The following is a 66138-nucleotide window of genomic DNA, read 5'->3' as shown; positions in this document are numbered from 1 at the left end:
TTTGCTACGAAACAGAAAAATAAAGCGTTGTGCTGGCGAGGTATAATAAAATACCATTTTACAGCTAATCATCCAAATGCCAACGGCATTCCCGCAGAAGGTAACTCACGGCGCTTGTCAACACAGTTATTATATTTAAAAAAAAGGAGTTCATATTTCATCCCCTCCACTGTGCCGAGGGCGGGGCTCGATGACGCGACTCCCCTGCGAGGGTCCCCGCAGGCCTCTCCGTCAACTCCGGAGTTCCTGTCACCAGCTAACTCCTCCAGGACGTCACCACCAGAAAATAAATGGCCGCACTGGTTGCAGAGTGAGGACGCGCGCGCGCACACACACACACACACACACACACACACACACACACACACACACACACACACACACACACACACACACACACACACACACACACACACACACACACACACACACACACACACACACACACACACACACACACACACACCACACACACACACACACACACACACACACACACACACACACACACACACACACACACACACACACACACACACACACACACACACTGCTGGTACAGTCAGCAGAGCGGGGCGCTCAGCGGTCTCCGGACTGAGACTGCATGGAGGCACTCGGCGGGTTTGAGTATAGAGTTGACAGTGTTTGAAGAACTTTTCTTCCCTTCCTTACAGCATTAGGAGCTGCATTATTTACAGCTATGGTTCAGCAGGTAGAGCTTGTCGGCCATTCAAATAAACGATAATAAACAACACGATCAAAAAGTTATTTCTCTCACGCCATTGACATTTTCCTATATACAAAGTCCCATGGAAAGGACACTGGGCGAGACCAGCCACATGTGCAGAACACCCGGGTGATGCCTGGGGTCTTTTAACCATTTGGAACCTTTCCAATCCAACCTTTTCCAATCCAATACAACCAGCGCTGCCTACAATAACAGCAAGCTGGACAAAGCCAGTAGAGACCATGAATCCATACAGCTACATCAACAGGATGCGGGTGAAACAAAGACAAGCCCGGTGGGTTAAGGTGAAGATCCCCCTCCCACACACACACACACACACACACACACACACACACACACACACACACACACACACACACACACCAGGGACACACAGAACACAGCCTTACGAGTTACTTGCAACATGAAGGTGGGCAATGTGTTCAAATTTTCCACAGCCATTGGCAGCTGCAGAAGGAACCTGCAACGCATTATCACCTCCTGAGGTTCTCCCCAAAGCAAGGAAATAACTGCAAATGGAAATAAAAACAGACCCCTTGACAATGTCTACATGTTACGGTACATTTGGCTTCGTTCTTGTCATTGAAGGGGGGGGGGGGTATAAACCTGTTTGAAAGAGAGGTTCCGTAGAGTGAGTTATAGCCAAAGGTCCATGTTAAGCCCCCACTCTCATTACATTACGGCGCTCTTCCAAATGAAAAGCTCTGAGTGGGAGCGGAAGGTCACTGAGAGGTAACTGACTGACGTGTTGGCTGACATCACTCAAGTGTCTCAATACCCAGACGGATAGCCGGGTTCAACTGCACAAAGTCAGCGGTGATGAATGGGACCCGGCACCCTGGAGAGGGGGGCGGGGGGGCCAACGTTATCTTTACACACAATGTCTTGAGCGCTCCACGAGATTTTGATGAAATTGCGTGCCGTGCTAACTGGATGTCTTGACCGCTCAGTAAATCTCTTTTCTGCGTGACCCCACCGCGACCCATTAGATGGGCCGAGGCGGTGACCTCAGAGGCCTCATGGGCAGTGGGGGCCGGTTCACAGCCTCCCCGTTGTTTTTTTTCTTTTTGCTGAGCCCGGTCAGTAATTTGAAAGCGAGATGTTCAAACGTGTCAAGACTCCACTGGATGATGTATGGATCATCGCGAATGATGGTTACCTTCATACGTGGCTCAGTGAAGCTCTCCACAGGGGCCAGATGGAAGAGCTTTTACCCATCACACTTTCATTTAGGGGCTTTTTAAAATCCACATGTTGGGAGCCTCCAACGCCAATGTGATGGCAACATTGTGCTTTAGATGAACACTGTGTCTTTAACTATTCTAGGACTTTTAAAAAGGTGTGCAATGTGTTAAACACTGAGACAATCTGGTTTGATGATGACAGCTGACCTTTAAGATTAGACCAAGCAGACAAATTCATTTTCTCCTGCCACCGGCACGTTGAAAGTTAAAAGTTAAAAACACATTTAGCCCCGATATGGTGACTTCAGCTTATCTGTCCTTGCGCTTAATGCTTTACCCTTCACATGTAGCCACGGGGTTGGTGTTTAAAAGATTACATCACGGAAGATTGCATTGCTCTCATCGAAAAAGGTCAAACTGCAACTGGTGTAAAAATCAAGGAAATCTGTCAAAATTCCTAAAATACATTTGGGTGATACATTTTTTTTTTCTCGATTATGTGATAACCGTCAACATTTCGGAGCTCGTCAAACTTTCGGTGTGACCGGGGTGGAAAAAAAATGCACGATTGCCATAAATGCGGCAGGGTTTTTACGTCGCTGATTATGCTAACGGTCATGAGTCGTCTGTGCTGAATTAGATTTTTGCCAATATACTCCTCAAAAGCTTCCCATGACACATCTGCTCATGGCAATACAAACCAGATTTGTCCAAAGTCAAATTTAATTACCAACTCCCAGGAAATCTAAGTGTGTGCAATGTCCCCATTCTCCACTCCTCATCCAATGATCACCCTGAACTGTGAGTGGGCCTTTAACGAACAAAATGCTAATGCCGTTATCCACAATGGAAAATTAATTTGCGACATACGTCAATAGATGTAGTGACATTTTTGTGCAAAGTGGTTCTTAGAATGCAAATAGAAGCTTTCAGTTCTCCAATGTGTCATAATGCTATGCGAAGCATTCAGGGAGTTATAAATTAAAAAGTGAAAACATGAACGCAACTGCAAAAAGATGCTCACGCTGTTATTGTTCTGTTTATTTTCCAAATAGACAAAAGTGGATCATAATGAAGCCTTTTTTTTCCCTTTTAAGCATGCAGGGCTTGAATGAATGAAAGACATGATATGCTTCACTTGCGGTGACACACAGGACAACAAGAAAATACTAATGTCAATATGGTTGAAAGCATTTCATTTCAGACCCAGCCAGTGGGCTCCAGTGCGTTTCACATCAAAACTGGGAATTGGAAAATGGCCCCAAAGTGCAGGTTTCTCCTTTGACGCTCTGAGCGCCATTAACGCAAATATAATTTCTTGACAACTGGTCCCACCAACGCGCCTTCGGAATCAGTGCATTTGATTGAAAAATAACAACCTGCACCCCCTCCCCGTGTCCGAAATGGAACGAGAGAAACAAATTGAAGCTTTGCTTTCAAGCAACCCGAGCCCGTGAGTTCCATCTCGTTTCCGACTTCATTTGCGCTGAAGTGCCCTGCAAATGCTGCCTTCACGGAGCGCAACGCCGTGGTGACGCTCAGAGTGCACCCAGTCCATTAAGAGCGAGAGGGAGAACCACCTTCCCTTTGGAGAGGAGGGGGGGACACACACAAAAGAGCAGGGAGTGTGGAGGGGGGTGCTAATGCGGGGAAAAGGAGGGAGAGAAGGGAAAGATGGCTGTGGTTTAATGAGGAGACAGTGGTTTTTAGGGAGCGAGCGCAGGGGGGTGGCTTGATCTTTGACCTCTCGGATCCCTCGGTGCGTGTGACAGGCCTGGAGTTCAGACGGAGGATTAAGGTAATCAAGGGCGGTAATGAGAACAGAGCACACATTCATGAGCCCGGAGACTCCCCGAAAGCAACAATTATGCACCTTTCTCGCCTCTCTGCCGAGTGTGTGTGTGTGTGTGTGTGTGTGTGTGTGTGTGTACCAAGACATCATCGTTGCCTGTGGTGGTTTTCTTCATGACAGAAGGGGGCCGCTGCAGACAGATATAGATGTGCGAAACAATGCCCATGGAACCCCCCCCAAACCCCCTCCAATAATGGGACACCTAGCCTTTGTCCCACTTTCCAAGGACACGTGTCTTTTAGCTGGCAGCCTACAGATGACACTTCAATCCAACAGCAATGAGTTATTAAAAAAGGGGATATTTGAGGTTCGAATCGGGTTGCCTTTGGGGGGGGGGGGGGGGGGGGGGGGGGGGGGACACGACAAAAAAGTGAATTCATCAGAGGAAATTCAAAAACAGATTTCTGTTCATTTGATTCAACATTTTCTGAAGTTTCATGGACATAAAAGAAGAAAAACAATCAACAGAATAATTGGCAACGAAAATAACTATTGGTTGTTGCCATGCTTTGTTGCAAATAAATCAGGGAAGCAACTAATGAATATTTCTGTTAAAAGGTTATTTTCTCGACCAATAATTAAGGTCAATCATTTGGTCTATTAAACACCAGAAAAAAAGTTAGACAAAATAAATTTTCTAGAGCCTGAGGTCATCAAATCTATTGTTTTGTATGAGCGACAGTCCAAAAGCCAACGATAGTAAAGACGTTACCACGATATGACATGGAAAAGTTTGGTACGTTTGCCTTAAGTCCAAAAGGTGGGTAGATTGAACACAAGGGTAAAAGGCTGCTTTTAATGATTAATAATAAAGGGATTCTGCCTTTCATAAGTTCTGCATGTTAAATATTTCTCCTGATGAGGTGCATTACGGTCCCCATTAATCCTGGCCAATCACAAGCTCTGCAATGCTGAACAAGGCGAAGAGAAAAATCTCAGTTACTGTGGAACATTTTTGTGAACATCGAGTGATAAGCTCCATGGGCAGGAATGAAACAACTCGGTGTTGGAAAAATCCTGAAAACATTGTCTTGGCACTTAAAACTGGACCAGTATCTGTAGTTTGGTTTAGTTTTGGATTAGGGATTTGCAAGTGAGGATACAATGTAAAGAAATAAGAAATACCCCAACAAATCCAACATAAATAAGGATATTACAACAAGAGAGTTACTGGCCTTTGTAGACCTTTTCTTTGTCCAAATCCTCAAGCCTCAGCACAGGAGAAAGAAAACATATAACAGCCTGTCTGTTTTCCCTGGAGACACCCACGACAAGGTCAAGGGAGAGGAGGCACCTTAAAAGGCTTCGCTCTGTCTGCAGCCGCCCCGGTGGAACATGACTTCATTTTGAGGTCGACACAATCCTTTCAACAACCTAAGAGATCCCGGCTCCGGCCTTAACACCCTACAAAAGGGGGGGGGGGGACGTTTTAAGTCCTCGTAATGAGGATGCCACATGCCGATATCATCTTTCACAGGCTCCATTTGACCGGTGCTCCTGTTGGATGGAGTCACGTTCAGCGGTGCACATCCCTGCCTTTTCTTTCTTTTTTTTTTTTAAATCACATGTTTTCAATTACCCCGGGAGTGCAGAGAACCGACTCATGCTGTAGAGGGCACAAAGAGCAGGGTAGAGAAGAGGGGTGGGGGTGGGGGGGGGGGGTGACAGTTGGACATTGTCCCGGGACAGCCGAGTGACAGGGGTGAGTATTTTTGGACCTCGGAGCATACAGCGGTTACTTTGTACCGGTCACTCAAGCTGTGACACGGACAGCCTGTCAGGGGACTCGGGCGCGGAGGGAGGGGCCTCCAGAGGCGAGCGAGGTGAGAGGTCTTCCGCCACAGGGCAGCCCCCCCCACCACCAGCAGGTGACTCACCACCCATACAGATTGAAAAAATTATTCACATAACAATAAGAAGGGCCGAGCAGCTGGCGGCGGCACGGCGGTGCACTCTGGCTCCTTCAGTGACGCTTCAAGAGCAGGAAGTCTCTGAATAAAAGTTTTAAAAAACAGCCGTTAAAGACCGGCTTTCCACTACATGTAATAAACAGGCATCGAGAGAAAAAACACACAAACATGTACTTGCAACTGGTAAAAGAAAGCAGAGGGACACAGATGGAGTCTGATATCGCTATTTCTAGCCTACGGTCATGCTCACGTTTGTCATTAGTGTTGCAGGTATTTTGGTCATAAACAAATGTACTGGCCAATCCAACCAAGCTGAATAAGTGTCATGCTGGCAATGCCACGACTGTCTGTTACCAAACATCATGACAATCCCTCCCGTGGTTCTCAAGACATCCTACGTAAAGCAGAGAGTAATATATGAGATTTCGCGGCAGTCTATATGGGGACGAAAAGGCCAAATGTCCACATATTTTTGTCCGTGTAGTGAATAGCTCACAGGTAACTACAGCGCAGTACAGTCCGACTGAAATAGGCCAAACGGAGAACTCTGAAGCAAAGAACGATCCATAATTGTTCACTGCTGCTGCTGGATGTAGTGCTGCTAGAAACCATCTCTATTTGTCGGATCCAAGAGCATCACTCTGCCAGAAGAAAGTCAGATTTCCCTTCCACTGGAGCTCACACTCCGAGCTCCTTCGGCCCAATCTATCTCTGTCAAAGCTTCTCACTACAAGGTACTCCTTCCTCCGGTCCACCGCTGACTACTTCCTTATCTACCGCTCTCAGCCAATACACCATTATTCAGACTGCTTCCCGAGCCAGTGGACGTCCCTGAGCCGAGGGCACAAAAAAGAAAGAAGAAAGATTGATTTTTGCCGCCGAGTGGTCGAGGTAAGGAGGTATTATGTGCCAGTCACGGCTGGCTGGGCAGCCAGCTGGAGGGAACGGCTGCGGACAGCACATCACACGGGGGAGAGGACTCGGAAATAACACTAACAGCCCTGAAGATAAAAAGCTGAATACAAAAGCAAATTGTAGAGTAAGAAGACTGGAAACGCTGGCGGATTTTCTGCCGGGAGAGCCCGGCAAAGCCTGTTATAACTCAGTGGGAGAAAACCGCCACGAGAACCGATGACGCCGGGGAGTGTTAATACTTATGATGGAGGCCGACAGGAAAAGAACGACCAACATGTGATCCTAAAAGTGCATTTGCCGTTAAATTAGATTATATGATTTTTATATATATATATATATATATATATATATATATATATTTTGTATAGCCCAATATCACAAAAAATTTGCCTCAGAGGGCTTTACAATCTGTACACATACGACATCCCTGACCTTTGACCTCACATCGGATCAGGAAAAACTCCCCAAAAATAACCTTTGACAGGGAAAAAAGGGAAGAAACCTTCAGGAGAGCAACAGAGGAGGATCCCTCTCCCCGGATGGACAGATACAATAGATGTGTACGGAATGAACAGCATTACAGAGTTACATAAACACATTTAAATGAATATGACAATGTATGAATAGACCTCCACAATAATGTATGAATAGACCTCCAATCCAAGAAATAGAAGAGGTAGAACCAGAATACACCTAACCAATCTTTGAAGATTAAAGTTCATAACAGAGGAACGTCCAGAAACGCTTTCAAAACTTTTGATATTAAAAAAGATGGGGTTCTGCAGTCAGCCGACCTGAGCAGAGTGAAGGAACTGGAAAAGGTTACAGAGCATCCTTGAGTGTTTCCAGAATAATTGGGATTGTCCTCTGAAACAGCTTTCAAGACCACGACAGCTTGCACCGGAACACACTTTCATTCTTTAAGTGTGAGCACTTTGAGGTGGAGAGCGCCTCTGGGCACATCACTCACTTCATAAGTAAAAAAACTCAAATGAATCAATGTGAAACATGACTGCCAAGGAAGCATGTACGCTTTGACCAAGAGCCCAAATCACACTAAACTAGACAAAAAGAGGAGATTATTCAATTTAGGACCTCACCCCATCCCAGGTCTCCAGTGGGCTGTCTTCCCAGGCTAATATCTGCCCCTGCTCCTAATTGAGAGCCACAGGTTGACATGTGTCACTATGCTGTCGATCCACCTCTTCCTCACCGCACTATTGCCTCCAAGTCAAATGGTGGAGGACGGCTGGAGGTTGTTTGAGCTGGACAGGACTTTTTGACAAATTGAGAAATAAACAGAAGGAAAGGATGCAGACAAGGAATTTTCTATTAGATTCAGCCATATACGACCTTGGTGAAAGTTCTTTTTGTGAGTGTGAGTGAGTGAGTGAGTGAGTGAGTGAGTGAGTGAGTGAGTGAGTGAGTGAGTGAGTGCGTGTGGATGGGATGACGAGACTGTCAGGCAGGCAGCGTCTGAGACGACCGCAACAATGCAGCTAATGCACATGCCGGGCAAGACCCCCGTCGCCAAGGAAACACAACCTTGCTTCTGACCGTCGCCACGGAAACCTGCATCCCAAAAGCATCGAGGGCTCTCTTCAAGGGGGCGGTGTCCCACGAGTGCAGATTTCGGCTCTCGGGGTCGTGTGTAACAATAATAATTGAGTAATTGAAAACGCAGCACACGGCCGTCAGAGCGAGATTTTCCAATCGAAAAAACAATTCATGATTGTGCAAATCCAACGAACCCGCTGAGGTCACCGCATAATAATTAGAGATAATCCTTTTCAAATCGGCAGGAAAGGAATTTGGATGCTGAAATAATTTTTTATGAAAGCCGACGCTCATTGGGCATGCTTGGCCACGGCTGGCCGCTCGAAAACCAGCGACACACAAAGTCACGTTGCGCAACCCGAATGCAATTCCCCATCGTCCGGCGGCCCCTAATGCGTAATGAGTACCAGGGTTCAGGTTAACTGGAGCTTTTGTTCCCTTCTGGTAATGAGATTATTGGTTCAGATGGGAGCTGGGAGGGGCTGAGGGATGGCCGAGCTGCAGACATATAGGGGGGGGGGGGGGGGGGGCTGAGATTAACTCATGATTACATCACAAATCTGCCAATACATGCAGCACTGAGATTTGGATTGTAGAATCCACCCCTGGTGACACACACACACACACACACACACACACACACACACACACACACACACACACACACACACACACACACACACACACACACACACACACACACACACACACACACACACACACACACACACACACACACACACACACACACACACACACACACACACACACACACACACACACACACACACACACACACACACACACACACACACACACACACACTCACACACACACACACACACACACACACACACACACACACACACACACACCTCGCATTCCGGCACCGACGGGGGACACAACAAACAAGCTTGCTCATGCAAAAACATACAAAATAAGTGAAAGCCTCGCGAGGGAGAAAGGGGGAGCGAGAGGCCACGGAGAGTTCAGCCTTCAGCCGCCGTCCAGACTAAACAAGCCCGCGGAGAGCTGCGACCACTTGATCTCCACTCCGTCAGGGCGGTCGTGTCACTTGAGGAGATGGGAGGAAATGTCCAGCTCGGGGTTGGGGGGGGGGGGGAGTTACATCAACAAGGTCAGACCTTTCACGGACAGCAAGACGGAATGAGTGGAGGGTTGCCATGGCGAACCGCTTGTTCAGAGTGAAGTCACTGGGCCCGCTGGCTCTTGTGTGTGGCAAGTGCAATCCATCTCACAATGTATGCTGGGTGCAAGAACCGGCTCAATGCAGCGTGCCGTGCATGTTGATTCGGCGCGAGATATCTGTGATGAGCGGCAACTCAGCTTTCATCCTCACACACTAACGACTTTCCTGAAGCACGTCTGCGCTCCGCTTTCAAATCCACATCTATCTCGTTAAGAGCAGCCAGAAAAGAAGAAAAGCAGTCGGGAAAACTTTCTTAGACATCCAGGTTTTCTTTTCTTTCAAAAGAACCCCCCCCCCCACCCCAAAAAAAAGAGAAAAAATTACACAAAGCAGTACCAGATTGTTTTTGCTGAAGGGAGGTGGGATCAAATAAGGGCAAAGAAGAGAGGCTTTTTACTGAGGAGAGCTTCCGAAGAGTCACATCGCCACCTACTGGTGACAGTTATAACGCCTTGGGAGTGAACCCCCGCTGATGCCGGAGCAGCAAAGGAGCCTCTCTTGCTTTGCTTTGCGTGTGCATGTTCAACACGGACCCTGTGAGGGGGCGTGCTTGGGAATTTGGTAGCAACTTCAACAAGTGGCCTAATCTGTGGGGAAGGGGGAGGGTGGGGAGGGGTGTTTACCTGCTAGATTCTACAGCAGCCCATCAATCTCAATGTGGGCCTGCCACCGCCCGCCCCCTACTCCTTCTGGCATTTCATCACTCCTTCTGTCCTCCCATCAAGTGCCTCTCTCCGACATGTCTGCCTGTGTGTGTCTGTGTGTGTGTGTGTCTGTGTGTTTGGATGTTTCAGGAGCCCAGCTGGTTATGTCGGCGGTGGGAGGAGAGGTGGGAAGGAAAAGAGGGAAAGGGAGCTCGAGGAGCCAGAGCCGTGGCTCCAGTCTAGCGTGACTCAGGCTCGGTGCATCCATGCCCCGAAGGGAAAACACACGAAAACATGTAGCGAAAACACACAGCTCTCGCCCTCTGTAATCAGTGTGTTCAGATGCTCTCACCCCTCCACCCTTTTTTTTTAACCCCCCCCCCCCCCCCCTTTTAACAAGCATTTCCATGTCTCTTAGGCCAGCTGCTCGGAGGGGCAATGACAGGAGGGCGACTGGAAAAGCATTAGTCCGTTTTTGGGGGCTCTCCTGCAAAGAGAGAGAGCAGGGAGGGCTGTGCTGCGGCCGAGGCCCGAGAAATGCGACGCCGGGAGAGTGCACGAACTGGACGATAGCCCGGGGGGAGGAAGGAGAGGGCCCCACCTGTTCAAACAGCCAGAGCTATCCTGAGGAAATGAAAAAGGTCCATCTCTGCAGAGCGCCGCAGATCCCCGCGCGCCAAAATCCCTTCAACTTCCTCGCTATCTTCTGTTTCCACAGCTGGCTGCTGGACCGTCTCTCTCCCTGCCTAATATGCACTAACTGGACCCGGCACAGAACCTTTAAAAAAATAAAATCCCTCGACCCGCACGCCTCTATAACCAAACGTTGTGGGACGTAAGACGACTTAAAAGTGGGTCACAGTAATTGTTTTACTGGATGCGTGGGTGGCGGCGAGGACGGGGACCAACGTGATCTCTGCTCGCCTCAAGGCGGAGAGATGCTCCTCAGGGTTACGACCCGTCCGACCGCAAAGAATAGATGCAGTACGCAGCACTAACATATACACAAACATTCTTTTTTTTAGCATTATCTTTCGAAGAAAAACAACAAGAGAAAGGCAACAAAACAAAAAAAATAATACACTTCTTTTTTAATGATGTATTAAGTGCTCCCGTCCCGGTCGTAAACCAGTTCACAGGGCTGAGAAACACTCGTCATGTATACAGTTCCTCTTGCACAACTTCTCCCCCGAGGCAAAAGCCAACGTCTTCCAGACGGTGCCCGTTCACCTTGAGTCTCGGCCTTTATCAGCAGACGCAGACTGCTGGCGTCGGTGGGGGCAGACAGAGGTACCTGGAAACAAACACCACCTTAGACTGCACCCATCGCCACGGAGATACCCGCAGAGGGGGGAGGGGCTAATGAAACAGCCTGCCATAAGCTCTATTTACGAGCGACTAATGTACTCCCGTGCCCCCTGTCCGTCAGTCCAGCCCCCCTCAGACAGACTCATCTGATGACTCATGCAGGAGGAGGAAGAGGAGGAAGAGGAGGAGGAGGAGAGGTGTTGTTCATGTGTTCCGTCACCTCATGGCAGGTATAGAATCCTGAACCTTTGGGTGTCAGCGAGTGAGAAGATGCATACGATCACAGCTCTGGCTGGTCTCTACTTGACATCCCCCCCCTTTTTTTTCTTCCCCCAACCCCCCCCCCCCCCCCCCCCCCCACAGAGCTTTCACCAGCAACCTCAAATTACACCTTTCAGAGGGGTCATAAATCAGAGCTTGTTGGTTAAATGCTTTTGTGTCAGACATAAAACAGGAGCGTGACAGGTGGTAGAAAAGATAGCCAGCGAGTGACACGAAGGGGATGGAGTGGAACTGCGGGGAAAAAAGAACTTCACACAGCAACCGAAGAGCGGCATGCTCGCTCTCCACTGTGTAGGACTCATCATTTCTGACAGAGGCATGGCATCGGAAGATGTGTGCGCGCACTGTGGCCACCAGGGGTCGCTCCGACCCTCCACTGTCGAGATGAGGGCAAGGCCAGCTGGACAGGAGTCAAGGATTATCTTCCCAGAATGGAGGATCAATCTAGATACAAAGACCCTGCGAGCGACCCTGCGCTCCTTTTGACAGACGCACATAAAATGCATATTTTCAGGGAGCATATGAATGCTTTATAGAGCCGCCCCCAGCTGGCACAGACACTTGTAAATCCCCTCTCATTTGTGAAAACATCTGCCAGAAATATGCCTTTGTCTTGGGGATTATTACTGAAGTGAAACTCAAGGGCTCCTTTGGGGAACAAGGCGAGAAATAAAGCAAGAAGGAGAACAACACACCGTCAGGGGCCACGTTCTGGATTGGTTATGCAACGGGCCACACCTGAGAAGAGGCACACACACACACACACACACACACGCACACACACACACACACCTCCCTGCTTCACATTTAACTCTCTCTGCAGATGTCGGTGACAAATGTATCTCTTTTAGAGTCCAAGAGAGAGCGTGGAAGGTGGAAAAGTAGAGAAACGGAGCCAGAGAGAGAAATAGTCAAAATAAATAATAAAATAAAAAAATAAAAAACAGTTGGATGTTTAAAGCCCTTTTGCTGGTCCCACAGGGCATTGCAGGAGAAGCAACGGCGCAAAGCTCATGGTTGACTTGGTCCATCGTGGGCGCATTCGTACTTTTCCAGCAGGCAGACAGGAAGCACCTGGGTCCAAGGGCCCGAGACGGGGTGTGTGTGTGTGTGTGTGTGTGTGTAGGGGGGGGGGATGGCTCTCCCACTTCGGCCCCATCTGACGGGACACATCAGCTCGACTTGAAGGATCCTGCGCCGGCTCTGTAGCACTAAACAGCCCTCCCTGGCTGGTAAACAAACAGGCGGCACAGGGGGAGAGCGTGCTTTCATTCAGCTTCCACCCTCGGGCGCACGAAAAAAACGTCGCGTCGGCTCCGAGACCTGCCTCTTTACAACTGAAACCTTCAACGAACTAAACACTTCTCCCTCGGCAAGGGCTTGATATCCAAATGGCAGCGGAGGGGGGGGATAGAGATTTAGTGGGAAAAGGGGCGGCGAAGACGTAGATGAGGAGGACGGTTGGGGTGGGGGGGGCGTGGTTCCCGCCCTCGCGTCGATCTTTATCAATGAAAGATTCCCGGGGACGGAATCACACGGAAAATCCCCTCAAATCTGGGAAATAAAAATAATTAAAAAAACATTCCTCGAAGGAAATGGCAACAGCGAGACCTTAAAAAGCACACCGGCTTATGTCGCCGCTCCAGATGCCTTTCTTCGCACAACAAAAGGCCCGTTATCAAACCCCACAGTGCGAGCCAATTAGCGCCGGTTTTTTTCTTCTTCTTCTTCTTCTTCTTCTTTTTGTTGGTGTTGCAGCATGTAAACCTTGATCTGAAGTGGAAACACGAGTGAAAACCACTCGTCGTTTGAAGGGAGGCCCTGCAGCCGACGATAACGGGTTACTCTTTAACCCTGGGTAACGAGTTACAACTCCTGTGTCGAATGATAAAAGAGCCCCTTTGTCAAACATTCCTCTGAAACGCGGGGGTGGGGGAGGGGGGGGAGGGGGGGGGGGGGGTTCGGAAGACGGTTCACAGGTGGATTTTACTGCCTTGTTGCTGTATTCATATTGGGCCACAGTTGGCTTCCTAATTGATCAAACGTTTGATCTATGAAATTGTCACACGGCAGTGAACGCTGGCGGAGGTTTCGCTTGTTTTGTCTCGCCGACTAAAACGTAGGATTAAGACTGTTTGACCATGCTTTTTTTTTGGTGTGATTAATCCACCACTATATGTCACTCACATGCCCTCATGCATAGTTCAGAGGTTCCGACTAACGACTCTTCCTCTGATCCCTGCTAGGCCTTTCCCCGAACCCGAGCTCTGATTAACAAATTAACGACCTCTGGTATTTATCCGGGCCTCAGGTAGCGGGGCAGGAGTATGCGGAGGATTAGTGCTCTTTTATACCCGGATTACACAGCATTTAGAGCCCCCTGCCCACCCTCCCTTGGCGGGGAGGGTGTGCGTTTTGTGGGAGTCGGAGAGAAGAGAAGAGGGGAGGGGCCTCAGGTGTGCCCCCTCGTGGATTAGCCTAAAGCTCCTGGTAATGAAAGAAACGATGACCGCCGCTCGCCCGCGTCGCCTTTGAAGTCCGATCAGACAGGGGAATAAAAAAAGCCCCTCACCCCCCCAACCCCACCCTCAAAAAGAGGAGCCCTCAGAGGATCAGGATCCACGCACAGACTCCCAGAGGTCGGCGCTGTTAAGGTCGACCGGGATTAGACCCACCTCCCACCTGGCTTGGAGTTCTCTCCGTCTCTCCCTTTTCGCTCGCCACTCCGCCAGCATACAAGTCTTCCTGCCGTGTGGCGCCCGCTAATTCAACTTGATTTTTTTCCCCATATTAGGAGCAAAAGAGCCAAAAGACAAAAAGGTGACGAGGCTGGCTGCTGATTGAGTTTGCCAGTAACAAAAAGGTCAGCCTCTACTGCGGAGGTTTAGTGCTGCTACTGAAACTAGAGAGAGAGAGAGAGAGAGAGAGAGAGAGAGAGAGAGAGAGAGAGAGAGAGAGAGAGAGAGAGAGAGAGAGAGAGAGAGAGAGAGAGGATGTGTGTGAGAGAGAGAGGGTGTGATACAAAGTCTGGATTGATCTGCGGTTTTTTTCTCCCCTTGGAGCAAAGCAGACCGAAGCGGACAGGAGGAGAGGGATAGATTCTCCCACCGCCCGCCTCGTACACATTAAATAAGGATTTTTGGAAACACCAGCATTAAGACTGTGAAACCCGGGGCTCGCCGACGGGGCAGCGAGGGATGTCACTGACGGACGTGTCTGACATTGTACTAACAAGCAGCCGGCGGGATTTGTGCAGCACACTGAACCACATGCGCACGTGAACATAGTGTACGCTTCACGGACGCTTCACGGTGCTGCCGTCCCAGTAAAAACGCCTCAATTGACCACAATTATCTCCCCAACCCCTGACCTCACGAGGTACGTCTACGCTTCATTTACAATCCTCAAGACTTTCATATCAAATCCCATTTTCTTTTTACACCATTCAGGGATAGAATTTTCTAATAAATAGCCACTCTGCATATTTGCCTTCTTCTCTATAAAGTATTAACTGCCCTGCTTGCCATTCCCACCAGTAACCCCAAATGACGCCATATAAACCAGAGCTTGAATCTTAAAGAATTTATTGTTAACCTTTATTTGTTATTCCATCTACCAATTTTATACATAAAGACCAGGGTACTGGTCATGGGGAGTACTACTCAAAAACTGTAACAGCCGTCTGTGAGGGAGGATTTTGGACATTTTAAGTAAATAAATAATTTAGATGACGGCTTCGGGGTCATCTTGCCTGCCTTTGGAACTCAGTCTGTGGCGCTGGAGGTTACCAGGCGTGACGGGTCCGTGGAAAGATGCAATCAAGTTGCACTCTGGGAAATGTAGGATACAGTGTTCTTGGAGCATAACCTACAGGGGGCTAAAAGTCAAGAAATATTGGCATCCGCTGCATCAATTTGGACCATTCTTTCTTTAATATTCCATGGCAACTTCAACCACGTGCAACCGTAAACAAATCATAACTCTAATACGCTCAACACGACGGTATTAACTCAATAATATCCAACAGCCACGAGGGCAGAAAAGGTCCTCAGTCCTCTCATATTTGTTCAACGACTTATGGTCCTCATAAAGACGGAAAAAAAAACAGCCGCAAACACATTTTTCTCTCGGAGCAACTCCCACCTGATCCAAAGCCGGGCTCTGTTGCTACATGGAGGGTTTTAAACCGTGTGAAGGATCCTCTGACCAATCGCTGCCCTGAATGAGAGGAATGCACCCTTGTGTGTGAGCCGCCCTGGGGGGTTTACACAATGTACCGGCAGAGGATTTGTATCCAGCGAAACCGGGCTCCCTCCAGCTGTGCTGTAGTCCAGCGGGGTTAAATTAAAGAGGCGGTCTGCACAGTGTTGGCTCTCTTTGTTAAACCTGGGATCCCTTACAATAGGCTGGCTCATTTTCAAAATGATCTTCTCCGAGATAAATGTCAGTGACCCCGGGTTCGTTTTTCCCAAAAGGGCTTTAACCAGCAACGCTCCTCTGACTCTCGAAGCTGGATTTGGCCTCCGAGCCAGATCCGTCAGTATTCTGCCAGCCAGTGACGACTCGCTGTCGTGCCACAATGCCAAGGCGCTGCCATCCTTCACCCCGATGAGCCGGAGCTGCTAGCTCATCACGAGCCGAGCAGTAATCCCCGTTCCTCGGACCCTTCGCCAGCCCCCACCCGGCATCTTCACTTGACCCCAGGCTGATTGAGGGGATTTGGAGAGAGAGATAGAGAAAGTAATGGAGGAGATACTGAGAGAGAGGTTGATGAAGAACACATGCATATTCACAACCCGGCAGGAGAGAGGGCTGCCAGCCAGTTTGTCATTGGTACTGTAGACGGAGCGCAATCAGAGTGGCAGATGGCACTGGGAGCGTGGAAGTGTCTGGGAAGGAGGGGGGACGGGGGCTAAGACGAGGCTCATTATCACCTCCCTCTGCGCCACCGCCGTTCCAGCGCCATCCGCACCTCTCGCTCCTCGTCTGATAACGGCGCATTACTCTCCCAGCACGGCCTCTCGGCTTCCGCAATTCCCTCCTCCTCCTCCTCCTCCTCCTCCTCCTCCTCCTCCTCCTCCGTTTTGCCCACGCCAATTAGAAAGGAAGATCTGAAATCAAACTCTGAACGACAACTCTGAAAAGTTCCCTCGGAAAAACGCCGTTTGCCACCCCGAGAATTCATTTCAGGCGTCTCGGCATTGCGGGGCGGCGCATTCGTTGTCTGAATTTGCTCCGGGAAAATGTATTCAGCCATCTGTCAGTCTACACGCGGGCCTGTGTTTTTTTGTTTTGTTTTTTTTTTGCCGACGTCACTGCACTCCTCCTCACACGCTGCAACTACATTTTAAAAAGCTCAAAACTTTGCGCGCCAGGATCTCTGACTCCGCCGCGACCTTCTTGGCCAACCCCAATCTGGACACCCAACACCGGCCTGGATACGAGAGCCCTTTAACAGCTGCCGACGTGACGTTCCTTCTCGGCCGCCGCAGCCCTTTTGTAACCTCCTGCTCAACCCATCAACCGCCGTGCATCTCTGTGCCGTCGGCCCGGGCCAACACCAAACCGCCGGTAGATTGAGCGGCGCGCATTTCGGGTCGGCTTGACAGCCATGTTGCTTTTGACCTCCCAGAAAATAACAAATTTCAAGATAATCTCATTGAGCAAATGCGATCATAACCGTCTATAAATACTGAGGGGTACCTCAAGCCCTGCTCGGTTGTAAAACCCAAAATGCAATTGAGAGTAGTTAGCGGCCAAGCGTGGTTGGATGTGATCCCTATCTGAGGTCGCGACTGCGCGGTTGTGTGTGTGTGTGTAGCGGAGAGCAAGTGCAAGCCAGCAGAACTATCGACGGTTAAGGATGTGTGGTCTGGCCAAAGTGGATAAAGGTTTGGAAGGGAAATGAGGTTGAATAAGAGACTGCACAACACGCTCTGATCAACCCGCTCCCGACCGTCGGGGTTGGCTGACCCTCGAGGGAACCGAGTTCAAATGTTTCTATTTAACCGAGGCACCGAAATACACCCTCGACGTGGTTTTCGGGTGTGTGTGTGTGTGTGTGTGGGGGGGGGGGGGGGGTAACACAGCTGTTTCTTCTCAATAAACGCAAACCTAATGGGCAGCGACGATGTCCGTCAACACAGGCAAGCGCACGGACAGAGCGGAGGAATGTCCCGGGGTTTTCGAAATGTGGTGAGATCAGGAGGTCAAAATGGAGGATATTAACGAGGGCGCTCTTTGCAGCTCAAGTGCCGGGCTCTTGGTGTCTTTGGCACCTCGTTCCCAAACGGAAAGGACGTCGCGTTTGCGCGCGAGAGCAGCAAATTTTCCTCGTGGTTCATAAAAAAAAAAAAAAAAGAAAAAAAAAGAAAAAAGGAGCGAGCCAAAACTTCTTTATTTGCATCCCATTTTTCCTACACGTCAATTTCTCCTTTTGTCCTGCTTTTCGGATCCCTTCAACCCGTCTGCCAACACCACAGAATCAAACTCTTTCCATTGTTGACTTTGTTCGCTGTTAACGATAAGGACGTCTTTCAGCTTGCCCACAATGTCAGAGTAAACACGCTTATCTTGAACAGCCCCTTGTCGTCCACCCCTCCTCCGCCCCCCCACCCCCCCCCTCCGTTGCTCCCAGGATGTGTGAAGGCAGGTGGGTTATGTAAGCAAGAGTCATGGGTTTACTGGCAAGTCTGCGTGTGTGTGTGCGTGCGTGCGTGTGTGTGTGTGTGTGTGTGTCTGCAGGTGCTGATGGAGGTGTGTTTCAGTCTGAGATTCTTACTAGTCTTTCTCCTACTACATTTCCCCCCCCCCCAGACAGCTCTACACTTTCATCCGGAGAGGCATAAAAAGCATTACATTTGTCAGATAGCAAAAAGGAGCTCGGACAAAAATACTGAAATAAGAGCTACGAAAAAGACAAAAGGAAGTCTGGAATCACTCCTGAAGACCAAGTTGTATTTCCTCTCCGAAACTCACTCCCCTCTATCTTTGAGCCCCCGGGCCCCTTAGGACGGATTACAGCCGGTGTCACTCATCTGTTTACCTCTGCGCTATTAACCTGTAATGCAATCACACGCTCCCGACTGGAAGTTACTCTTTAGCACTGGCTTAAGGATTATGCAAAGGAGGCGAGTCAATACAGGTTAAGTCTCCATTATCGCACAGCCAATACTTGCCTCCTGGCGCCAAATTGCCGCCGCCGGTAACTGCTCCATTTGTGGCGTCTGCACAATAGGAAAGGGGGGGGGGGGGGGGGGGGGGGGGGGGTGACTGACGCGCGGCATTATTAGCATGACACAGGCTAAGGAATGGGAGCTCCCAGATTACAATTTACACGCCATCTTCGAACGCCGCTCAAGTCAAGAGCCTGTCACAACAACAGGTACCTTGGGGATCACACTCTCACACACACACACACACACACACACCAAATAAGACACACACACACACACATTGAGGCGATGTCGGGGAAGGAGGAGGAGGACAGGATAGAGAGCCTAAAACTGTGACACTTTACTTACAGGGTGGATCACAAAAGGTGTTTGTAGCACAGGGAAATCTTTCTTACCTGCAGAGAAAGAGAGAGAGAGAGAGAAAAAGGATGGAGAATGTTAAGTGTATTTCTTTAGCGCAAGCGTGTTCATGTCACTTGTCGGCCGGTTGCTTTGGGTTCACTCTCGTCTCTCTCGGGGAGAGCGAGAGGGCGACTGGATGTCCATATTTGGCCACGTGGGCGCTCCTTTTGACGGCCTCTGTTTAATAACAAAGTGCCTGGTCTCAGCTGGTTGGGCATAATATATATTTATATATACACGTCTCTCTCAGTCTTTTGGTTTCAAGGCCCGCAGCTTCACTGCGTTGCTTCACTGCGTTGCTTCACTTTAGCAGATAAAGATCCAGATATTTCCCTCGGTAGGGACCACCGCTCTAACAGAGCAAAAAGGAAAGAGAGTACGGACGACTTGGGGACCGAGGTCACAACTTCGAATGGAAGCTAGTGTTCCCGTCTGTTGGAGGTGGACTTGATGACATGTTCTCTACCGCTTTGTGAAGGAGATATGAGACGTGTCAACGGCTCGTTGCGTCGCCACCAGTCGACCTGAACAAAATCGACTGTGGGACATCGGTTATTAATTCCATCATAAATCCTCGGGAAAGAATACGATCCATTTTATTGTGTCGCTGAAATGGAAATTGCATTTTTTTCCCGAATGTTACATATAAATAACGGTGAGGTCATGTTTCATACTTTTCTGTTATTTTAGGAATTTCTAAACGTACGTTATCCCGGTACATAATCACTAACCGCTTTGACGTCACAATGCCACTGGCAGAGATATGAGAGAGAGAGAGAGAGAGAGAGAGAGAGAGAGATAGAGAGAGAGAGACCGGGCCTCCTCTTAATTCCTTGTCTAATTACTCTTCCCCAGCTCACCACAGGTCAAAGACCCTGCAGGTCCCACTCTAATCCGGCTCCTCTGCCCACTTCAAAGGGCCCTGATTACAGGGAGGAGAGGAATGAGGTGAGAGAGAGAGAGATGAAGGAGAGATGGAGGAAAAGAAAGGGAAGGAAGGTGGACGGAGAGTGGAGAACACATATATCCGTCTGTCTTGTGAGCTCCGTCTACCTTCTTCGCTGGCTCAGCTCAGGAGGTTCACAATGCATGCGGGACTCCGCCCATTCGAGGTGCGAGGTGCGAGGCCCCCCCCCCTCTTTTTTTTTCCCCCATTGACAATTATCAGTGCAGCAATAAAAAAAAAACAAAAAAAAACAAACAAGTAGACAAATGTAGCATAATAGCAACACTGTTCTGTGAACATCTGTGTGTGTTTTCCAATCTTCCACTGAGACGCTCTCCCATCTATTACATGACTCGGAGGAGCCAAAGCATCCAGGGGAGAGATAAAGAGAGGCTGGAAGAGTGCATCGGGGGCGGGGGTGGGGGGAACAGAGCAAACCCAGGACAACAGACCATTATTATCATAACCCTTAGCATGAAGTATGTCCTGTTCAATGCGTCTCCCTCGTTTGAGGGATTTCATTTGACTCAAAAGTCCATATGTAGAAACAAGCAGCCGCATATTTGCTAATTGCCACTTTCATCTTTTTTTTTTTTTGGGTACATCCAATCATGTCTGTTGCCTTGGATCGTCTCCTGGCACCCGGCTTCTTCCTCTTCTTCTTTCTCCAGGCGCGGTGACAATCACCGCTCTGGCTTCGTATTTTATTCACCGCGATTCCAAACAAACCAATTTCCATTTTTTTTTCCTTTTTCTTCCTCCTTTTCTTTCGTCCCAGGTGCTCATGAAAGCAAATGAAAACAGGTTTCGTTCAAATTGAATCACAGAACCATCAGAAGGAAGAAGCCAAATGTATCCGCTGGAAAACGCGGTGGATAATTAGTGTAAAAAAGAAGAAAAGAAAAAAAAGAGGACTTTTCAAAAGCCAAAAGACATTGCAGGGAAGGATTGAATGGTAAGTCGATCCCACTGGTGCACTATATAGTTCACCTCAACAATGCTTTAATCTGTACTCTAATGTGGACCTTTTCTTTTTCTTCTTTTTTCGTCCACTTCTTTTCCGTCTGGAGGCCGGAGAACATCGCCAAAGTTATAAAGTATAATTTCAAAGCTGAAAGAAAAACAGATGAGGGAAGTGAGGGAGAGCAGAGGAGGGAGTGAGAGGAGTAGGAGGACAGACATAAAAGGCCCGAGGCCGACTCTCCCTCTCCCTCTCCCTCTCCCTCTCCCTCTCCCTCTCCCTCTCCCTGCCGTGGATGATCAACGGCTGGAATGAGGCCGGCCGCTGGCTAGACTCGTCTGTCCACAGGTTTAAATTTAGGCTGGATCAGACGGCCCTCGCTGCCAGCCAGGCGAGTCACTCGCGGAAGCCATCGTTGACCACATTATCATTCCTCCTCACCTCTTGGCGAAAGGAGGACATCAATAACTTGATGTCATTTGGTTACTTGTTTTGAGTAACTACAGTGTAAGTCTAAATCTCAACGCACCGGACACGGTATACTTTTTCTAAATCCTAGACCAACTACGTTTCTGCTGCACACCAAAAACAGGGCGTCTTCTTTGCCCGTTTCTCTTCTCCTACAGCAGAAAAATGTGAAGAAAAATAATATCTAACGATCGCCGTCGATAAACAACTGCAGCGTGCAAACAGTTATGATAATGAAATTAGTGACACGTCTCATCAGAGCCTACGACCAGCATTCAAATCAGCAAATGAAGCCTAATTGTTGACGGGCTCACATCAGGTAGGCATCTCTTTTCATCTAAGATACACCCCCTCCCCCACACACACACACACACACACACACACACCCCACACTCTCTTGCTTGCTTGTTGTCCACATTATGCTCTCTTCTCTGTAATTATTATGCCGGAGCGATGAAACGGGGACGCCGCCTCTCGTGTCAACATTTGGATGTGATTTCAGCTCGCGCTTTCTTTGCCGTTCGGTGTCAGAGTCTAATGCTTGTCCGTGTTTGTGTGTCCGTCTGTGTGTGTGTGTGTGTATGTGTGTGTGTGTGTGTGTCTGTAAACCTCCGACGGGAGACGAGCCGCGACCTTCTCGACAGCAACTGAGGAGAATAGACAGCGTGGAGGCTCTGCAGCTGTTCCTCCGCGGCCGCAGAGGGGGAGCTTTTAATTGAATGTGAATGCAAAAGTTGCACAGGCTTTTCATTTGGCCTTGGCTGGAGAGACACACACACACCACACACACTACACACACACACACACACACACACACCACAACCCTGGTGTGTGTGAGTGCATAGGGGGGGGGGGGGGGGGTTGAGGGGAAGACAGCCCCTTTCTCATCCCCACTAACACACACATACACACTCTAATTACTAGCCATGGGAAAACAACAACAGTTTACAACAACAACAACGAGACATTGTGATGTGCAAAGATCAAGCTGCAACATCCGCTGAGCCCGGAATTAAATTAAGGAGTGCGGACCCACAAAAAAAGAAAGAAAAGAAATGCAGAGAGGAGGGGGGCGGGAGAAGAGAAGAAGGAGAAGAGAGAGAGAAAAAAAAAAAAGGAGGCTCAGCTGTATCCTTGCGTAATGAGCAGCGAGACAGACACGTGATTGGCTCCAGTACGGGGTGGGGGGTGGGGGGGAGAGGGGGAGTGAGTATGTGTGTGTGAGTGTGTGTGTGTGTGGAGAAGTGGTCAGTGCATGTCAGCTACTTTACAAGGCACCTCTATCTGTTTGAACAGATGTAATGTGTGATATAGCTCTAACGGCTGGTTGCGTGACGTGGAGTAACCGAGGAGGGCCTGGGCCTGGGCCTAGACCCCCCCCCCCCATCTTTTTAATGGGGCACCTCACGAGGCCTTCGCGATTGGCCCACGGGCCTCGTTTGCGTTCGGCCGGAGGCGAGGAGGGAGAAGTAGACGGACCGAGTCAACAGCCTGAGATAACTACAACTCCCATCAGCGCCTCGGACTCGCCGGCTCGCCTTGCGTGCACTTGAAATACGTGCGGACGCGGGAGCCAGCTGCGTTTGCTTTCTTCCCAAAAATATGGGACTGTTTAACGTCACCGATGAGCCCAGTTTGTTGGTTTTTCACCCCCACACGCTTTCCCTACATATGAGAGTACACACACACACACAATGACCACACAGACACAAGCAGACAGGCGAGAGAGGGGGTCGACGTGGGGGTCGGCCTTGTGTACCCATCCATGAAAAGCACACATACTCTGCGCTCCTCCGCACCGCCAGGGCCCCGGAGACAGAGCACCTTTTCAACCAGCAGCGCAGCACTAACTCATGGGTGCCGCAGTTAAACTGCCTCGGCGGGTTGGGGGGGGGGGGGGGGGGGGGGGGGGGGGGAGAGAGAGAGAGAGAGGAGGCAGCGGTGTGAGAGCCAAAGGCGTGTAAACGCCAGACGACAATGAGCGGACTGACCAGAGTGCACGCTTCAAGCCCTCTTTACAGCCCTGTTCCCACAAGCCGCAGAGACGCGCTGGAAAACAACGCGCTGCACAAGTTAGGGCTCCGAGCGGAGGGATGTTGAACTGGAGGAAGTAAAAAAAAAAAAAAAAAAAGAAAAAGAAGAAGAAAAAAAACCTGTGCATGAACTCGGTGGAATGCTGCCCTGCTCGACAAAGACGAGCCTTTGAGGAGTTTTTGGGGAGTTTTTTTTCCTGCAAAAAAAAACAAACGTTATCACTAAAACAAGACGGGGAGGGGGGGAGAAAAATATCTTAAAATCCTCGTGAGGCATTTTGTTTGGACCCTCTTTTCTTCTTCTTCTTCATCTTCTCCCCCCACCCCCCTTCTTCTAAATTACATCTGGAGATGTTTAAATGTCATTAAAATATGTGCCGGCTGAACGGGGTCGGGCTCAAATTACAGCCCCCGAAAAAAACAAACGTGTGGAGAAACATGCGCGCTCGTCTACGCCGTCGATCCTCAGACGCGACCTCCTTCCACGAAAAACATTGAAGTGTGAAAAGTCGTCGTTTGAAGGGTGTGTGTGGGGGGGGGGGGAGAAAGCGGATAAACATCTTGTTTCTCTTTGTAAATTCGGGAAGACGTGAGCGGGGGGTGGGGAGCCGGCGGGTGGAAATGGTTCTGTGTGAGTGTCTGTGTCCGGCTCTTGCCAAGAAAAACAAGGCCTGAGAGACGCTGGGATCTGATTTCAGCACGGAGGCATGGCAGGAAACTGGTTCCTCTGGGTGGAGGGGTTGGGGTACGGAGGGGGGGGGGGGGGGGGGGGGGGGGGGAGGGGGGGGGGGGGGGGGTTTGCTACATTTCATCTCCTCCCAGAGAAGAAGCTCGCCGCCCCCGTCCAGCCAACGACGGCTGATCCGCACTCACCGGTCCGGCCCCTGTGGATCACAGTGATGTGCACGCGAGGGGGGGGGGGGGGTCAGCTCAGTCACAGCACCCCCTTGTATCTGCATTTGGGTCGCGGCAACGCTGCTGGAGAGCCGAGGAGGAAAATAAAAAACGGCGCGCGGCACATGTGCAGAGAATTAGCGTCGGCTACGCAGCCCCTTTTTTCGTCCACACGAACGCGTCCCAACTACAAGAGGAACAAGAGGGAGGAGGATGGGAAATAAATGGACATGATGGAAAATGAAGGTTCTGTGTCGATAAGGCTTGAAGAAACGTTTGTGTGGCAGGGGTGTTTGTGTCGGAGGTATGTTCCACATAAACTAAGCAAGCGCTTTTGTTATTCTTGCACCATATCTCATCGGAATTTTAACCGGAGAGTTCAGAGGTCCGAGAAGTTTGCAGGAGGAAAATTGGAGCTCGACTGATAAAAATCGCCCACGGGCCACACATCTGAAATGTGTCTGTTACAAAGAACCCCCTTAGCTCTCGAATGGGTTTCTTTTTCCTTTTCTTTAAATTCACTCATATCAATATTGGTACCAGCCTCCAAAATCCGGTGCGGGGTCGGACTGTGAAGACAATACGGTCTAAATAAAGAACAAAAGAGTCTCACCAGCTCCCAGTATGTTCACGGAGGTGGTACAAATTCTCATTATAAAAATAAAAAAAATCACTCGCCTCAAAACAAGTAGCATGGAGAACCGAAAGCAACGGTGTTCTCAGCGCTCCACTTGTGCTCGACATGTTTTCAAAACGCATTCTTTTTTTCACTAAGGAAAAGAAAAGAAAGTCAAACTCCCCAAACGTTAAACGCTGTCAAACACAAGCAACCGAACGCGAGAGAACGCAGTTTACGTTCAATGGAACTGGGATTGAAGCCGTGGAGTTGCTTCAGACTCTTCATTCCTCTCGCTTGAAAGATGAATCACTCAACCAGCGGATCACTGGAGGCCAACACGAAGACTTGGGCTGGGAATTGTCGGGAATCGATTGATACTGGGCAAACACGATACCAGTTATGGGGAAGTACCAACGCAACATCCTTAAACGGCATACGCAAAATAACATTTCTGGTTTAAATAAAACCTGGAGGGGAAGAATAAGAAAAGTACAAACGTAACTTAAACCAGCCTTCGCTGCATTCATTTTTAGGTCTGCATTTACTCTGAGCTGTGATGCATAACTAGCATGGAGCACTGAATATGAGCCACCGATGTTGCTCTGATTTCCGGGGGGGGGGGGGGGGGGGGGGGGGAGACCTCGGGGCGCGCAGAGGGCAAAAAAACAAACACTGGGGGGGTGGGTCGGGGGCCCGGCCAGCAAACACAACCCCCCCCCATCCCTATCCCTCTACATGCGGGGCAACGCCAAGGTGGAAGTAATGACAGCCCATGTGACCAATCAGGCTGATAAAGAGCAGGGTCTGCTTTGGGCCGGACGGAGCACAGCTGTGGGCGCAGCTGTGCTCCGTCGTCAGGGGCGAGAGAGAGAGAGAGAGAGAGAGAGAGAGAGAGAGAGAGAGAGAGAGAGAGAGAGAGAGAGAGAGAGAGAGAGAGAGAGAGAGAGAGAGAGAGAGAGAGAGAGAGAGAGAGAGAGAGAAACAGCCGTGGTGTCCTAAAATAATCCCTTTTCAGATCAGAGCATCAACATCTCTGACAGATCCATCACTTTGAACCCAGAACTCGTCGCTGCGTTTCCAAAATGTCTCCTCTCTCTGTTCCGTTTTCTCTCTTCTCCCCCCCCCCCCCCCCCCCCCGTCCTTCTCCTTCTCCTCCCTCCCTCCTCCCCTGAGCCGGCACAGGGCCTGCTCAACACATTAGCAAGATATCCTGTTCTGACAGCAGCTTTAGCCCAAATCCAGCCATCATGAAGAGTTATGCCATGGTAGCGAGCTGCGGATTTGGGAGACATAATACGAGTCTAACCCAGAGGGACCCGCGGGGGAGCAGAACGAGCAGAAGAAGGAGGAACAAATTAAAACGGCAACGACGACGGGGAAAAATGGATGAGCCATTTTGAGTGAATTGGGATCATTTTTTGGATTCAAAAAAGGCGAAGGCCACGTCTTTATGAACGATGCGTACGTTTGTGGAAAATACTCATGCCATATACGCACTGCGACGATGATTTATATTTATTAATGATTGTTCAGTCCGTTCCTCGCCGCGGTCCAATTTCTCTTTTACTTGTTTTATGAGAGAAATGAAACTCGGTAGAAGCTGACATGGCTCGTTTTGTTCCTGCAGGGCCGCTCACATCGTTGCCCCCCCCCCCCCCCCCCCCCCCCCTTTAAAAAAAAAGGAAAAGTAGCACAGGCTTTGTTTATTTTCCTCTTGCCGGTGTCCATCAGTCTCCCCTCTTGCCTTTCCTCGAAGCTCAGCCATCTTGTAGACAATCTGACCAAATTAAGATCGAGCTGCAGCAGGCTGCCAGACCTTTTTCTTTTTTCTTTGCTTTTATAAATAAAAGTGATGTGTGATGTTTTCCCCTCAGAGTCAAACTTTGTTTTTTTTTTTGCGTTACGTTGTTAATGGAATCTGCTTAGACGGATGATTCTGTTGACACACACTCTCTCAACTTTAAAAAAAGAACTTGCTTGCCAGCTGTAAAAAAAAAGTTTTACAAAAAGGTGTGAAGATTTTCGGTGCCTCCCCCCCCCCTTCCTCAGAAAAATTAGAGTAATCATGCATCTTCAGGGTAATTACTGTGATTGCCACGTCGGTGCTTTATTGGAAGCGAGGTCACTGCCAGTGTAAACACGACCCGATTACAAAACCTGATGTTCCTTTTTAAAAGGACGTGTAAATAATATGCTTTATTCAGAACATCATCATAACACATGGCGACAACCGGCAGCTCGGCCACAATAACAAATATCTGTTTTTCTCCTTCTCCAAGCAATCGGAGGGGAGAAAATTAAATAGAATATGGAACACCAGGAATTTGCAGCCACTTCACGTGAACGAGACGTGGGCCTAATCTAATCAATCGAGGTAATGAGAGGCGGAGGGTGGCCTCGCAGATTCAATCAGCGACGACGCTGCGTTAATTCTTTACCCGCAGGCTCGCTGGGACGAGTGGAACGGCAGGTTTTCACAATAAAAGCCTCCCAAGCGGCGCTATTCAAAAAAAAAGAAGGTGCAAACCGTCATTCTGATACGCGCTCGCGACAGACTCAGTAGCATCCCAATCAGAGTTTACGGTTGGCCTAACTTAACTAACTGTTGTGGACAGAAACTGGATTCTTATCCGAGGCCTTTAAAACTTTTTTTTTTTTTTTTTTTCTTCTTCTCTTTTTCTCCCAAAGGAGCTGACACAGCTTCAGACCAATCACACAACAGACGCTCTGTTGTACGCTTGGCCAGCTCCCGGTCGCCACTGGATGAATGTGGACCTTTTAAAGAGTAAACCACACATGCACACGCACGCACACACGCACACAAGCCATGGAGGTAGTTGGAAAAACAGTGTGCCACATACCAAAAAAAAAGAAGAATTTAAACCCCATGTCACTCGCGGGGATGTTTGGATGTGAGCGACTGTCACGTAAACAAACAACACAAGCAGGACCCACGCAGCCACGCAGCCACGCAGCCACGCAGCCACACACACACACACACACACACACACACACACACACACACACACACACACACACACACACACACACACACACACACACACACACACACACACACACACACACACACACACACACACACACACACACACACACACACACACACACACACACACACACACACACACACACACACACACACACACACACACACACACACACACACACACACACACACACACACACACACACACACACTTCAAACGTTTAGACAGGGCCCTCTCTCACTCCCTGCCTCGCTGCTAAAAGCAGGCCTCCGAGGTGTAGGGATACAAATGACCTAATCCAGGATAAACATATAGGTAGGAGAAGGTTTATATGTCTGTGCTCTACCGAGTGAACAGCGTGCCAGTGTTTTAAAAGTGCAAACTACCCAGCATACCTCCCGGTTGCGTCCCGTGCAAATGGAATACCGACATCTGAAATTGCCGGCTATTAATAAATGGCCGTTTATGAGCCGCCGCGCCGCCTCTAGGATATGTGGGGTGTGTGTGTTTTAAAACGCACTCAGCACTAGTTTATGCAGGTGGTTATCAGCGTATATCTACATGAAGGGCATGCGCAGGCCCGGAGATGGAGTTTCACTGCGGTGCGTGTGCTCATCAGGGCTATTGGTTTCCGCCGACGTTCAATGCTCCGACGCTCCCGCGCCCGCGCCCTCGGAGCGTGGCGGTGAGGGCGACACGGATCGGGTTTATTTTGCTCGCGCCAAATTGACGGCTGATGTAGAGCTCCCCTTTCGAACGGCGAGGTATCACTGCCAGGCCCTCTCGCCCTCCCCCCGCCCCGAGAGCGGCAGCCACGGACTTGTAACTGCAGGATCGGTGGGAGATAACGCCCCCCAAAGAATATCTCACACACACACACACACACACACACACACACGGGTGTAACATGCACGGCTGGTCATGATGGAGCGCTGTAGTGACACCTGTTCCTGGGTTGCCACCAATTGCGAGGGGGCCTGGACCAAAAACAGACCGGGGCCTGGACCAAAAACAGACCGGGGCCTGGACCAAAAACAGACCGGGGCCTGGACCAAAAACAGACACGGGCCTGGACCAAAAACAGACCGGGGCCTGGACCAAAAACAGACCGGGGCCTGGACCAAAAACAGACCGGGGCCTGGACCAAAAACAGACCGGGGCCTGGACCAAAAACAGACACGGGCCTGGACCAAAAACAGACAGGGGCCTGGACCAAAAACAGACACGGGCCTGGACCAAAAACAGACACGGGCCTGGACCAAAAACAGACCGGGGCCTGGACCAAAAACAGACACGGGCCTGGACCAAAAACAGACAGGGGCCTGGACCAAAAACAGACACGGGCCTGGACCAAAAACAGACCGGGGCCTGGACCAAAAACAGACACGGGCCTGGACCAAAAACAGACACGGGCCTGGACCAAAAACAGACCGGGGCCTGGACCAAAAACAGACACGGGCCTGGACCAAAAACAGACCGGGGCCTGGACGCCCCGCTGACACGTCATAAATGTCATAAACGCCTGTTTTAAAGGCTTGAAAGCAAGAAAACTTGTTGCTTTCTCTTCTTTTTACGAGGACAGAAACCAGTGAAATTGAACATGGAACAACTTCCGATTACAAATTACAAAGTTGAGGTCATTAGCCGAAACACACAAAATACAGAAATGACAATAAGAAGTTTTTTTTTTTTTTCTTACTTGAAAACAAAAAAAAGGAGCCACGGTCGAAGCAGCGAGCAACGGTGCGTTGACGTTTCGTTCGCAGTCGCGAGCGCAACTTGAAGGAAGCGTTTTAAAAACGCTTTAAGAGATTTAGGTCATTGCAAGAGCCAGTAAAACATCGCTCTCGCTGATCTGACTGATGGTGTCCAACAATGTGACCACACAAACCAGGGAGATATTAATGTCACCTCTCCAGAGTCCAATTGCGCACACACACACACACACACACACACACACACACACACACACACACACACGTCATCTGCTTCTTCGCTCAGGGCTTCAGAGTCAGGCCAGGGAGATGAGCTCAGCTCCAGCTGGATGCTGAGGCCAGCTTTACGTCAGTCCACCACTCCTCCGGCCCAGAACCACACGACGTGGACTGCAGCGCCAGGTTTTTCACATTCAACTGCGACAGAACCTAAATCACAACTGCTCTAAATCAGCCGCTCCTCAGCTGACGCAATATTTCATTAGCGTGTTGTCTCCAACCAGACTGGTGGTGGGGCTGTGGTGGTGGGTGGGGGAGGGGGGGGGAGAGAGAGAGAGAAACAGAGACCGTATACATATTCTGCTAATGAAATTAGAAACTGTGTGGACGTGAAACCAGTACAGGAACCGGCTGGGTTTGGCTTTAAGCTGATTTATGGTCTCCGGTGGTGGAACAGGGGGATTTTCGGTCCAGACCTGAATCACGACTGAAACTACGAGGAGCCAATTAGGAGACCGGCGGTATGGGGGACAGTGTGGATTTCAGCTGGTCCACCACCAGTGAGCATTGTGCTCCACACAAAAAGGCCTCTCTTTACCCAGTGTGGTTGATTGGTCGCTAGCAGCAGCGTTAAGTTCCAAATAAAACCCAGCGCGGGTTGGAAGCACTCTTGAGTGCAGAGTCAAGTCAGATTTTCTTGGGGTTGGGAAGCAGCTTTCAGGAGGCGAAGCACTACCCAGAGAGCTCAGAGCTGGCTCTTCATGGTTTTGACAAATGGGTAACGCGCTCCGGGACTCATCCCTGCATAATATTAAAAAAGGCCTCGACTTGGGCTACTTCACTGAGAGGAGTAGAAGAACTGCTTTCATCTCCACTGCGGCAGATCTTGACAAATAACAACAAATCCGTCAATCAAACGGCAACAATGGGAGCAGCGACGAGCCTCGAGTGCCGGCGATCAAAAACGAAAGATTCCGAACGCATCGCGGGTCCGTGCGCTGCTGCAGAGCGCTCGTCAGCCTGCACCCCCCCCCCCCCCCCAACCCAACCCACCTACCTCCTCCCCAGCCTCTTGCACACCGAGCTCCCGGAGGCCCACACCCTAACCTAACTGGGCGGCATGTGTTGGTAATTTGCAAGCAGTTGATGTTGATTAGCTGGGTTATGACACCCTGCGACCTCGGCCCTAGCCGAGCACATAGACACACATTCTCCAATTAGCCCCTTTGGCGCTCGGGCCATCAGGCTTTACGGGGCCATAAGAGGGACTTATGTGAGAAGTCTGCAAGGATTTAGCTGGAGCCTCTCTCTCACACACACACACACACACACACACGGTGGCACACAAACGCACCGAGTCGCTGCGCACATGAAATTGATGCGTTAAACTCGGTTATTTACATTGCATCCGAGCAGCTGCTGCACTGTAACTTGCCAATGAACTTCCAGGCAGCTAATGATGTGTACGCCACACTGTGCTTTTTTTTGTTGTTGTTGTTTTCATTACAAGTTTCACAACTCCCCGCTGAACTGCTGTTATCCCCTATATAAACTCATAAACTCAATCACAGTGCAAAACTGTTCTCGGGGAAAACTTTGTTTTCGCCGACACACTGTTGTGTCTGAGTGTGAAGTAATTCAATCTGTCAGCTGGTGTAGTGGTGTGAAACAACATGAACACGAGGCTTAGCACCACCTGATGCCGCTGATTCTTACTTTCTTTTTTTGTATACTAGTGGCAAGTACTCCGTAAAAAATGTAACAGCATCTGTAAATAAAGTAGATGGTAGATAGTTGGTGGCACCAGAACGTGATTTGGCCTCACCCTTTTACAGCGTGGTATTCTATGAAGGACTCGGGGGTCAACCGGTTTAGACCCCGTCCCTCCCTCAGCAGAGCTTTTGCTTTTTTTTGGCCGCTTCAATTTCACGGTCGAAGCTAAATGGATTATTTTTGTGTTAAGCACCACTACATACATACGTACGGTATGTGCATGTAGTGAGACGGTTTTAAATAGTCTCAAAAACCCTAAAAATGTGCGTCCACGTGATGCAAGCGCATAGAACTGTATCACAAATTCCAAGGATCACGGGGCGGCTCGAGTTGACTTTGGAGACGGGGATGAACCCGACCGTCGTGGTCGTCTCCGCTCTGGAAGGGGGCGGCGACAATGATAATGATAAGTCGCGCACTCGCATCATTGCAAACCACGTGAAATGCAAACTCGCAGGCCCTGTAGGTTATTATTCAAGGTTTTTTTTCTGATGCTTCTACTCTTTCGTTCTGGCTGGCCGTAGATAACCACCACGGGAGTAAATCTCGTTGCATTATCTGTTTAAGAGCATTCGGGAAAAAAAAAACAGACACCAGATCAGATTGGGAGAGGAGCCGCTGGCCAGGAGCCGGCTCCCCCACCTTGATTCCTTCCCTATAAGAGAGGTAATATTCCAGCAACAGGGCTCAATGCTGTGTTGGCCCCGCGCGGTGGCCCGGTGACAGATTTAGTGCTGTTCTTGAATCCTACTGGGTTGAAATGACTTAATAAAGTGAAGCTGACATTTTGAGTACAGAAGTGGAAGCCATGAAGGAGGGTGGAGTGGGAACGCGAGGACTGTTTCCTATCCAGTCGGACGTGTGCGTGAGTGCTCGGGTCCGCCGAAAACCTCCCCGACCTGATCCACAGCACCACACACAGTAACCGCGGGGGTGGGGGGGGGGGACCTTGGCAACCGCTGCCAAGTTCTCAAGTCGGCTTCCTGTGTGGGGATTGCCTGAAAGCGAGAAATGAATGCCAACTCGGCCATTTTTGGGGGCCGGCATTATCGCGTCACAGGAAAACGATGCGAGGCAAGCACTCGCATCGTTTTGCCTGCCTGGAAATTGGAAACCTTAATGTTAGGCTCTAAAGCCCAACACTAAGTCCTTAGATATGCCAAAATGACTTCACTTCGCAAGACTCCAATTAAAAAGGTCCAAAGCTCAAACTGGCTGTCGCGAAAGACGAACACACGCGGACATAAACCCGCACACAAAAGATTTAATTCCTTACAGTTACGGATTCAAATGGGGAATAAATACATAGCCAGTCCTGCGATGGTGATGGTGGTGGTGGTGGGGGGGGGGGGGGGGGGGGAGTGTCTGTGTAATTGCACCCCTCACCCCGGCCCCGCTCCCTTGTCCCACCACTCCGCTGCCTCCCAGACATGCACTGATGGAGAGATAAGTTGAAGGTCATCCTGGGAGAACAGAGGCTCCGCTCAGGAATGTGTGGAATAACACTCTTGTTCTGCTGGACAGAAAAGGGCGGATCGGGAGGCTGGCATGGCGTCGTATGGGCCGGTGTCATCACCGCCGTCGATACGTGCGCCCCGGGGGAACCCGATGACTTGAAATTTGGGAGAGCTCGGCAGCGAGATACAACCCCAATTTTCTCAGATTATTCTCCTTTAATAACGAGTCAAAAAAAATACATATATATATATATATATACACACATATATATATATATATATATATATATATATATATATATATTTTAAAAAAAAAATGAAGTGAAAGGAGTTTGAAATTAAACTATACGACGTTGGCAGACACATCAATCTTGAAAAAACAAAGAAATTCCAAAGCTGCGCCTTGCGTGCAGCTGTTCACGCAAACCAAAGCACTTGCGTCGGCGCTAAAAACGCAGCCAGGGCAAACTGGTAAATAAGATTGAAGAGTGAAAAATGGGACGCAGTTCTGACAACAGATCTCTTGAAAGAATCTAGTAATAATAATAAAAGATTATTTGATTCCTTTTTAAGGCTCTGCCAAAGTGTGTCGTTTCCAGACAACAACAAAAAAAACGAAACAAAAAAGGAACACCAGATCGTGATATATGACATGAGAGAACACTGACATCAAACTGATGAAATATGGCCACTGATCTGGTTTGAAATGTGATGTTTGGATAGGCAACAGAACAGGACTTTGCCGCCTCGTCCCCCACCACAAACATCCATTAGTGTCATTATTCAAAGCGATAAAGAGATCCAACTGACACATCAAAGATATGCACATTGTGGTAACTGAGCTCTCTATTGGCAGTGTTGGTCTTGCTCTGCACACAGACATTAATAATGTGTTTGCGACATGCAAGCCTCCCAGCTGCTCCCAACCAGAGCTGCGAAGGCTGGATGAGTCAGCATGTGAGCTGGAGGAAAAATTAATATGGCTGCAGATCTGTCATACAGCATGAGAGTAACCGTGCCAAGCTCAGGCAGCCCAACATGTTAAGATCCAATAATCACCAATATGCACATGTACGGGCATTATCGTGGAAATCATGTATAGAGGGCTTCAGGCTTTCCATCAGCAGGGATGAGACGCTTTCTCAGCAGACCCACGTTTGATTTAGGAAGATAAGACTGAGTTTATGTTCATTATTTTTTGTTCCGGTAGTGCAGCTTAAAAGGAAGTGGAGTTTGACCACAAAGGGCGTGGTATGTTTTCTTTGTATCTGATCCGAGCTCAACTAGCTTATACACGAGGACAACTATACACGCAAAGAAAAACGAGAACATATCCTTGTGTAATGCATAATTGCCTTGAAACGAGAATAAAAAGATCGACAGGAAACAAACAAACTGGGGTTTTTAATGTTCTTTCAAAACGTTGAACGTTTTGGTGTATTTGTTAAAATTCTCATTACTTTCCAACAGCGAAAAAAAGAAGAAGAAGAAGAAAACGCCGCGCTCATTGTTGTTCATAATGATCATTTTGGGGGGGGCGTGGCCTTGGAAGGTGGCCTGAGGGGAAACATTATTCGTTTTTACTCTCTGCCAAAGAAAGAAAAAAGAAACCAGATCGTAATAATCACATGAGAGACAACTGACAAACTGATGCTAATGTTTAAATTTAAAAAAAAATAATTAAAAAAACGATATCTGGTGCCAGACTAAGGCCAAATGACATCAGTCCGAATTTAGCCCGACTCGACAAACATGAGACCTTGCAAATGTGATCGAAGGCACTGCCAGTGCTCGTTTTATCCCATGTCAGTGAGTCACAGTGGAAGACAACTATTGCAGCTCCATGGATGCCCCACAATGTCTCACGGGGGCACCGAGCATTCTTCTGTGCACTCCTGTACCCATTGCGAAGATAAAATAAATATATTGCTGTTGCAATAGAACATTGAAGTCAGTTCCTAGCAGCTCTTTCCAATCACCTATATGGCACGCAAGTCATGGAAGATGGCCAGCTGTGATCAATTGGATCCAACATGCAGGAAGCCATGTCTCTGGTGAAGACATAACAATAATTTATGACTGTACGATCACAGTATCCCTCTCAACAGGCAGAGATTAGGTAGTCTGATCCCAGCATTACCTCAGGTGGTAACATCTCATTAGCTACTAGCACATCAAATCGTCCATGTAATGGGAAAGAGCATTTACCTCAAAGATCGGCCGTGTCTATCGACTGAAAAGGAGACGGCACTAGTGAGGAGACATCTCTCAGTTTCACGCTATGTGACTGAAGTGACAGTCGGCTGCACCAAGCAACGTAGCGACATGCAATTTGACATGCTTTGACACAAATACATATATTTCCGTTAGCAAGATTGCTTATCCAATCGCATCCGTCTTGGTTTTCCTGGGCTACATGCAACATCTGGATAGACCCATGGGAGGTGGGAGGTGGGTGAATATGTGTTGGTGAGAAACGCCGATTGAAGAAGTAGAAAACTCCATGGGTACATTCAGATATATATTCAAGGCTAAACTGATAGTACTGGAAATTCACTTTTCAAAGCCGGCAGATGGATGGATAGTTAAGTGGATGGATGGGGTTTTATACATTGGCATCTGGATCCCGGTCTCCGGGTCGGACTGGACTCCCCTGCTGATAGAGGTCACGAGGCCTTCCCCTAACCTTGGTGGTCCCCGTGCTGCAAGCCTTTCACTACACTCACATTGGACCACACATCCAGCTCAAAAGGAGAAAACATCAGGGCTGAAAGTGAGCAGTGGGTCAAAAACTGGACCAGACTGGATGTGCTTAGATAAGCAGAACCGGGGAGGGGTCTGCCCCTTAGAGCAATACAGCAGACAGAGAGCCAGCATACAGCCTCCAGGCACAGCAGCTTTTGAATTCACCAGCAGGAATAGAGAGGATCCTGTTTTAATTCCACTCCCTGCTTTGGGTCACTTATATTTTCTTTTGCCAATATGGCTCCGTGAACTCCCCCCCCCCCCCTTGTGGTCCTGATGGGAAGCTGTACAGGAATATTTTCTCAAGCCTTTTCTATAATGACCAGACATACACCATTCCCTCTTTTGTCCTTTTGTGTTTTACAGTATACAAAGCTCCTTTCAGTAACTCAACACAACCTTTGTACAGACTTGACAAGCTCATGATGTCACACTTGCTTTGGCCATTTAGCACAGTCCTTCGCAGCGGAAACGTTGCACCTTTAAAAAAGAAAAAAAAGGTTGCTGTGCTTCTTGACAAGCCGCCAACATCTAGAGCCAGCATTGCAGACCATTTTGTCAGATGTCACCTTCTTGCCTTTGTTTCCTCTTCAAAAAACACAACCGCCAGAAGACATGTTGGCAGTGTGCAAACCACGGGACACGTTGCACGGGGACATTTCTGAGCCCCAAAGAAATTCATTTGATAAAAACAACTCGTATCGGATCACGCTGGGAGAAACGTGCAATGGTTAAAGTTTTAAAAAGGAACGGCAGCCGTGGTCTGTGGAACCGTACAATGCAAACATTTGTTCCTTGGCGACCGCGCAGCAGAAACATCAGCATCCTTTTTAAGCCCTCTCCAAAGAAGAACATGTTAACAACTTGCCTCTCGAGCCAGTTTCCGTTCACGAGTCCAAATCTCCGGTCGCGACAATGTAGTTCTTGTTCTAAACTAACAAACTCGACAAACCAAAACCACGCACACAGGCTTCCTTAACGATTCACAAACCCAAGCATACGAGAGATGCATTCCTCGAGCATGCCTTGCCACAGTATTCTCATATTGCGCTACCTCATGGACAAATGAGTGATTGAGCTTGACAGGCCTAGATGTTGGTACTGCAGCGAGGACTTGATTACAGTTGCAGGATATAAATGTAAGACAAAAGGTTTGAGTTCTTATCATTCTTTGACTCGTCGACTTCAGTCCTTTGGTTCTGATCTCTTTCTCCTGACAGGTCCCCTCTCATTCTTTTGCCAGGGCCCTGAGCCTCTCTCGTCAAAGACATTTACAATTTACCGATCAAACTCCGGAATGAACAGCAAATTGAAGGTATCTCTGAGGAGGTACAAAAATAAAAATAAAGGATCAAGTTAATTGACTAAAGTGAATCATGTGTTTTGTGGGCGAGCGCTCCTCCTCTGGTTCCAGTCGGATGATTCTGGTCCTTGTGATGCTGAAGGGGAGTGCAGTTTAACTCTCTGTGTTGACTTTCCCTCTCGGAGTAGGAGCTGGATAAACAGCTCAGTCAGCTGTGAAAGCCAATGCAACGGTTTCCTCAGGAGACGCTGCAACCAGGTGATGCCCCGCCCCCCCCGAAACTCGCCTTCTCTGTGGTACTTAAGCCTCTCTCACGCAAGTTGGTTTTCCTTCACCACAACATGTAAAAGAGTGAGCTTTATGAGAAGTGCTGAGGTGCCAGGCCACAGACGCATGCTGGGGGGGAAATAAAATAAAATCACACGTCACTGCACTTCATGACCACAGGGGTACGTGGAAAGTTGCAACTTTAAAAAGTTTTTTTTTGTTTTTTTTTAACTGTGTAATTCTGGATGATTCATAGAAACAGCTTTGAATGTTAAGATTACAATGACGCTATTCCAAGATGGACGTTCCAACAGGATTACACTATCTTTCTCCCTCCCCCACCCCAAGTCCAGACTTAATATGTAGCTCCAAGCATTCCACATTTGGACACATCGACGAGGAACGAAGCATTAAAACCACCGAGTTGCATTTTTTCCCCCGAGAGTCATACTTGATTAATCAGAGGGGAATAGGGGGGGGGGGGGGGGGAGAACAAATGTGTGCTCAAGATGAGGAGGGAACCGACTGAGGGAACAGAAAGAGACACTGAGGGCTGAGAGGGCAGGAGCGAGCGAGGCTTTCAAAGTCATGAGCGGCCGTGCGGTGGCACAGAAGCCTCTTGGAAAAAAAGGCAAAGCAGGAGAGTTATTTCACCGCCCCTCACCGCTGAGTGAGTGGAGTCTCCAGTCTGGCCCCCTAGAGTTTCTGCATCATGTAATTTAATTCATGGCCCGCGAAACACGGGCCTAAGACACAGAACCGCAGCAGCCATTTATGAATGACGGCGATTTTGTGCTTTTTACTGCCAGACAAATGAGCGCAAAAACATCTGAGAAAACAGTTCCAGCGATTCCAACAGCAACGCTGATCCCCTTTTGCTTGTCTGCAAAAACACGGGGTGCCAGAATACAAGCTTATTGTGGGATCGTGCAGTTAGCTCATACCGTACTGGTACAAGTGGTGGCTGTTTTACAGCCATTGACCTCATAGTGTTGGCGTGCGCACACACACACAAAAAAAAAAAAAAGGTAAAGATTTGTTTTTCTTATCCTGCAGAGCCATGTTTTAGCTATTCTTAAATGCCTTACGGTTACACGAATGGATGCTCCAATTACAGGCGTACAGGAAAAGAACGGCGCCAACTGTCGAGGCATACTACTTACAGCCATTGTAACGTGAGGCAGCGCGGGATCCAGCAGAATAATTGATTTGGAAGCATTGCAATCACACTGGGTAGTGCCGTGTGCTCTCAATGGATTTCAAACGCTTCGATCCTGCCCACCGCCTCCCAATCCTTCATTACCTCCTCGGGTGCAGCACACTGAAAGGAATTCAACGTCTGTCACTGCAATGTGTCGGAGTGAAGTGAGAAGTCGAGGGCAGTCGGATAGTTAGGCCATGGGGGGGGGGGGGGGGGGAAGGGGGGGGGGGACTTGCAAAAACCCTCGCTCCCATGTATGAAGCTGTGCTCATGTCCCTGGCGAGCGCCCAGCCTGACATCTGATTACCCCCAGCCTGGTTGGGGGTCTTCTGAGTCGAGTCGGAGGAAGGTCGCGGATGAAAGAACCGTTTGATCAGAGCTACATCAGCCCGCCCCTAATGTACACGCTTACATAAATATTGACCGGATTCGCAGGGTCATGTAAATTGCTCGGCGGTAGAAAGGCCGGCTAGATAGCTGCAGCACGCTCGAAAACGAGTCCTTTGGGCTTTGAACATGTTTGAAAGTGTTGACTTTTGCCACTTGATGGATCGCTCGCACTTCAAAAAGGAAACCCCGCGAATTCAACTCCCTTTGAATGGCCGTGGAACATACAGTACGCGCTCACGTCCCCCTGAGTTTTAATGCAGCCTGCCGGCGACGGGGAAACCGAGTCCGCTCATTGAACACGAGTGATGGATGGCAAAGGCATTCGTCTAGACACATTTTTAAGGAGCCTTCAAAAGGGTTGGACTCGAGCGAGGATTTGTGTATTTGTCTAAAAACCTGCCTGATGACTCCCTGACAAATGAGCTTGCGTAAACAAGCCGAGCAGATAAAGTCTCACAGTTGGAATGTTGTGCCCGAAAAAAAAAAAAAAAGAGCTTAGGCGGACAGCGAAAGTGGCGGTTGGGGGGGGGGGGGGGGGGGGGGGGGGGAAGAAAAAAAACATCCATTGTCGCTCACATTTAGTCACTCTGCACGCTGAGTCTTTCAACAAAGGACGCAAAGAGCAGCACATTTGGTTCAGATCAGTGAGGTCGCGACCCCGCACAGGGTTTATTTGGACCTTTGCACCAAAATAATCACAGGCCTCCGCTGTGACAGACATTAACAGTCTGGACCCACTTCTCCGTCTCACCCCCTATCTGAAACGGGAACGTAAGGCCTAGTCTGTGCCACCAACATTTCCTAATTATTGTTTGACTTCTGGAAGTGGAAATGTTTTCTCGCAGGAGGCAAACATGCTTTTATCGGGGTCGCGGGGATGGAGAGCACGCGAGTGTTATGCGCTGCGTCCGCGGTTGGTCTGCAGAAGAATAGTCGGCTACTTGGAGGTAAGGGACTGGGAGGAGGGCCAGATGAGAAAAGAGACGCTTTCTTCTTCCTTAACCTATACCTTTTAATACGCAGGAGACGGCCACACATGTGGTTCTTATTTCCACTTCTTATTTTATTTTTATTTTTTTGGCGTGCCGGCATGGGATTTGAAAATGTTATTGCAACCATCAAAATCGAGTGGCATTTAAAGAGTTGCGGCATACAGACAAAAAAAAAAAGGAAGACGAGATCAAAATGTTTGATCTGGTCTAATTTATGTAGGGGCGTCTTTATCTGGGTTCTCGGCCCCCAGCTGTAGTCTGATCAGACAGTTTGAGCAGCCTTTCCGGGAATAGTTACCGCGATGTGAATCGGAAAACGTGGGCCATTTCTTGAGATGGTTACCGAACGTACATTTTTTACAATTTGTGCCAAGTTGGTGTGAACGCTGATGAATCAATTAATAAAAAATTGGATCACTGGATCAAGACCGATCGGGCAACTGAAAGTCTGTGTGCCCCGCTCCGTCTGGTCAGGGCCTGAGGCCGTTGCCCGAACAGACGGGCGCAGCACTGTTACAACACCAACAACTCAAATTCTCCCAAAGAAAAAAAATCTGATAGAAAGGTCTCGTCTTGATGTGCCAACCAAGGGACAGCTGCGAGCGGGCTTACATTTCTTTGGCTCAGCGTCAAGGAATTTGAGCGGCGGAGCACAACGCACACCCTGTACCTGCGATGCCTTGTATAAATCTTCGACTGCAGGGTAAGACAGCAGCTGTGCAGAGCACACTACATCTTATCCAGACACTCAAGGTTTCCTGTCAGACGGGAATAAATGTTTTTATTCCCCCCCCCCCCCCCCCCCCCCCCCCCCCCCCCCCCCCCCCCCCCCCCCCCCCCCCAAAAAAAAAAATCATAGATAAAGCTGGGGTTGTGTTTTTTTTTTTTTGTGTGTGCGCTCGTTCGAAGTCATAAGCCCACAAATAAAAAGGGCCTTGTGTGAGATCCCGTGTGTGTGTGTGTGTGTGTGTGTGTGTGTGTATGTGTGTGTGTGTGCGTGCAAGCCAAGCCCCGGTAGTCAGCATGGCTTTGCTGAGAGACAGCAGCTGCTGGCCGGATATAGCATGGCTAGAGAGCAGAGAGGCCACAGTGTTAAAACCAGCCTCGTTAGTATGCAGCCATAAAGAAGGACGATAGAAATTCCGGGATGAAAAATAAAGTTTTTAAGCAAAGCCGACTGGATCTCGTAGCGATGCCGTTTTCCCCCTTTACTGTGGGGCCACATTCTGCTTTATCTACATTCTGTCCTGCTTCAGGTGGCTGGATTCTTCAGCTCTCATACCTTCCATGTTGTGCTCTTGTTCTGTTTGTTATCGCCCGAGGTTGCGTGTCCTGGCCTGGCGGAATAAGACGAGATGAAGCAATACGATACGGACACCAAAGAGAAATGGATATATCTGGTGTAAATCTCGGTGGCATCCGGGGAGATGGTGACCTCGGGTTTGGAAAAGCTAGACTGAGCATAGGTCAAGAATTCAAGGAGGGTCAGGTGGGTGAACTCCATCCCTGACCCTGACAGACAAAAGACAAAAGGCCCTCTGCAGAATAAATTATATAAATTGTGAGACTCAAACAATTCCAGGCTCATTTCGGACCACAGCCAGAGCATAAAGCCTCTTTCTTTTTAACAGACACAGAGCTGCATCCCAGCATTTCAGCCTGCGCAGACTCTTCACCGGCTCAAATTAACTGAAACACGTCAGCACTCTGCAGGAGGAAAAAAAAAGGCTCCCTGCTTTACCCAGCAATAATTTCCCATCTTTCCTCTTGGCAGCCTCCTTCCATTTTATTTTCAGGGGTAAAACTGTCGCAGAAGAGGAGAGTGTGGAAACTGCAGTGACAAAAGGCTAAATGTTCTTCCATTTTAAAGTAAGCCCAAGGCAGCTGGGCTTATGGTATTAAAAAAAAAGAAAAAAGAGAGAGCCTACAATGGCCTTACAAAAGGCCTATTGTCTAGCCGGAATGGGCATGACGTTAGAGACATTAGACGTTAAATGACACTTCTTCTTTCTTTCCCCGCTCAGACTCTCCGCTACGAGCCTGCTGTTTTCACAGGATGAGCTGGGAGCTCTTCCTCCTTTACCACCTGCGCACGTCAATCACGCATTTGGCCAAGCGCGGAAGATGGGGGGGGGGGGGGGGGGGGAGAAGAGATCCCTTTGGATCTTTCTCCCAAGATGCCGACAAAATGTCCGCCACTGCTAGCGTCCTCTGGCATACCTTCGCTGATTTAAATGCTACGTACTGTTTGCTGGGGTTCTTATCAAAGCGCCCCTCTGTTAGCGGCGCGTAAAGGGTGTCTTTATTGACACCTTGGCCGTTGACCTTGGCACGTGGCGCCGTGCTCTCCGCCGGTGGTCCCTGGGCTTCTCCGGAGCCCTGCCGCTTATTTTCTCTGGCCGAGCACTATCACAAGTCACAATCTACACAAATGTGTGGACACGACCCATTCGACCTCAGGTACGAGGCGTGCCAGTGAGTGAATGGGGGAGACAAGTTATGAAACGTATGCTTTTGATTAAAAAAAAAACAAAAAAAACATTTCTGCAAACTCATGCTGAAAAAGAGATTCACAGGCGACCTCTGAACAGCGATATTCAAATTCATAGCAGCTCCTTTTCAAACTACAGTGTGTCCCCGAATATAAAACAAACAGCTATGAATTTTTATTCTGAATACCCGGCGATACGAAACATGTGGCACACTGTAAATCGCTGCAGGTGGAATTATAAAACAGAGAAGTTTGCACTGTACACCTGTACATACTGGGAAGAAGGGGAGTGTTGGGGGGGGGGGGGGGGGGGGGCACACTGTACATCCCACTGTAAAATAAGTCATCCTCCGAGGGCAGCGAAAAAAAGAAAGAAAAAAAAGACATGAGCACGAGGAAATATCTCTCACTTCTCTTCTCCCTTTGGCTGATAAGTGAAAAGCTTGCTCAATGGCGACGGCCATTCCTCCGGGCTGCGTGTCAAAAAGGGAAGGAGGAAGTCTTGAATGAGACGGAGAGGTGACACTTGAAAGGGAACATCTCTCCCGGGGGGCGAACGAGAATAAAGGCCGGGGCAAAGCGGCGTAACGAGAGACGGCGCTGACGAACAATGCTTTTTGCTTTTGTGCTATTTGCACACATTTGAGTTAAAAAAAAAGGCAGCGCGGCGGCCCGCCAGTTCCACTTGCTGGGCGGTGAATGGAGGCGAGCTCCAGACCTCCTCCGGAGAGAGTGGGGAAGCCCGTTTAAAGAGGGGTGTCTAGCTGGGATTAGAGTGAACAAAACCGTGGGTGCGCTTCTTCACTGTGGCCCATCGCGCGTTACAGTGTTGCCAACGACGACGATGGCGCTCGCCGTTTTGGCGACGGGCGGAGCTCGTCAAGTCGTGCAACGGCACGAACCACCAAAAGGTCGGGAATGCAACCGAAAACAAATGGACTTTCTCGATCCTTTGTGCCCTTTGGGAGAAAGTAACCCACTGTTTAATGGTCGGATACATACGCGTGATTTTAGGAGAGACATCACTCGTTCAAAAGAAACAAACTGAAACCATTCCCTGTGGGATGGGAGTCAACCGAACACTTCCTCTTTGTTTTAAGCTCGCTTACGAAGAATCTGAACGCCGAACAAGTTACAAGTTGAGAAAGAGCAGGTGTGCATATCAAGTTGAGTTCTCTAAAAAAAAGTTCTCTAAAAAAAAACGTGTTGCTGTATCCCAATTAGCTCAAATTATTATTGAACATCTGTCACGTACTGGAGGGACAATTATGTACGGTGATGTCACCCTGTGTGTTTCGCACCTGTTAAGTCCTCACGGAGCCTCGCGGAAATGAAACGCAACATCTGTTGGCGGCTGTGTGTGGCCGCGGCGAGCACATGCTGGTGAGGCGTCGGAGCGGCTTCGGGCTCGTTCTGAAGGTCAGACTGGCACGTTAAAAATGGGAAGGAGCGATGCAAATCGAGAAAAAAAAAAAAAGGCACGCTGCCGAGACAACTTTTTTTTTTCTTCTTTTTTCTCTCTAGATCAGGAGAAGTAATTCACCCGTCAAGATCAAAAGACACATTTGTATAACAACGCATGAGATTACACATCACAGCCGACACAACCACACCGACGGAGCCACTTCAAATAAGCTTCTGAGAACATTTGCGGCGATAAATAAATAGGCAACGCAACGGCTTAGATTGATCTAAAATGCCGACTCGCGAGCCAAACCAACAGAGCTGGTCGGACTCGTTTTTGCATTGGGTGGAGATGGAGTGAACCAGACGTCACTACATTCACCATGCGCACGTCCCTCACCCAATGCTCTCTGCAGAGATCCTTGTTACTACGCCGCCGTGACCCTACATAGAGAACGTGGCAAAACGGGTGCGAGATCGTAGGCGCTCATCGGGAGGTGGAAGAAAAAAAAATTTAAAAAAAATGGTTGTGCCGAATAAAAAACGCCAGACATAGTAGCGAGGAGAAACGTAGCTGCCTCCTCAAACCCTGAGCCCGAGGACCTCAACCTCCCGGGAGGAGGGGCCAACTTTGAATGTTGCGTTTTACAAAACCGCGTCCGACAACATTCTTATCACCGTCCCCTTAAAGTTTCCTTATGTGAGTTCGGATCAGACGCAGTGCTTCAGAATGGAACACATTGCGATCTTTAAAAAAAAAGAAAAAAACGTGACGATTTTTTTCCGTGGTTTGTGCTAATAAATGACGTTTGGCTTCCCCCTGTGTTGCCCCGCTCCGAGCTCATCAGCTATAGCAAAGGACCCCTGCATGACCCAAAATGCGGAATTTTGCACAGCTTTTTCTGGCGGGTAGGGGATAAATAAATCAGCCGAGTCTCTCTTCAAGGGCAGATGAGCCAGGGAAGCATAATAAACTCTTCTCTGGCAGTCAAAACTACTGTACGTGAATGCACTTCATCATCTCACTGGAGCAACAGATGTAGTGACTCCACATGAGAACAAGTCAAGCTCACAAGCGCATTTTGATGATGGATGAGAGAGAATCCAAAGCCTATAATCTGCCGAGGGACCGATGTTGGATCATTCAATGCCCTCACGAACCATGTCTAAATCACTGTCAGCCCACAGCCATCTCCGCAGAAACTCTGTCACAACCAGTGAGCAATGGGACCTGTGCAATACAAAAACAGCAAAATCCCCTTTGCGCTTCATGAAAATGTGGGCACTGATCGTGAAACAACCCCCCCGCCCCCCCCCATCTCCCCCAAAGAAAATGTTAAAGTTTCCTATAAAACGTAACAACAAAATGGTCACCATCTTGTGTTTTATTCTTACGTCTCAGGCTCGGCAGCCTGTTCCTCCGCTTACGGAGCATCCTCTCAATCACCAGTGGCCATTTAGTTTTTTTTTTACGTTTGCCATAATGCCGCCCATCAGTCAGCGCGAAGAGGGGAGAACGACCTCTATATGAGCCCGACGTTAAGCACTTTTATTTTATTTGACAAAACCACCGCGGTGAAGTATTTTATTTGTTTTCTGCCGACTGCCCCTGAAGCTCAGAGAGAGAGGCCGATCTGCGATTCCTGGCTCCTCTGCAGTGATTGGAGATTTACAACTTCTTACACGCACCGAGTGTTAAACTGTCGGTCCACACAACGGAGGAAACATCCAGGGGGCAAAAAAATAAATAAATACAAATAAAACCGTCTACGCTTTCATTATGCCGGCGGTTTGAGGACCGTGCCACCGTTTTCCACTTCGACGATTGGTTCCTTCGAGAGATTTTTCTGGAAGACTGGCGTGGGGGCTGGAGTACTGTGGTGTGGAGCATCTCTTGGTCGCAGTAGTGACAATTTACAGGAAGAGGGCACACTTTTCTACTCTGCCTTGACAACGCCGACCTTTCACAATAAAAGCTTTGTAGAAGCTGCGGAACTGTTTGAGAGAGGGAACTCTGATTCACTCACAGCTTTTTTCGCCGAAAAGGAAACTAAAATAGCTTCCACTAACTTAACTTAAACAACAATTGACCTCACAATTAACACTGCTCTGGGTCAATGGGGTCAATGGGGTCCCAGTGGTCGGCCCTCTGCTGGCGCAAAATCTATTCAAACCTTTTATTTTAAAACTAAAATCGCAAATATTTTGAATGCTAAATATTCCTGCCGGATGTGTAAAGGCCTTTCAAGGGGAACACCAACTAAATTAAGAATACCAATATGTCATTTCCATGGCAGAGCAAAAGGGTTCTAGCACTCTTGGATTTGGAAAAGAGCTGTTCATGTTTACTAATATTTCTCTAAGGCCATAAGAGCAACGGATATGAATTTTGAAAACTGGGCGTAGCTCCCCATAAACTATCCCACACAATGTCACCTCTAGCTCCATTTAGCTGTTCTGGAGCTTTCACATGTTTTCAGTGATGACGACAACGTGGACAAGTCCTAGAAAAGTACTCAGTGGAACTTTTCATTTAAAATGTATATTTAGTTTTTACCCTGCAATTTTGCCAACTCTATCTTCTGATGAAGATTATGTAAAATGTGATTAAAAGCTCCAGAAAAGCTACTAAATGGACCTAGAGGTTATCTTCATGATATTGTCGAACATGTTTTAGCATATCTCGTTGTAATTAACGCGAGTTTGACTTTGACTTTGACTTTTTTTCAAATTCCGAGGCACTTAGCATGATTTTGTCTGGAAATGTTATGTAAATCCTAAATTGATCAAACAAGAGGAAACGGCAAGCGCCTCACTTTACTCACATTATCCATCTTTCGGTCTATTTATCTTAAAAAAAAAATTGCTTGAAACTTTCTGTCTCCGCTATTCAACCAGATGGAAAGAACACTTGTGCTCAAGTGTGCTAAGCCAATGTCTTGGAAGGAGGGAGGGAGGGAGGAAGGAAGAGAGAGAAGAGAGAGAGAGGGGTAGGATCAAACAGAGAGAGAGAGGGCGGTGATTAACATTCTGCAGTCGGGATGCATTTCAGAGGGGCACTGGGAGGAAACGACGGGCCATTACAGCACAACTAAGGGTCTGTTAATCAGCTTATTAGGGTTTAATTGAGGGTAGTTAATTAGGAGTCGGTGGGCAGTCCGTGCTCAGGGGTCTGGCTGACATGAGAAGCAGCTGGCAGAGCAACCTGAGATGATTGTTACTGATCCATTTACTCAAGACCAGTGATTGACTGGCAGGAAAATTAGCCTTAATTACACCCGTCTACTTCTAAACCTTTCAGGAGCCAGAAATGAACCCGCTATCTCCAGTGAACACGGAGTTGTGTTGGAGCAGAGCAAACACATTTACAGTAGTGCCCAGACTGTGTGTCTCCACACACACACACACACACACACACACAAAAAAAAGAATCATCAAGCGCGCCGGTCTGCCTTTGAGGACGCAAGCTGTTCAAAACCGAGCGGAAAATACAATATTCTCTGTGTGAGTTGAGGGACGGAGACAAAAGCGCCCTTCTGGCTGCAGCGAGGCATAAGCTCACCTCACACCATCTCTAGACTGAGACGACTCCACATTACTCCCCCCCCCCCCATATAGAGCAGCAGGAAAACAAAGGTGTGCTTGTCCTCACTTCTTAAAACCCGGCTCTGCGTAGGGCAGCGGCTACCACCAGAAGCTGATTATGGACCCTTTAAAGTTAGATTTAATTTAATGTCCTGCTCCTGCCTCAGCTGGACCACGGGGCACAGGAATGCGGCTCGCTGCTTGGATTGGCCCGCTCAGCCCACGGGGCTGGATTCACCCCCCGTCTAGGGGCCGGACAGGAGAAACAGAGCGGTGCCACATTCGACTCACCCTGTCTGGGGAATAAACACGCTGCCTTGCTCAGGGGCCCGAATCCAATAAAGAGTCTGACAAAGGCCTGCTTCTTGCCTGAGAATGCCAAACAACATGTGATTCCCCGCAGGGAAATAACTGCCGTGTCTGTTCCGCGTAGCCCCTCCGGGGTCAGACGTAACGCCTGGGGAACTTTCTTCTTTTTTTTTTTTGTTGCCACATTTCCGGCCGAGGACGCCATGTGCAGTGGCAACTTATTAGTGAGGGTGGGGTCGAGCCCACCGCACGCTTCCGTTGTAATCTGACGTTCTAAATAGGTCGTCGCATGGAAACCGATTGTCAGATTCAAATGACGATACGAGTGCCGGAGAGCAAATGACAAAATCGGTGGACAGCTTCATTCAGAGCCCGATGGAGATCACACGCCAAAAACACATCGAGAAGGAATCAGCTGTATTCTTAATAATTAAAAAAAAAAAATTATAAAATAGCAAAACCGTACAGCATCTTCGCACAATAGACAAAATAAATCGATGTTCCCTACTTCCAGGTATCAGACATCTGGAATATCTAAAGGCTAAAAGCAATGTGGCTACTTTTGCAGCAAAAGCCAACGGTCTCGCTTCCAATTTCCTTCTCAAATATCTCCCTCGCCTCGGATGGCACCAACATAAAGGCTCATTGACAATGTGCGCTTTCGGGTCCCACCTCCGACGCGGCTCGCTTCACATTTCAGTCAGTCACTGCTAAGTGCTATATGGGTGGTGGGGGGTGGGGCTTGGGGGTCAGCTGTCTCTGGCTCTGGTGACTTGACAATTAAACGTAACGATGGGGAGGTGGGAGGTTGGAGGTGTTTAGTGGCTCACCGTAACCTCGCAACTCACACAGCCAAGCGAGTAAGAAAAATGCAGATGTGCTGCCTTGAGGAGTGTCACAGTTTCACAATGCATATTAAAGACCTGATATTACTTTGAATAAAATGCATTTGTAATTTTTTTTTTTCCCTCGCAGCACTAACGCGATAAACAATTGTTTCTCTCAACTTTTATGCAACTTAAAAAAAAAAAAAAAAAGAACAAAAAAAAAGGAGTCAACTTCAAGCCACAAGGCCAAAAGCCCATTGATTCTTTGCTAATTAACATAAGCCGTAGCAAAATGGTCATGGGAACAGGTCGTGTCAAACACAATAAAGCTGATCCGAGTCCCAGGATGAAGGTTTCGATTTAAAATCCTTTGCCAATAATACGATGCGTTGTTTAGAGCGGTCTGTTTGGCATTTCAGACACGCTTGATAGTGACCCCTGGTATTTCTCCCCCAGACTTCCTCGAGTCGATCACGGAAAAAGAAGAAAGAGAACACATCATGTATCTAAATGAAGCGGTAACTTGTATAATCCAAACTGTGACTATTTTTTTTTTTTGCTCTGTGTTTCGCAGATGACTCTTGCTTCTGTCGAAATTTTAGCCTTCAACTCTCCCATGCTTTAATTCAAATGACGTCAGGTGGACATAAAATAGTGTACAAACATTGCCTTAGCAGGGACACATTCCTGCCCCCTACCTCGTCCTCCATATTAAAATTGGCATTTCCACCCCCCCCCCCCCCCCACCCCCACCCACCCCAAATGTCAGTTTATTTTAAAGTAGTTGTTGCTGTACGCCCCCTACGACCTTAAAATGTTTGCCGGGGAGATTTACAAGGCGACATTTACAACAGCAGCCCGGGCGTCTCCATTCTCGTCCTATTTTCACCCTCGGAAGGAGGGAGGGGGTGGGGGTGACACACATCCCCCCTCCACACGGAGAGCTCAGGCACGATCACTCTGGGATTGTGCCATTGGCTTTGTCGTGTTGCGCAAGCAAAGAGGCTTGGAGAGTGGGGAGAATAAAAAGAAAGAAAGAAAGAAAGAAAGAACGTGTTCCAGCGTTGCTCGATGGGAAGTGACATTGAAGAAATTGAAGGGCCGACTTTTATATACGGCAAATATGTATAACGCCCCGACGAACGTGACGTGCGAGCAGAGATTGATGATTTGAGAAGGAGCCAGGGCACCTTCGCACCAGATCAGAGCGCATTCATGAAAATCCCAGGTGGCAAACACGGGCAGATCCGCAGATCCTGACCAGAGTGCTAAGGCTTTTCAGCTCGCGCAGGGGGCCTCGGCGAAAGCAAACACAGCAGCTCCGGGTTTTTATGAGTAGAAAAAAAAAACCGTCCGAACAAGGAGGCATTCATGTGCTGATTCATACCAGCCCGTAGCTCAGTTAGAGGACAGCCATCTGCTATCACACTCCTCCGCTAAGAGCCTGTTTTAGACGGACGAGCCGTGGATCGCCATGTACATGCAACGTCCATATAGACTTACTGGAACTGACACCTCTGCTGCAGGAAGAGCAAAACAGCTCCGCGGAGGTGCGTTTCTGCCTCCTCATACAGTGGTACCCACCCCCGCCTACCCTTGCTGCGGTGAGAGGCTGTGCCTGGTGAATGGCTGTCAAAATTTCTTTCCACTGCAATGGAAATTAAAGTCTTTATTGCACTAAGCCTGTTTTTTTTTTTTTACATTCAAAGAAGGTCAGAAATGACTGTGTAAGGGAAGGATGCTCCAGTTTGCTCCATTCAAGTGTGCTGTGGGCGTAATAAATCACGACACAGAACTTTCTATTTGAACCAGCAAACAAAAGAGGGAGCCTTCGAAATCCGAGCCACCTTCAGTATCGGTTTTCCTCATCAGGTGAAAAAGAGAACGGCAACTCCGAACTGCCTATATTTATGCTCTTTCAATGGCAAGGATGATTTATTGTGTCGCTTTTTGTTCTCCAATCCCACACCTCTTGAAAAGAAAAAGGTCACTTAATAGGGTGCTTCGCTGCCTCCTAAGGCTCTTTGCGTCCTCTCTGCTCATGTGTTCTCCTCATCCGAGAGATTCTGTGACTTCAGCCACAATAAACAAGACACACAAGCGCAGCATTATCCTAAAAGCAAAATCTGTACCTTTTTTTTCTTTTTTTTTAAGCCGATAAAGGGTGAATGGCTATCTCGACACGAAACCCTACACAATATACCTTCTCAAGTAACCAAATACAGCAACATTTGGCCCGTCGACATGATTCCCAAACCGCCACACACACACACACACACCTAGGCAAAAAAATTCACACTTTAGCTCCACTCTGGTTGGCCTCAACTCACCGGGAGATCTCCAGCTGCGGAGAGCTTGGTGTCACTGGGAGAGACGAGAACCGAGGACGAACACGTCACAATCTCAGTTATGGTGTCGCCGTAATTACAGCCACAACATTTAGAACCGTAGCCGATGCCAGAGGCCTCCTCGCGCCAATGACAGGATAGAGTGATCAACGTGGCCCAGATGCCGCAGTCTCTTCGGGGGCGAACAGAGGTCCGACGGACCATATTTTGTCCTTTTCGCGGTAACGCGCACTTGCGATCCACACAAACCTCTTCGTTCAATGCAGCCATTGTGTGGCGTTCTGCTTGACAGCTGTTCCGTAAAGGCAACCTTTGTGATGTAGAGTTTTGTCAACGCATCCCTCAAGCCGGCCTTTCCCCTCACAATAATGTGTTTAACGGCGAGGAGAGGATGCTACACGGCAGCTCTGTCGTGAGGGATTTGTCACACTGGGCCCTTTTTTTTTTTTTGACGAGGCGGCCTCGCCTCAGGTTTAGATTGGCCGAAAGTACGTGTTGAAACGTTTACCGTCTGCAGGATTTACTTCCTTGAGCTGAAATAAAAAGCCTGACGCGCAATTCGATGTGTCACATTTGTCCAAGAGCATAAATATTGAGTTGTGGCTACGTGCTTCCTTGCTGTCGTCATCTTTATGGGGCAGACAGCAGCTGTCACGTATTCAGACTTCCCCATCTACAGTGCACAGTGTGGTAGAAGCCACATACCTCTATTATTCTGTCGTGGATTTGAAGGCCGTCTTCCTTATCCGCCGGACCTTCCTCGATGACCTTGGATACAAAGATCCCCTCATTCGAAGTGCCGTCGCTGTCGTCCTGTGGAATAAATTGCAGTTATTGCCTGGACAATAATGAAGCCACCGAGCTCTGGTGTTGAGGCGAATCGGGGCGTGCACATTTCTGACAACATCTTTGAAATGTAGTGCCAACAAGAAGTAAATGTCTACTTTAAAGAAAACCAGTTTTTTTGTGCAGTTTTCCCCCACCAAACAAATGCGTTTTGAGCGTCGAAAAAGTAGAAGGGTCAATTCACCAGAAGATACTCCCCCTCCCCTTCTGAAACCTCTGCTGGCGCCCCAATAAAATAGAGGTTGAACTGAATCTAGTTTATGCTGCTCAAACCACTTTAAAAGAAAAACATCGGGTGAATGTTAGTTGCTGAATTACTCAGATTAATCCTCAGATCCGCCAGCTGTTTACACATAGGAAACAGCAACTTCAGAGGCCACCGGCTCAAAAATCCGGGCACAGGAAAACCAAAAATATCCGGGGCGGCTCGATACCACGCCGAGTCTATTTGTAAATTGGGTAAAGCGACCCTCTGACCCTGCCCATGAGTGTGGACGTAAGGGTTCGCTTTACACCCAGATGCTTCCCAGGCCAGAAGCGGCGCTCCTGGACTGCAAAAAAAAAAGAAAAAAAAAAAGGGGGCCATGTGGACATGCTGGATGGACGCAAAGGTATAGAATCCATCGAACACCGTGGCAATGGCCGCCAGAGCTTGCATCTCTATCAGCGCGCACTTTAAAAACCACATGAGATGCAACACAACTGCAATTTAACGGGATACTTAAGGAAACCTCAGAAGTCACCGCGCGCTAACTGTAATTCATTATTTCTGGTCTCGTGCAGTGTTAACGCGGCAATGCTTTGCTACTAATTTCTTTGACGAGCTCACTGCTTTGCCTTTTCAACTTGCCCCAATCTTCAAAAATTGTAGAACAACCAATCCTCTCAGAGACCACAAAACCTGGCTGGCTGATTGCTTTTACCAAGCCATGCCAGAATAACGGCCACATGAAACACGTGTGTCAAAGGCTACGGGGATATTAGCTATTTCCATTTTAATGAATAGCTTTGTACGCAGACTGCTGATTTGAGGCTAGCGGGGAAAGTGGGAGCCAAGTATTATCTCCACTCTCTCTCTCTCATGGTCGGGGTTTGATGCATGGTTCTGTCACGAGAGCGAGAAAGGTCGCAAATCTACGAGGCCCTGGACTCCGGCAAAATACAAACATTACAACATTTTAAAAAACACACGCTCTTCATGTGTGGATCTTTTTATAGTTTCCCCCGCTATAAAAAAGGTTGTCTATGATAATCTAGAAAAGTGCATCACGGTGGAAAAAGAAGCCCCGTAACAGTCGAGTGCAGCTTCGATGAAACGGAGACGGGGAGCACCGTTTGAGTGGGGCCTCGGCAGCAGAAAGAAGCGCCATGTATGGAAGACGGAGCCGTAACCAAGTGTTGAGATATTTCCAACCCTTCACTCAGCGGAGCGTGTGGCATCATTAATGCCTCTTTCTTCAAAGCCCCCCCGAGGTGGAAAACATAGTGGCTGTGAAACGAGATAAAAGACCCTTTCCTCTGCGTTTACCTCACCACCAAAATCCTCTCGACAAAACAACTGCGGTCAAAGCCACAATCCCATATTTAACTCTCATAAAAGTAATTATAGTTATTGTTTTTTTAATCTGTAATGCCAAATCCGCCAAACCAGACCAATATATAAACACAATAAAACTTAATAGGTGCGGTCCATCTATCCACAGACTGGAGAACACATGCATGACTGTGTCAGTCAGCACAGAGAGTGCCTGTGGTGCTTTCGAGTGTACATGCTAGTCATTCCTGGGTTGCCATACGACACTTGGCTGATCACCAGGGGGGGAGATGAAACCTCCGAGGCGCTCGGCTTTCAACCTACCGCGCATGGCCTTCCTCCTACGATGTTAAAACCCAGAGATCCGCCCTCACGAAGAAGGACGACCGTCGCGCTTTGAGTCTCGCCTTCCTACAGACACACAGAGCAGAGACACGTGCAACAAAGTGAAGGCAGGTGGGTATAACATGATAATCTATTATTAACTCCAGGTGAGCGACAGGATGATTGGACTGGGTACTTCAGGAGGACGAGCGGGGCACGAAAACGTGACCAACCGACGATTGAACTTATTAGAAGATAACAGAGGCGCTCAAACGCATCAAATTGCAAACGGAGCAACGGGCGGAGGGGAGAGAGAAAGTTAATAATAACCTCATCTACACAGTAAGGGGTGGTGTGAAAGTGGAACAGTGAAAACCCTGGCTTCACATCTTCACTACGGGGCGGAACAATTCGTGGATTCTATGTCAAAATCACAGTTTGACATCTCAAATCGCAAGAGCTCAATGACATCACATAGTTAACAGATTTGTCCAAGGTGTAGGGAGATTAAAGTTTTACACACAGCTAGCATGCTCAACTTTGCTGAAGCTAAAATCGGTGGTGGTTGTGTGTTCGCTCTATAAAACAGAGACTTGAACTGGTTTTCTCTCTGCGTGCACGCGCCTGTACCGCTGACGTCCAGCCATGGTTCCGCCAAAAGACAAAACGTAACTCGGCACACAAAAAGACCGAAAGAGTGGGGAGACTCGAGAGAAACATATCAAGCTAATCGACCGCCGGCTAGCCGGTGATCTCCGTAGTTGTCGAGACGAAAGAGAGCTTGCGGACAGAGTTGTTGGAATCTCATGGTGAAATATATTTAAAACTTATCCCCCGAAGAAATGCTTTGCAGCGCCTTGACCTCCCCCCCCCCAGGGCTATGAAGCAGCTCGCCCTGAAGGCTAAGTCTGTCAAGCTAACGTTAGCTTAAGCCATCAACAGTATCATTAGGGGTCGTTAGTTGGATTTCAAAACACTGTTACGGAGCGGCCTACAGTGAGCTTGTCCATATGACAATTGATATTATTCATAAGAAATGTTATGTATACCAGATCACTTATTTAGACTAATAACCTAACAAATGACTATTCTATAAAATATTGTATTTTTTTTACTTTAAGAAATAATTCTGGCAGGACCTCAACAACAAGTGTTACCTTTTCTGATTAAATTAATCTAGAAACAATATGTTTTTGGTTCATGCTTGGTACATATGATCTTGTTTAACACTGAAAGCCTATATATGACATTTAAAAAAAAACAAAAAAACACACACAATTGAATATTTCCGCTCAAATCGCTCAGCCCCAACTCTCACCCTTCAAGGCTTTGCCGGGCCCAAATACCAGAAGGTACCAGTTCGAGGAGCCAACAGCCCATCCCTCTCACAAACTGTTGTCCTATGTAAATCAATACACCCGAGGACCTCTGACTCAGTGGCAACGTGACATGAAAACCTGTGGGAAACACGCAGAGTCAGCCCTTATTTTTTATTTTTCCGCCCAAGCAGGACTTAAGAGGGGAGTTATGGGGCAACGTCATTTCAGCTGCCACTCCAGGACTCAGAGAGACTAAATATAAAGCTTGGCATGTACAGTATCCTGGCTGCCGTGTCTTTGAAAAAAAAAAAAAGACCATCATGTGCATGTCAGGCCATTCCGGGAATGCGTCTCCCCATGCAGCGCGTCTTGGCGACGAGTAGACGGGTCGGGCATCAAGTGAAAACTGAGCCGAGAAGTACAAGTCATTTCAGCCACTTGTGGATATACAACGAATCGGCCACAAGCCTCTAAATGGATGGATTTTAAAAGTTGTGTTAACATTTTGTCCGAGAGCGCCATTAAAAATGAACTCAGAGTAATTAGGGAGTGTTTTTTTTTTTTTCTTCCCCCACATCTGTGAACACTCTACCGAAGCTCTAATCCCAAAGAAATGGTTGTGTATTTACTTAAACAAAAAAAGTATGCCTCGGGTGATAAAAAAATAAATATATATATATATATACACATGTCCTTACCGCCGAAAAGGTAAAACATTATCACGCTGACATCACTCTTAAGAGGAAGGGGGAGGAGAACACATGGAAGCGATGTCAAGTAAACAAACGTTCACCATTAACTTTAAATGGGGGAAAGAAGAACGGGGCAGTTTGTTACTGAGGGAAAGAGAAGCCGGCTGGCAGTGAGGCGAACGCACGCTGGTTGGTGACTTTGGCGGCGAGCATTCACCTCAGCACCGGTCACACTTTCCGAGTCCACCCCGCATCAAAACCCGCTTCCCCCTCCGTCTTGACCAATACCAAAAGCAGGAATTATGACGCGGGAAGGAAAAGTATGGCGGAACACAAATCAATTTGTCCTCCGTGAAGCTAAAAAAAAAAAAAAAAAAAGGTAGGCCTATGACGCGGCGTAATCCATTTCTTTCTTTGAAAAAGGTTCCTTACAAATAAAAAGAACCAGCCAAAAACGCACGTTTTCTGTGACTTCTAGGTCGCTTTTATGAAGCGGATCTCCGTCGTAATTAAATGTGGCTCCCAATTGCGTTCGAAAGATAACTAATGGGCTACATTATTGCGTTAAACGAGCTCATAGACTCCGGCTTTTAAATTAGACCACAATTAGCCTTGTCACATCCAGCCCATGATAACCCCAAATCAAATGGCCATTTTTTTTGAGAGGCGCTCTTCATCGCGTGGTGGGCAAACCGCTGTCGTCTGCGAGCGGCCGTTAGACGAGCTCGGTTCGAAAAGCAGACATCTGAGGCTGAATGGAAAGTGTGACAGCCCACAGAGTCAACCAGAGGGGGAGATCTGAGCTTCTTTTTTCATGTGTGTATGTGTGTGTGTGTGTCTGTTTTATGCTCTGGGCTGCGGTGTTTAAAAAGTGTTGGGCCTATTTTTGGAAACTCAAAGTCAGTTATTCCACGCAGCCAGGTCATCCCTGACCTCCCTCACAGTCACTGCTTGTTAAAACAAGACACTGAAAATCCAACCATCTGGCTCCGGAGGCCTCAGCCGAGAGGAACGGCAGAGACTGGCAAAAAAAAAAAACCACCTAACTGCAGTAGGCTGCCCGTCACGGCGGGCCTGTATGGCCCTCTTTGACAGTGATTCGCGGGACAGAAATATGCCACAACAAATCTGCATTAGACACCTCTCGCCACGGGAATTTGGGGGATTTGTGAGCTCTTTAGCGGATGCTCTCCATTTAGTCCTTCCAGGTTCCCGGTGTTGTGAAAAAGCTGGCTCACTAGAATTGAAAAAAAAACGGAGACGGGGATGAATGTCATTACCTGGGCCTCTTCCCTCCCCCCTTCCCACAGCTTTGACGAGTCAAAGCATCCCCCCTGGAGGGAAAAGTGTAACGGTCACCAAATCAGACAACATTTTGATCAGTGACGTCACGGACTCAGGAAGCTGCGCTCCGAGGGGAGTTTCGGTTGGCAGTCTGCGAGTCGCCCGTGTCCCGTCGGCTAATCCCCACTTGTGACGCTCCGTTTCAGTTTGCCATGTTTGAGGCTCTCCCGGCGAACAATCCTGCTCTCTGCTTGATTGAACCCAGTGAATAAGGCTCTTTTTGCAACAAAAAAAAAAAAGAAAAGCTTTCCAAAAAAAAAAACATCCACAAAATGTAAGATTCTCCCCTCCTCCCGACCTGCTCTTCCTCTTACGGGAACAATTTCCTAGGAACAATCCCCGTGTCTTTTATGCGTGTTCAAGGCAGGGTTTTTTTAAACTCCTGTTAACATAAGCAGAGCCAATACATTAAACGTATATATCTCAGCGGTGGAATGCCGCTGTCAAATGAATTATGATAACCAGCTGTGCTACAGGTCCAGGGAGCTTCTGTATACCAGCACGAGCCATTTCCCCATTTCACCCCGCGTCGGTGCGTTTGATGCGCAATTTAACCAGTCCACCGGAACGCATTTTGCTGGGAACTGAGCCCATGACGGAGAAATTGAAACCACCAAGCGAGAAAAAGAAAAAAAAAAAAGAGAGAGAGACAGACACATGAGTGAAGTCTTTGAAAGATGCCACTTAAACAAGATGTGCAGTTGTTTGGGAAACGGAGCGAGACGCTTCAAGCGAGAGAAATAGGGAGTTAAAAATTAAAAAAAAGAGGGACAAAAAACCCATTTAGCCACATAACTGCCAGCGGTGTGCGTCCAATCAGAAGTTCCTCCTCCTGTTCTTGGGACACTTTTTATAAGTTCATAACCCGATTACCGTGGGACCACGCCCCTCCGCTGATCGCAGCAGCAGCAGTGCGACCAGCGCACACTAATTCAATTCATTAAGTGACTGGTGAACTCCTGCGTCCTTTATGGTGTTGATAATTGGTCATTACAGGAGGCATTAGCTTTTTAAATTTGAGCCATAAAACACCCTTACACCAGGGGGGGGGTTCCTGGGCTTTTCCCTCAAGAGTGTTGCAGGAATGAGTGCTAACAAACATGACACAAGCACAGACTGTGTTATAGGAAGTCGTCATGACGTCGGTCATATTTGACTCTAAGTGGACCATAACCTACTAAATTAACATCATGCTGCATTAAAGAAGACTTGAAACTAGAGATTGAGACCATAAACTCGTGTTTACAATGTTTAGTGAGGTAATAAGTCAAGAGAGAAGTAGAGAGTCATTTTCTTAATACAATCTGACTTATTTTTGCAATCGGAGGAGTCGCCCCCCGATGGCCATGAGAGAGAATGCAAGTTTTAGGACACTTCCGCGTCAGCTTCACTTGGCAGAACCGGAGGTTGCCGACTGGAAATTAAATAGTATCTGTGCACTTCCTGTTTGCTTGTCATGAAGTCAATGCTTTTTGTAAAGATGAATTAAATAACTTCTGTGGTTACGACATAAAATACTTTAGTGAATACACCACTCGGGGATTTTGGACCTTTTACGTGTCTTAAAAAAAAGGCAGCTAACAGTTGGCTACACAAGGCTACACAAGGCTTCAAAGCGTTACGCCAGACACTAGTGGTGTGGTTATTAGTGGTGGCTACGTGAAGTCACGTGACCGAAATTTATTTAGTTTGTAGTCTAACAATAGTTTTTTGGTTTTGTTTTGTTCTTCTGCCGATTGCATTCATACTTCAAAAACCATAAAAAGTTGTGTCCATTGGTGAGGATTATCTTGTCGAACAAAACGTGTCGGTATCATAAACATTTGCTTCTATTATTATTATTATTATATTTATTATTTTCCGCAGCGATCCCAAATCCACGGAGTTACGGTTTTTTAGTGGGTTGGGGGTAGTGCATGGTTTAGCCCATAGGTTTAGATACATCATCAACCAGTGACCAGCAGACAATTCAACATATTTTATATGTGTTGACATCACAGTTTGCAGTATATCCACAAAACAATGACATTCTCAAGAACTCCCAGAAGTGTTGATGATATCCAGTGTCTTCCACAGCACCCATCCAACTTTGGTGCGGGCTAACGCTGCTGCACCCATGATTCTAATTTGTTATGGTGGTTGGGGGGGGGGGGGGGGGCCTCCGATGACAGAGCCTCAAACAAGCGTGCTGCTAGGAGGCAATATAACTGGGGCCTGGCTCTTGTTGTGTACAGAACTGCAGTAAATATTTGCCCCCCTCCTCCTCCTCCTCCTCCTCCTCCTCCTCCTCCCTCTCCCCCTCCCCCATTGACTGCCAGCTGGCCAGAAGCACAGCTGACATCCATGTCTCAAAGCAGACAGGGAAGAAACTATCTCCTGGGCGCCGTGGGGACCATTAAAGCTCCCCACGCGGGGACAATCCAGATCTCAGATAAAATCCTCAAATTGAAAAAGTTAAAAAAGTTCTATCTGGGGAGGAGGTAAAAAAAAAAAAAAAAATGAACTATCCAAACTATCCGTGGAGCTGCAAGCAAACTGAGGGAGTGATTCCCAGACAGCAAGTAAAGATGTTTTAAAGTTTCTGAAGTTTAAAAAGAAAAAAGAAGGTTGTACAGCAGGATGCCAGGGTTCAACACATATGTTAATAATACATATTTGAGGAGAAGATGTACTGTGTCTGCACAGTGTTGCTGTTTTATTATATATATATATATATATATATATATATATATATATTTCACACTGCTCAGTGAAGGGGAGAAAGTGACTGTGGATAAGAGTGGTGGTGAGAGCGAGAGGGGGAGTAGTCTGTACTCAAAGAGAGCTGAAACGGAGCTTACCTTGCAGGAAAAAGCCACGGTTTTGGTGAGGGAGTCGATCCTCTCGCTGTACTCGGTGAATTTCTTCTGGTATTTCAGAGCTGTCATCTGCAGCTCGCCGTGCACGGCGGAGAGCTGCGCCAGGAGAGCCTTCTCCCTCTTGTTGGCTTTAATCGTCTGCTTCTTGAACTCCCGGTCCAGGCTGATGACTTTGCAGTGCAGCGCGCCGTTGTGCGCCTTCAGGGCTCTCAGGCAGCAGTGGCCGTCGGACTTCTGCTCCCGGTGGGTGAGCGTCAAGCCGCAGCCGCTCTCGCAGGTCCCCACCGGTCGGCAGTCGCACGTCTCCCGCATGTGGGCGTCCACGTCCCCGGGGTTGAGCACCTCGCCGCATCCCCGATTCCTGCACTTGGCCGGCGCGTAGTCGCACATCTCGGCGTGCTCGGCCAGATGCTGCAGCCTCACCACGGCATCGCAGCCCCGCGCGTGGTTGTCACATTTGATCTCCAGCTTCAGGATGAGGTTCTTCAGGGGCAGGACGTGGTTCAGCTCCTTAGCGGAGACCCGTTGACATTTGACGGGGCAGCTGCTCTGCTGGACGACCCAGGGCAGCACGCAGCCGGAGCAGAAGACGTGGCCGCACGGAGTCGTCAGCGGGTCCTCCAGGACTTTATTGCACAAGTTGCATTTAAAGTCCGGGTCCACGGTGCCCTTGAAGCGGTCCAGCTCGAATCCCATGGTTTTTCCGAAGTCCCGAATCCAAACTTGTTGACTCCCCACCCCCGCGGATCTGAGTCGGAGCAGTGGGGCGTGTTTTTTTTAGCTGGTCATTGGTGGAGCGCTCACAGACCGACTACAAGCTCTCCTCGCTGTCTAAACTCTACTAATTGACCGAGACTTTTGGTGCGTTCAGGGGCGCCTCGTACTTTAAAGATTAAAAAAAGTGTCTACGCCTAAACAAAAAACTACTTTTACTTAACTTTTCAAATAGAACCAACATTGTTGAAACACTGCAACACGAAACTGATAGAATCTTGATGAAGTTGAATGTTGTTAAAAACTAGTTAGAACACACACACACATATATATATATATATATATATATATATATATATAATAAAAAAAGCTACAGTGTTCTGCAATAAGCTAAAATGTTATCATCTACTGATGACACTAGAGACGTGGGCTTTGTCATGAAAATAAAGAGTTTTCAAACTCGTACGCTGTTCCCCTGACCTAAATTGCAATGATTCTAACGGTCAGTGAAGGCAGCATTTCTAGGGGCAAAAGTATGGAGGAAATCTCTACCGTAACTGCTCTATTAACTGCGCAAATGAGATGAAAAATGTTGCCAATATCATTTGGCAATGCAGGTACAGTCTAACATGGGGGCCTTAATGGCTATATCACCCAACATAAATATTTCGTTAAGTGATAAACATGCCAAATAAATGTTAGAAAAGGTGACATGACAGATATTTACAATACGGTGGGTGAGCGTTCGGACATGCACAACACTTGTGAAAACAAGCTACGTTGGAAGGACACTGGCAGTACAACCACAAGCGAGACTTTCAAGTTACAACACACTGTGAGCGAGGAGGAGATCAGGTAAAAGTTGGGAAAAGCGACCTGGATCACAATGAAAAAAGATATTTGAGACACCACTAGCTTAATCACACCTCTCACTGCACTCCTTATGTAACGACAGCATGGGACTACACCATTTGTATCACTTTGGCTTCTGAGGCCTGAAATTGGGCATTCTGAATTTATTTTAAATGTGAATTGAACTGGATGTGCTCAGCCCGGCCTTTGATTAGAAGCCCATTTCTACCGGGTGCCCCCTCTTTCGGAAATCCAGTTTTATGCAATGCCATGCTCAATAAAACCTTTCCATATGTGAATTATCCAGAACTAAAAACAAGGGCTTATCAAAGACTTTATGGACAGAGTATGACAGAGAGAGTCTGAGCTTCCAGGTAATCCTACACTGATGTTATGGGTTGTCTTAGATGGAGTGGAGGAAAAACTCCCTTTGCAGTCACGCCAAAGGTCCTTGTACTGTGTATATACAGCCTGGTTTTTACACTCACTGTGCGATTACATACTTTCCTTAGCGGAGCGATAAGAAATGCTTAAACACGGGTGAAAAGTGAAGGAGAGGGCCGGTGTTTTACTTTAACACCTGTTTCTTCGGCCAATTTTTCACAAAGTAATTGGAGTTATTTCATGCTGATGCACATCGGCCCTAAATGGCCATATATTATTTCACAGTTCACAGCGTAAGGCCGATATCAAACCCAACGCTTTTGTTCAGGGTACCTTGGAAGTATTATCTTTGGAATATTGTGTTCGGTGCTCCAGAATCAAACCAGCAGCCCACCAGCTACAACCAGCCTCTCGACCTCTGGGCCGACCTGCACGCCTGTGATTTATTATTGCAGTACGGGAACAAACAACTTGCCTGTCCGTGGACGGCTGTTTACTGCGAGGGTGCCTCGGTCAGAGAAATGTTTGCTCTCGAAACGGAGTGAGAATAAATAAGCAGTTGTTTTTATAGACCCTGTTAGATGGAGCGTGACACTATGAGAGGCTGGAGCTTTTGGATTTTCACGGCACAGTGTGTTGAAGGAACTGATACGCTATCTCCCGGACCGGTCTGTTTGGGAATGTTTTCCGTGAGGCTGGGCGAAGTGGCAACAGCAGGGGCTTAGACGAGTCCATGTTGGGTCCAGGCCAAAAGACAGACGGCTTCCCAGTGGAGATAAGAGTTAATCCCAGTCCTCCAACGTAAACTGTGAGTGAAGGATCGGGACAGACCGGACTGAAATGCTCCCCACCAGACATGCTGGTTGAAATAGTATTTTAAGATCATTTAAATGCTTCCAATGCTTTTGGCTGCAGCTGATTCTAATTTTAAGGAATAGTTGAACATTTTTCAGAAACACGTTTTGTACAGATTAATCGGTCAAGACATTACATTACATTACATTACATGTCATTTAGCTGACGCTTTTATCCAAAGCGACTTACAATAAGTGCATTAAACCATGAGTCCAAACTCAGAACAACAAGAATCAAGCAAGTACAATTTCTTCAATAACGTTAAACTACAGAGTGCTATCAGTGCTATCGGTAAGGGACATTTAAGTGCTACTACGGCATTTAAGTGCTACCTATTCAAGGTATAGTCGAAAAAGATGTGTTTTTAGACGCATCGTGTTTATGAATTGACTTAATTTACCATTAATTTACGTGGCCTACATAACGCCCAGTGGGTATTTTACGTAACAAACAAGCTTACTTGATGAAAAACGCCAAACCAAGTACTTTTGTTGTTTAAAACTAAGTTTTGTTGCGTAAGTAAATCTAGGTTGGAAGTTTATTTTGAAAGGAGACCGCATGTAATGCTATAGTAATACTCTTAAGTGGCGCTATCGAGCGTCATAGTTTGAAGCGCCACTAACCAAGCGACGATATTTAACGAGTTGGGATTAAGAACACGTTGCAGCAACCAGTATTAATGCTAAACTAAGCTGTCAGCCTGCTAGCTGCTGCCATCTAACTCTCGACAAGAAAAGCAAGTATGCCCATTTCAACCAACCTATTCCTTCAAGAGAAAATCATCAAACCACCTCGTTTTCCTTTCAAACGAATTACCCATCCCATAGTAGATGCACACAAGAAGTGCGCAGAGCTTTTGATTGACACAAACAGAGCGGTCCCAGTTTCATTGTTGAGCCCTCTCACTTGAAGCCTTTGTTGCAAGGCAACAGAGAGATCGAGTTTGGAGCATGTGCGATGAGGGTGTTTATGAGCATGGGCTTTGGAGTTGGGCCATTTAGTAATCATCGCCACTCTTCTTCGGATACGTCAAAGGACATGAGGGCCATGTGGGAAACTGCAACGATGAGTCGGGATGGCTTTTCATGTCGCGCTGGAACACGATGTACTCACAAAAGGAATACACTATCCATCTATCCCGTCCCCGCTGTGGTTCCCCCATGCGCCTGCAACTCCCCTCGGGAGTCGGCGATATTGTCAAAACCGAGTCTAGCCCCCCGAATGATTTATACGCCGATAGTATGGTTTGTTTTTCTTGCAAACATCAGTGACTTATTGGGCTTTTCACGAGGGGGAATTGGAGTTTTGTGGCTCCATCGCCTCGAGTGAATGAGTAACTTTAAAGGCTGTTAAGATCTCAGGGTGACCTTATGGACGAGCCGGGCTTGTGTCTGGGAACCGGGCAAGGCAACGGCGGTCTTCGGGAGGCGCCCTGTCGTTCTGTTGTGACAGAGAACAGCAGCTCAACCGTCCCGACATCTTCACAGGCGCGACCGTTTGCTAATGATTGCTCAACCCAGGTGTCGGCAGATGCGTTGTTGAAAACGCACTCGACATAGTAAACAGGTACGAGACCCCTGATTGACCGTTAACATGTTGTGCCACACGAGAGGACACTCACTATGCAGCAATTGTTCATCAAACGCAGAAAAAAGAAGAAAGAACCCCCCACCCCCCCCCCCCCCCTCAGATCCACAGCAGAGATAGCGATGTGCCGTTGATGAAAAAGAAAGCAAAAAAAGAAAAAGAAAAGAAAGATCTTCATCACAAACTGCTGTGTGTACATGAAGAAACGCGAATAAATATTTAGCTTTCTTTCTCACAGCAGACTGTTATGAGTTCTCTCAGGGAGGTTAGAAACAAGACGCGGGTCAGTGGAACCCGGATTTACCCAACAGCGAAACTGCACACGTAGAGAAAATCCCCATTTTATACAAACTAAGTCAACGTCTCAGAACTAAATCTGACCTAAATCTGCAGTCACACACAGTAGCTAATTAAATCTTCATGGCAGAGACATGCAGACAGTATAATGTACACAGACACTTTGCCTTTGCCCTCTCCGGCTGAACTGCCCTTCTGGACCAAAGAGAAATAATAATTATCATTATTACAAGTTGTATAGGTGTTGTCACAACTGCTGCTGCCGCTGCTGCTATTATTAAAAATAATTATTGTGAGAGAGCCTGCCCTCTAAACCTTTCCTCCTTGGTCTGTGCACGAATGAACATGTATGTCCTTTATTACGATGTCATGCTGTTTCGTTATGGCTTTGCATGTCTGCCTGAGACTAATTTATAACTGTTCAATACTCGTAATTAGTTTTAGTAAAGTGATGTAAAAAGGCTTTTCCCAGGATGGGGAAAAAAAAGAAGTTCCCAGGAGCTACTGCAACAATTTATATGCAATTCTGATTGATGTCGTTATGGTTTTTGTAATGAGTATAAAGGAATTTCCAAAGTATAGAAACTGTCTTCCTGTATTAGCATTAGTTATCTTGTAGCAACAACGTTGGCATTTTTCCACAATGTGTCAAGAAGACAACTATTTTAGAAATTGGTCCAGTATTGAAGGAGAAGGCTGCAGCCGGCTGTTGCTTAATGGGCTGCAATGTAATTGCTTAGGGTGCAACTCCTCACAGTCAATGGACGTCCATTAAAAAGCTTGTTTTTTTTTGCCATTGCCAGGCTTAGATTGTTATCATAAGGAAAGGACTCAACCTTTCTGTTGCTATTGTTACAGTTTGTTATTTGGTCATGTGACTTGTTGCTGGAAGACAACGGTGGAAACGTGAGTGTGAGTTGTTGGACAGAGTTGCTCTTATCTAAGTGACCAATGAGACTTCTCAGAGTGAACAGACAGTCGTGATCAAGCAAAAGGTAAGAAAAAAACACACATTTCTCCGTAGGGGCCTTTCCTCAATGATGTAAGACACTTTTAATAACAATATGTGGCTGTCATTGGCAAAAACAAGAACTTTTAGTGGCTGTAGATTGAAGATGAAGAGTTTCCCCCGAGCCGGTCCATTGCAGCCCGTTTAGCTGGCTGCAGCGCTCTCCTTCAATACTGGACCAGTTTCAGGAAAGATCCAGGTTGAAAAACACTGAAGTTATTTCTTCAGGTCAATGTAGCTTCATACATTATACTACATTAACAGAGAGAGGCTGAAATATCAAGCTTAACCACACCTTCTTACACATTTGATCTCCATAAGTTTGTCTGCGCATCTTTTATTAAAGTTGGACATAAAACTAACATTCAGTTAGATACGGAC

General features: G+C 47.9%; 1 protein-coding gene across 1 annotated transcript; it reads right to left on the bottom strand.

Moving 5' to 3' along the window:
* Positions 1 to 28737: 28737 nt before the first annotated feature.
* LOC117730387 (E3 ubiquitin-protein ligase PDZRN3-B-like) lies at positions 28738 to 60855 on the bottom strand. The gene is made up of 5 exons (XM_034532071.1): positions 60042 to 60855; positions 53847 to 53933; positions 51848 to 51955; positions 42424 to 42584; positions 28738 to 28942 (listed from the first exon to the last, which is right to left on the bottom strand). Exons 1-5 carry the CDS (start codon positions 60753 to 60755, stop codon positions 28738 to 28740), a joined length of 1275 nt encoding a protein of 424 aa, XP_034387962.1. The 5' UTR covers positions 60756 to 60855.
* Between the last annotated feature and the right edge of the window lie 5283 nt (positions 60856 to 66138).

The sequence above is a fragment of the Cyclopterus lumpus genome, chromosome 5, assembly GCF_009769545.1.
Source record: "Cyclopterus lumpus isolate fCycLum1 chromosome 5, fCycLum1.pri, whole genome shotgun sequence".
NCBI classification, from domain to species: Eukaryota; Metazoa; Chordata; class Actinopteri; order Perciformes; family Cyclopteridae; genus Cyclopterus; species Cyclopterus lumpus.
This window is presented reverse-complemented; position numbering and strand designations above follow the sequence as displayed.

Bases quoted from the DNA above. Each gene is read 5' to 3' on its own strand.
- LOC117730387 (XM_034532071.1), bottom strand. From the start codon at position 60,755: ATGGGATTCGAGCTGGACCGCTTCAAGGGCACCGTGGACCCGGACTTT. The intron at 51,956-53,846 runs GTAGGTTGAAAG...TTTATTCCACAG, and splicing joins TAGGAGGAAGGCCATGCGCG to GACGACAGCGACGGCACTTC. The intron at 28,943-42,423 runs GTACGTAGCATT...CCGATCCTGCAG, and splicing joins GATAAGAACCCCAGCAAACA to TTACAAGTCCGTGGCTGCCG.